This window comes from Alosa sapidissima, chromosome 18 (genome assembly GCF_018492685.1).
Source record: "Alosa sapidissima isolate fAloSap1 chromosome 18, fAloSap1.pri, whole genome shotgun sequence".
Classification (NCBI taxonomy): domain Eukaryota; kingdom Metazoa; phylum Chordata; class Actinopteri; order Clupeiformes; family Clupeidae; genus Alosa; species Alosa sapidissima.
The window spans coordinates 6,481,139-6,537,197 of record NC_055974.1 but is presented as its reverse complement, the minus strand read 5'-3'; the positions used below and the strand labels follow the sequence as shown (position 1 = coordinate 6,537,197).

The 56,059-nt window shown below is 43.3% G+C and overlaps 5 protein-coding genes across 16 annotated transcripts in view; 3 read left to right on the top strand and 2 right to left on the bottom strand.

Annotated features, from left to right (window-relative positions):
- The first annotated feature begins 3,532 nt into the window (after window positions 1–3,532).
- LOC121689609 (apelin receptor B-like) lies at window positions 3,533–6,003 on the top strand. The gene has a single exon (XM_042069554.1). The coding sequence runs from the start codon at window positions 3,741–3,743 to the stop codon at window positions 4,800–4,802; it is 1,062 nt and encodes a 353-aa protein (XP_041925488.1). The 5' UTR covers window positions 3,533–3,740; the 3' UTR covers window positions 4,803–6,003.
- Window positions 6,004–13,893: 7,890 nt separating this feature from the next.
- On the top strand, window positions 13,894–16,971 carry nfkbil1 (nuclear factor of kappa light polypeptide gene enhancer in B-cells inhibitor-like 1). Of its 2 annotated transcripts, XM_042069553.1 has the most exons (5): window positions 13,894–14,124; window positions 14,205–14,366; window positions 14,460–14,572; window positions 14,726–14,840; window positions 15,994–16,971. In XM_042069553.1, the coding sequence occupies exons 2-5, from the start codon at window positions 14,213–14,215 to the stop codon at window positions 16,578–16,580; spliced, it is 969 nt and encodes a 322-aa protein (XP_041925487.1). In that variant the 5' UTR covers window positions 13,894–14,124; window positions 14,205–14,212; the 3' UTR covers window positions 16,581–16,971. The 2 variants fall into 2 exon arrangements, with proteins under 2 accessions (XP_041925487.1, XP_041925485.1); XM_042069551.1 differs by having other exon boundaries at window positions 13,894–14,366.
- A 1,336-nt stretch (window positions 16,972–18,307) lies between these two features.
- atp6v0a2a (ATPase H+ transporting V0 subunit a2a) lies at window positions 18,308–34,993 on the top strand. Of its 3 annotated transcripts, none has more exons than XM_042070270.1 (21): window positions 18,308–18,547; window positions 18,876–19,064; window positions 20,177–20,255; window positions 20,802–20,899; window positions 21,105–21,242; window positions 21,703–21,800; window positions 22,256–22,382; window positions 22,778–22,860; window positions 23,153–23,246; window positions 23,513–23,725; window positions 24,496–24,646; window positions 30,185–30,324; window positions 30,580–30,737; window positions 30,994–31,084; window positions 31,406–31,524; window positions 31,865–32,075; window positions 32,303–32,422; window positions 32,553–32,666; window positions 33,020–33,137; window positions 33,369–33,540; window positions 34,178–34,993. In XM_042070270.1, the coding sequence occupies exons 2-21, from the start codon at window positions 18,948–18,950 to the stop codon at window positions 34,278–34,280; spliced, it is 2,544 nt and encodes an 847-aa protein (XP_041926204.1). In that variant the 5' UTR covers window positions 18,308–18,547; window positions 18,876–18,947; the 3' UTR covers window positions 34,281–34,993. The 3 variants fall into 3 exon arrangements, with proteins under 3 accessions (XP_041926204.1, XP_041926203.1, XP_041926202.1); XM_042070269.1 differs by having other exon boundaries at window positions 18,308–18,595; window positions 18,897–19,064; XM_042070268.1 differs by having other exon boundaries at window positions 18,308–18,595.
- Window positions 34,994–43,132: 8,139 nt separating this feature from the next.
- LOC121689997 (proline-rich extensin-like protein EPR1) lies at window positions 43,133–53,273 on the bottom strand. 9 transcript variants are annotated; one of them, XM_042070277.1, is made up of 4 exons: window positions 52,812–53,273; window positions 52,530–52,645; window positions 50,834–51,473; window positions 43,133–43,965 (listed from the first exon to the last, which is right to left on the bottom strand). In XM_042070277.1, exons 1-4 carry the CDS (start codon window positions 53,206–53,208, stop codon window positions 43,337–43,339), a joined length of 1,782 nt encoding a protein of 593 aa, XP_041926211.1. In that variant the 5' UTR covers window positions 53,209–53,273; the 3' UTR covers window positions 43,133–43,336. The 9 variants fall into 9 exon arrangements, with proteins under 9 accessions (XP_041926211.1, XP_041926214.1, XP_041926209.1 ...); XM_042070280.1 differs by having other exon boundaries at window positions 51,176–51,473; XM_042070275.1 differs by lacking the exons at window positions 50,834–51,473; window positions 52,530–52,645; window positions 52,812–53,273 and adding exons at window positions 43,966–44,974; window positions 46,015–46,130; window positions 46,292–46,754 and having other exon boundaries at window positions 43,133–43,836.
- Window positions 53,274–56,047: 2,774 nt separating this feature from the next.
- Window positions 56,048–56,059, bottom strand: part of LOC121690205 (mucin-2-like) — a 3,172-nt gene continuing 3,160 nt past the window's right edge. The window contains exon 4 of the mRNA XM_042070632.1: window positions 56,048–56,059. This exon is cut by the window's right edge and continues 3 nt beyond it. Within this exon, the coding sequence (XP_041926566.1) occupies window positions 56,048–56,059 (12 nt within the window).

Genomic DNA, 56,059 nt, shown 5'->3' with positions numbered 1-56,059 from the left:
CACACAAACCTCCACAGCATTGGAGAGGCCCGAGTCTGACACACAAACCTCCACAGCATTGGAGAGGCCCGAGTCTGACACACAAACCTCCCCAGGCTGCAGGCAGCCCTCTCAGGCCCGTCGGTGGGGATGGTGGGGAGGCGGTCGGTGGGGGTTGTTGTGGATCAGGTTATTGGGGGATAGTTGTGTCTGAGCGGCTCAGCCCCCGGCGCCACTGACACCTACTCGCTGAGAGATGGAGCGGGGAGGTGCCAAGTGAGGCCTTGCGTCTGGACGAGCCCTGCTCCCCTGGAACTCCAGACCTCGAGTCCTCGTCCACAGAGCTCCTCCGTACTGAGTGCCCAGTCCAGGCAGGACAGCCACCATCCCATGCGTCCCTCTGGCACCTACATTGGGTACAGATGCTGCAATAGTGCCAATTTTTTGTTTATGCCACTTTATAACAGTTCTTTAGGCATAAAAGCTCTACTTCCTTTTCTGGGAAGTATGGAGAAGAATTTGTTATGAAAATAATTCAAATAGTTCACAAATGTCACAGCTTTGATAACGTTGTGAAGGTTCACAACTTTTACAAGTTGAGTATCATCAAAATAAAATGCTAAAAGTTATGAATCAAGAGGCTCCCAGTGCTTTGTGAATCAAGCATGAATTACACCATGAATGTTCAGTCCTGTGTTAAAAAAAGCTTCAAAGCTAGAGAGTCCAATTATCCAGTCAAGGTAATAGAAAGTTCAACTGTCATGCCATGATATAAACTGCATGCCATTTGGGGATGGGAGTCATCTTGCTCCCTAAGGATAAGATTAGTTAAAAAAGGAAATACCAATGTTCTGTCTATGCACCATGTCAGAGGTAGGTTTTAAGTGCCAAATTAGCTCATTATTGTCAGTTAGGCTGTGTATTTTGATCATGTATCATTGTATAAATCTATAGTGGCAATCAGTAAAATTGGCCAAGATATAAAGATATAAAGGTTCCTGAAACAAATCTTTCTAGTGTAGAATTGCAAAATACTAAACAGAGATCAGAAAACTTATAATGCACATGCTCATGAAGGTGCTTTCAGTTCAGTCTCTGCACAGTGTTTTGCATTACTATTTTTATATAGCAATCTCTTCTTTTCTTTTGCTATTTCTTATATCTTAGAACTGGTCATGTGAATTGTTTTTAAGTGATGCATTCGGTAGCCTAGCCTACTTCTTGAGTGGTAGGGGACTTGTAATCCTCCTACTGCTCTCACCTTTCACTTTATCCATTAAATCACACTTCTGTCTGGTTGCCATGGCCTGATGAAGACTTTTCAAGTTTTAGGTTTAACAGCTGTCCTGCGCTGTCAATTCTGTTGAATTTTTACAAGGTATCAAGGACAAATTCACTACAGCCCAGCTACAGTTAACGAGCATTCCCATGTGACATGCTTTAAGTTAAAATGTCTTCTCCCAAAATATATTGTATATACCTACTTGCAGGGATAGTCAAAATACATCAAAACATATTTTCAAATAAAATATCACATACCCTAATTTTCAGAGTATAAAAATAAGCTTCAAAATACAGTACCCATGCCATGTATCAAAAGAAAATGAAAATACTAAAAATATTCCTTAAAGGGAGCATGAAATCACTTCCATATCTGTCTATTTAATCTATTCCTTCATCACTACACTGGCTTTGTAGATAAAGTGGGCAGTGTTGCAGAGCAACAGTTTTTCTCTGCTTACGAGACATGCCATAAACCTGAAACAGTCAACAGATCAACTATACTGACCTGGGGTGCGTTTCCCAAAACCATAGTTGCTAACCTGTTAGCAACTTAGTTGGTTGGCAAACTTAGTTAGCAACTATAGTTTTGGGAAATGTGCCCCTGCCTGTAACATCTCATAGCCTATACTGTATCAGAGAGGAAGTCACAACTGAACTTGTCAAATGAACCTACTGAGAGCCATGGAATGTGGGCTTAAAGCAACCCAATGCAGTTTTATTACTTTAAACAGCTTCAAACTGATATATAATACAGAGAATGAAGTATCGGACATTGTCAATGCATGCCCAGAATGACATTGCACTGTGTAAAGCTGTTGATCAGATACTGACCCTTTTAGTTGGTTTTTAACTAACTGGGTACTGTGTAAGCACTAAATGGGGTTATATTGACGCCAATGGGCACAGGTATGGGTGATGCATGAGGAAACTTTCTGAGCAGGGGAACCATATAAAGGTTTCCATGTATTCCGCTTATTAAAGTTCTCAAGAAACTGATGGTTAATGTTCTCAAGAAACTTGAGGTTAGTGTGAGAAAGGGGGCATTATGTGTGTGAGCAACCTACATGTTAGGCTATATTCTCCTTGCACTGGATCATCTACCTGAATCTCAATATTCTGATCACAAGTGTGGGCAAATTGCTAAATCAGCACCAGTCAGAGTTTACATGCATTGTGTTGCACTCTTATGATGTCATCACATCATCAAAAGTAGGCCTATTGGTTTTACCAAAAAATTTTGCCAATATTTTTAAACTACAAAAATACACATCTATAAAGTATTTTCATACAAAATATAAAGCCATTTTCCCTTTTCTCAGTCAAAACAGAAAGATGATTAGGCTACAGCCCCTAAGTTTCGTTTAGGTTTTTACATTTCAGAGCAGTCGTATTTTTCGTATATTCAACATGTGGAATGTGGCCAACACATGACTGATATACGAAACTCAGCTATCCAATACCGATATTACTGCCTAATGGAAAAAAAACGATCACTTTCAATCGCTTACCCGTTACCTGTATTGCAGTCTTAATGTCGTTTGTCAGTCAAAAACGTTTGTCAAAGGATGCATAATAAAATACCAATAACTTTAAAGCCCGATCTTGGGGAAAGTGAACGCAAAATTATGTGCATTCCAAGGATCAAGTCTGTTGGTGATCACTTTGATTAGAGCAGGAACATGTCCAAACATTTCCTATGGTTTATTTGAACTTGTCCAGTAACTTCAATTGATAGGATGGCACTGGCTTTCAGCATGTTAATAGTCTGATGAATGGGCCATTATTCGCGCCTATAGACCTCTTTATAATTGTAATCCTTTTCCGTGGTTTTGCCCTATACTTTGCCCCGACTTGTTTTGACAGCAACAGTACATACGGGAACTATAACTGATAATTATTTCGTAGCCTACAGCATGTCAATGTCATGGAACTGTAATTTACCATTATTGTCCCCTAAAGCAACGGATAAAACCATCTGATATTTGATATGCTATGGAAAAGTTTAAGAATTTGTTCGGGAACAGATTTTGCCTACATATATCATAATGGCATATTTTTAAGTGGTGTGTTTGTTATAGATTATGTTTTTGTTTTCAGTCGAAGTGAATGCGAAATAACTGGAGGTAGAGAGACCGCTGCGCTTGCTCATGAATAATCAGGGATGGGAGTGTATTGAGAGGAGTTCGTGGGGGGAGGAGAGGGCGGGGTGTGTGAACTCACATGGGTTTAAAAGGGCCGGCTGTGCACTGGCAGAAAACACAGGCTGCAATCACCTCCCGGCGTGACGCACGCAAACAGACGCTCCTATTTTACGCACGCAGACAGACCCCTCGAGTCGAACGGATTTTTAAAAAAAAATTCGGATGTCAAATTTATAGAAATTCTGTTTTCAGTGTTTTATTTGTTTTTTTTACTGTTCCTAAAACAATTTTAGCTATTTTACAACTTCTGGATCTCAACTCAGCAAGCAAAAGAAGATGGCTAACACCACTGAAGACTATGTGTATGATTATGATGAGCCGAACAGCACCATGTGTGACTATGAAGAGTGGGAACCGTCCTACTCTCTCATCCCCATGCTCTACATGATCATCTTCATGCTGGGCCTCTCGGGCAACGGCGTGGTCATCTTCACCGTGTGGCGGGCCCAGTCCAAGCGCCGCGCTGCGGACATCTACATCGGCAACCTGGCCATCGCCGACCTCACCTTCGTGGTGACCCTTCCGCTGTGGGCGGTCTACACGGCGCTGGGCTACCACTGGCCGTTCGGCGAGGCGCTGTGCAAGCTGAGCAGCTACGTGGTGCTGCTCAACATGTACGCCAGCGTCTTCTGCCTGACGTGCCTGAGCTTCGACCGCTACCTGGCCATCGTGCACTCGCTGACCAGCTCGCAGCTGCGCACGCGCGGCCACATGCACGCTTCGCTGGTGGCCATCTGGCTGCTGTCCGGCTTGCTGGCCGCCCCGACACTGGTCTTCCGCACCACGCGCCAGGAGGGCAACATCACCACCTGCATCATGGACTTCAGCCTGGTGGCCGGCACGGACGAGCGGGCGAAGGAGCTGTGGATCGTCGGCCTGGGCCTCTCGTCGTCCGTGCTGGGCTTCCTGCTGCCGCTGCTGGCCATGATGGTCTGCTACGGCTTCATCGGCTGCACGGTGACGCGCCACTTCAACAGCCTGCGCAAGGAGGACAAGCGCAAGCGCCGACTGCTCAAGATCATCACCATGCTGGTGTGGGTCTTCGCCGCCTGCTGGACGCCCTTCCACGTGGTCAAGGGAATGGACTCGCTCTCCTACCTGGGCCTGGCGCCCTCCTCCTGCACCTTCCTCAGCTTCCTGCTCCTGGCGCACCCCTACTCCACCTGTCTGGCCTACGTCAACAGCTGCCTCAACCCTTTCCTCTACGCCTTCTTTGACCAGCGCTTCCGCTCGCAGTGCCTGTTCCTGCTCAACCTGAAGAAGGCCCTACACTCCAGTCCGGCCAGTTCCCTCTCGTCACACAAGACCGAGCAGCAGTCGCTGGCCACCAAAGTGTGAGAGAGGAGAGCCAATGGCGGCCAAATCAAACGCCCTACAGGGACTAAGATGGAGGACTGAAGGGAAGGGTGAGCTAGACTCTGAACACATATGGTCATTGGTCACTTTGTTTGAAGCTTCTGAAGAGCGAGACGAGCGTCAAGGACAGTGGCTCTTTGTTTGTGGGCCTCACTTTTGTGAGACTTTTGTGAGACTTGTGAGAGCTTAGCTGTGGTGGACTAGCGTGATGCTGTTTGCATCCAAGGGGGGACCAGGATCCATCTCTCAGAGATGCCATGCAGACTTTTGAACCCCCCCCACTCACCCCCAATCTACCCCCACCCTGATACCAACCCAACCCCTCTAGACCCCCCTCCCCAACTTGACAGCTGCTTTCCAGACGTTTGAGCGCAGAACTGAATGTATGTGAGTTATTCTCTTGGGGGGGGGGGGGTCAGCTGGGGGGCCTGGCTCAACTCCTGCAGTATTGATGAGTGTCTGGCAGGCACCAGGAAGATCCACTGTCAGAACTAAGATGGAGTACCTGGAGCGACACAGGAGTGCATTGGGTGGTCCAACACAGCAAGTGGGGTGGTGGTGTTGCTGTTTGGGTTCTGATTTTCATTAGCTTCTCCTGCCATGTGTTCTTACCATAGCTTTCACGTGCTATGCATTTCACTGTTTGTTGTTTATATATTTAGCAAGCACTTCTTTATGCAGGGGCATGATAGGGTAAAAGTGAAGACCTGGCCTAGTGTGTAAATACAGGGGGTCAAAGGCAAGATGGAGGAGATTGGGTAGGTAAGACGAGAGGAGGTGTTGCAGGCTGATTAAAGTATCAGGGGGGCAATTCAGGGGGGCAAGTGAGACAAGTGCAAAGGGGGAGAGGGAGTGGGGTGCCGCAGACAGACAGATGGCAGCTGATAAACGCTGGGATGCGGTGTGTGGGGGGGGGGGGACAATTAGTAGGTGGCAGCTTTGACAAACGAGAAGGTTTGTGTGTGTGTGTGTGTGTGTGTGTGTGTGTGTGTGTGTGTGTGTGTGTGTCTGTGTCTGTGTCTGTCTGTGTGTTTTTGAAGAATGTAAATGAATTATGTGCATGATTCATGACAGTCATGAGTTTGTCTTGCCTATATTTTTAAAGCAAGCAGTGTAAAAATGATGGACAATGCTCATATGTTTTAATCTGTAAATAAAATACATTTCATTTGAAGAGAAACAACCTGATTGTTCTGAGACTATTTTTTGCTGTGACTTTTACATCCATCGCCTAAACCTATTTGTTTCAACATTCCATAAATGTTCTCATTTCCTGTTTACCCAAATGGGGAGGGCTGTCACTCTTTCTCTCATTGTCCTCTGGTCCCGTCTGAACCAAAGCAAGAAGTCTCACAGGAAATACATGAAACAGTCTGCTTTTCCACTAAAACCTGCTACTGCAACTTAACTAGGCAGACAAGTGTTACAAAGTTAATGATTGTCATTAGACTTGCATTCAAGCTATTCATTGAACAAGCACTATAATTACAGAACTGAACAAGAACTATCATTAATCACAATCAGACTAAATTCAAATTCATGCAAACTTGTAATTAATCTCAATTTGACTTGAACTAATTTTGGGGTACACTTGCACGTGTAAAGAAGTAATTATCCTAACAAGCCATTTGCAAACGAAAACACAACAGAAAGCCCCACCTAGCCACTAAAGAGAGCTGTTGGCTTGAGTAAGTCATTTTGGCAGTAATGAGCTTTTGTTGGGACATAATCAGGGTCTTGCAGAGGGGCCTGAAGAGGACGAGTGGCTAATCTGAGGTCATTGGCAAGCCATGGGTCCAGCCGAGGGCCAATATTTGGCCTTTCTGATAAGGCTGACACGCATAGGGATGTGTGATTCAGATACAGCAAGCCCACCAGGAAATCGAATGACCACTCCCCATCTATCTCCTGGTTGACCAGAGGTTTTTGTTTTTTTTAACATGGACCAAGAGTGCTCTCAGACACATTGAACATTTAAATCAATTCCTTTGGCACCTTAGAGGTATTCCAAAGATTGGCAAGAGTCCCAATGTTGTGGTGAAGATTCCAATTAATGCAGAATACAGCATCTGAGAGCAGCCCGGGGGGAGAATGTGTGATAACGAATGAGCATAAACAAGGCATATGGAGTTATTTTACCTAATCTGCAGATTACCTCATTGAGGCAACAACACACAAAGGGGACAGACTGTGTGGGGTGTAATGTGTCTGAGATTACTGGGTGGACAGAATGGCTGTCTGGTGTGTGGGGAGAGAGGTGAAGGAGCGAGAGAGAGAGAGAGAAGAGAGAGAGAGAGAGAGCACTGAAACAGATAGAGCTCAGAGGAAAAGGCCACATTTGTAGCAGTAACCAACACGTGCGTGCCTTTGTTTAGCATGTGTGCTAGATGGAGGTGTTATGGGAGAATTCCTTGCACTAGTGTTTCAAACTGTGCTTGTGTGTGGTCTCAGGGAGCACCTTTATGCTTATTTTGGCTTGTTTATACGTCTACTCAGTGGTAACGGGTGTGTGGACAGAGGACTGACCACAGCTGAGTTGACCCATGACAATTAAATCACACACACACACTCACACACACACACACTCCTTGAATAACATCGAACAGATGCACGCTTAAGGTCTTTGCTAATTGAAAAACACTAAATCAATTAAAGACCCTAAAGCACTCATTTTGGAAAGGCAATAGATAAAATCCTAAATTTTTTCAGAGAACATAATTGTCTTAAAAGGCTACCCAAACACCTGTAAAGAGTAAGTGTGTACTCCCCACTTCTATGGATTCTTACTGGATTGTCTTGGGTTTTTCTTGGAACAGCATGATTCAAATGATCATTCATTTAAACTAGAGTGCATGGTACAATAACTAATTTCAAAGCTAGAGAGTAAATTAACGCAATCAATGAATACATTAATGAAAGACTGAATGAATACAAGCAATGCATGAATGAGATAAATAGCTCACATATATTTTACTACTTCAAAAGGCATTGAGTTTAATGCAAAGAAAAACACTGAATGAGTATTTGGCATTCAAAGGAGATTGCTTCTGAAAGTGTCCAAATAGATTTAAGGACGAAATCCAATCTCATTGGAACAATTTCACGCTGCCGCTCAAGCCCAGACCTTGTGTGCCAGATTTCAAAGTGAGACTTGAACGGCAAAGAAGTCGATACCAAAAAGTGGAACCAGAGCAAAAGCCTCTAAAATGTTCAACCCCGTGTCACCTGTCCACTCTGCGCCACTCTCTCTCTATAGGGAGCTGGAGAGCAGATTTCTAGCGGGATCGCACGATTATTTACATTCTTTGTTGCTCACAGTGTCTGATGAATGACATATGTGTCTCAGAAGGCAGCCTAAGACACGAGGGACTTTCCCTAGATAATTCCCCGCCATTCTGGAGCAACCCCAGAAGCCCCCTGTCCTCACTGGACTGGCACGAGAAGAGAACTGCGAGGGGAACATCTGAAGCATAGCCCACACGTGTAGATGGAGGCCTATGTGTGGTTCAGGCTGGTGCAACAATCCTTTTGCATACTCATTCCTTTTGTGTATCAGGTGAAAACACAAAAATGGGATGGATAACAAATGTCTGTTTACACTCTTAAACACAGGCTTAAGGTAATGCATGGGTTTCATGTATTTATGCATTCCCTCCCAACTGTATTGAACAGGGATCTACAGAGCGCTCCCCAAGATGAACAAAATAGGCAGGGTCTACTGCCAGTTGACCTCACTAATTGTTCCAGCTATTTCTGGCTTAGGGAACCATCTTAACAGTTGTCATTTGCTAAGAATGTGTTAATATGAACTGCTAAGTTAAAGGTATACTATGCAGTTTCGCATACATTTTGTTAACAAGGTCCGCCTAGATTTGCGGAATATTTGTATTTTACGACTAAAGGTTGACTTTCTCTTTTGCTTTTCTTTGTCTTCTCCGAAATCGCTTTCTTCGCCTGCCTCTTCGACTCTGAAGTTGCATTGCTGGTTCTGTCAGCAGCAGGCCCCTTCTGCTTGGCCAGCAGCCTTTTTCGCTCAACTACAAGTTCGTTTACCATCAAAATGACATAATGAGTTGTTATATCAAGATAAAAATCTTGCGTAGTGTAAGACTCGAGTGAGACAAAGGTGACCAAGTTGGTGACTCTCAACTTGGAAGTCTCTCTCTCTCTCTTCTCCTCTGAAGTCTAGGGTGCCCTTGAGCCACTTCGGCTTTTGTGGCCATTATGCTCATCAAAGCTGCAGGGGCCGCCCAACAGACAGCCCTTCTCCAGCCTCGCAGGTGACAACTGAAACACTGCCCACGTATATTGTGACTTTTGATCCAGAGGGCTCCAGACTTGTGGTTGTGGACTGGTGGTTCACACCGGGTTAAACTGACCCTTTCATGTTGGGCTGATTTTACCACATCCTGCCAGGGGTCAGGCAATAGAAGTGAAAAAAGAGAGGGCCTCCTTGTGTAAAACAAGAATTAGAAACACAGGGCGGAAAATATCACATTACCCGTAAATTGTTGCCATAGTCTTTGGACTTATTGTGTTAGTGTATGTCACACGTCATTCCATTTTCTGTCCATTAAAACCTTGTTTGTCCAGCTTTCTGTTTACCCGACTGTGAACTCTGAGATTGTGCCATCCACATCACTCAATTAGTCGCGCTGCAGGAAGACATTAGGCCAAATGTGTCTTGAGATTGCAAATTAGCAAAGCATGACAAAGGAGATTTAAAGGCACATGCCCATTGGTAACCAATTCACCATGGACTACACACTATCACAAGGAATTCTATACATACATGGGATATATGATTGCTAAAGGGAGGGGGTAGAAGTACTGACACTGAAGTGAAACACTTTACTGCCTAAAAGACATTCTTGAATCACATACACAATAGCCACACCTGTATACTGAATGCTATGATTATCACCCTTTAATGTGTACATCTCTCTACCACACATTATGGGTTAAGATGCCTCTCTTTATGCGCGGGCGTGTTTTCAGAACACTTTTGTTATTTTCTGCCAGAGCACTGGGTGGCTATATCCGTGGCTTAGACACGGAGGTGTGAGCTCAGCCCTCGCTCAGTGCCGGGAATATCAATGGAACCCAAAACAAGCCATCTCCAGTGTCATTAAGAACAGGCAGGGCCATTCACTGGAAGTGGCAGGCATTTGGCCCCCTCGCTCCCCTGTTTTCCCTGTCAGCCAGCTCAGGGCATGGGGGAATGGGCTTTGGAGGTGGGGTGGGTGGGGGTAGGAGCTGGGGGCCACAGATTTGCATTCTTGGTCTTCAGGCCTGGGAGCCAGTTGTTGCCAGTTTGAAATGATCGAATGTCTTTTGGTATTTTGTCTGAAAATACCTGTCAATGCTCAGCCCTCACTCAGAAATTAACTGGAAGCATAGAACCTTTCAACACTGTTAATTTTTACATAGATTTAAGAGTTAATCTGCCAAAATAGGCGTTATAGATAAGGATTTAAAAATATCTGCATGACTTCATACAAGTCAAAAACATCCATCTGTGTTTTGGCTCTTATCGCGTATTGTGTCTGTAGAAAAGAGGTCAAGATTCTGAATTAGAAAAGTCAGTCTCCTTGCCCTTCATAAATCAGCAAACAGAAAAATATAGGCCAAAGAAAAAAAAACTCTGGATTGTATTGGTGTGGCGGTGTGGCTTCTTGATCAGAACAATGGTGGGTGATGCTGGCCGGCCCTTGGAGCGCTGGCCAGAACCTCTGACGTCTTCACTTCTGAACACCATCCATCTGTCCTGCCACTCCAGGTTGACCCCCACTACCACCCTCCATCTCGTCACTCTTCACCCACCCTCCTCCTGCTCCGAAAGCTTCTGAGGAGCAGGGTTGGGAGCCGGGGTGGGATGGGGTGGAAGGGCCAGCAGGATAGGAGCCCCAGAGAGGCCCCGGCGAGGAGGTTCCTGTCCAGGGATATCCTGTCTTTCAGCAGTGCAGCTCCTGGCCTGTCTCCCTCTGGAGCGGAACTCCTGACAGCCCTGTCGTAACCTCCAGCCCAACCCCACACCCCACACCCGCAGTAGGGCCGTTTGTTCACGGGGGCAGATCTGATAAGGTGGCGCATAGAGGCACGGGACACCACCGCTCCTTCACACATCATCACGCCCACGCTGACCACCACACACACACACACACACACACACACACACACACACACACACACACACACACACACACACACACACACACACACACACACAAACACACTCCAATCCAACCCTGGCCTGAGCACAGACAAGCGGTAGCGGAGAAGGAAGATGCAGTTCCTTTGCAGAGGGAAATAGAGGCCAAAGGGCAGAAGCGAGGTCTTAAACAAGACAAACACATGCACACACGCTCTGGCACGCACACACGTGCACAATAAAAATAAAAATAAAACACACACACACACACACTAAACACACACACACACACACTCACACACTAAAAACACACACACTAAACACACACACACACACACACTAAACACATGCATGGACATGCTTAAAGATTTGCCTACACTGAATCAGACACCACCTACCTCCCTACACAGACTGTGAACATATATACTCTTTCACCTCCCAAAATAAGCACCTTCAACAATATGCACATGCTTGAGACATACACACCCATCTGAAGAATCTATCAGGGATGCAGGCCTTTATTCCCTGGCTCAATCCCTTGTCCCTGTAAGTGTGTGTGTGTGTGTGTGTGTGTGTATAGAGTGGAGGAGAGCCAAAAGTGACCTTCAGCATGCCGCCATACAGGCACACAAGTCCTCTTTATCTTTCAGCCATCACCTTTGATAGTGCCGGGATGTATAAGTGCGGGGCATTATCAGGAGGAGCACGTTGCTTCCGCTGGCGTTCAGTGGCGGGTGGGTGGAGGTGGGGAGGCTGAGGACGGCGCTCCACCGGAACTCCCAGAGCAGCGCTGCGGCTGATGAAGAAGCCCGCCATTCCTGCTGGAACACAAAGCACTCCTTCATGGCTCCCTCTATCCTCCTTATTGTGTGGAGGCTCTCCTCTTTCTCTCTTTCTATCTCTCACTCACTCTCTCTCTTTCTCTCTGTCCACCCCCCCCCCACCCCCCGCTCTCTCCTCTGAAGTGCTGTCACTGGGCAAAATAAAGACCTCTGTCTCTACCGCTCACTCAGCTGGGCCCTTTCAGGAGCCTCGGAGGGAGACCAACAGGGAGTGAGAGAGCGATGAGCAGGCACACAGATAGATGTTCAGGTGGACAGGCTGTAGTGTGTGCGTGTGTGTGTGTGTGTGTGTGTGTGTGTGTGTGTGTGTGTGTGTGTGTGTGTGTGTGTGTATGCGTGTGTGCTTGCCCAAGGTTGTGTTCTTAGTGCTTGTCTGCATTAGTGAAAGTCTCTGCCATAATTCAACAAATGGTTGGCCTGATGAGATACTTAAAAGGTAGAACCTGTACAGTATCTTGTGTCTCATCTATTGCATGAGGGATCTAATCTTTGTTCTGAAGAAGAGTGACATGCCATTCCTCTGAGAGTTATGCTCTTATGTGATTATTAAATAACTAGAGCCTTTGTTCGTCAATAATGAAACCCAGACTGCAGCAAAATGCTTTTGATTTTGATGTGTTGCTAAATTACTAAATAAATGTGTATGTAATAAATGTGTACGTGTATTCAGCCCTTGAGAGACTTCATACCTTAGGCTACCCATTGGCTGGTTGACCTTTTACTCCGAGACTACCAACACAGAGAGTGAGGGGGAGCTGCAATGTGCAATGAAATGTGTGTGAGAGGGAGAGGGACCCGTTATTCACTTTTGTTGCATTGCTACATTTGGATGCTGTTAGTGTAACAACATTCCTGCCTGCAACAACAGTCCACTGCCACACACAGACATAAACGAGCTCTCACGCGAGCAACCTCCTCTTTCAGACAGGTGCCCGGTTGAAAGGCCCTGACAGGTGCACTGCTGACAGTATCAAAGTGGCATGACCTTAGAATCGGTTAGTGCTGATGTAATTAAGTGCTGCATGTATTAGACACTTGAGAATGAAAGGAGCACTCTGTGAATGAGTGTGGTGTTGGTAGAGTGTTGGTAGCCCCATTAAATGTCTAAGCAGAATACAAAGGCTGAGACATTACTTTCAGATCATGGTTGTTATGTCTTTTTGTGCAAGGACAACCAGAAATACAGAGCTCAAATGTCATGATAGGTACTGCTGGTTCCTTCCTGGAAAACTGCTTATTTCAGGGAGGAAACATAATTTTTACCTTTCTACTGGTGTAGAAATGTACCAAAACCTATACAGATCTGACCTGGAAAGTGGTAGGCCTACATAAGGTTTCTTTTGATATTAAAGCGACAATAAGCAATTTTACCTTAAAATAATGACTTAAATATAATTTTGATGATACACTCACAATAAGGAGAATGTCATCTCATTGCCACTGATTGCATGTAGGCTAAACACCTTGCACTGTAACTTTGGTGACACATTGGATTTTTCAATGTGCAGGGCAGTCCAATAGCCTGGTTATTGTTTTTTCCCCTTTTATTTTCCTGTCTATGGTTAGCACGCAGATCTTCTCAATTGTAATTGAGGGTCTAGAAAAGGTTCAGAAGTGTTAGCAATCTATTAAATGAAGGTTTTAAATGCAGTTGTTTACTCAATTCCAAAGAAATACACATCCATGCCGGATTAGCGATTTGCGTGCCTATGTTTTAGGGACATTGGAAATGGACTTCAGTGGCTTCTTGGCCAAACAGACCTGTAGAGCCCCAAATTTGTCAAAGATTCATATGGGCTACGCTAGGCCAGACTAGCAGTTCACACCTGCAAGTGATTCTAAAGTGGTTCCCACATATAGCCTACACACACCCTGTACATACACAGGCCCATGACACAGGACACACAGTAGGCTACTGATGATGACAAGGGACCAATTCTCGAATAATGTAGGCTAACATAAAAAGGTGACATTGGTGAAAAATAGGGGAACCGCGACACCTGTTGGTAAATCTTAGAATATAGCGGAACTAAAGAGATATACGTGTTTGTATTTTCAGGGGTTTTTAGCGGCAGGACGACCTTCCTGTTATTGTAGCACTTATACTCGTCCGTGTTGTGTTAGCAGAGGTAACTCCTAGGATGAGAAAATACTGGAACTGTAAATGTTCTCTGATCAAAGAAATGTACTAGGCTACTTCTTTAAATGAAAAGGTGACATTCAAAAATTCTAATTTTAGCCATGTCAACTGTTCATTTTTAAAAGCACTGCAAATTAAGATGGTGTCGCGTCGACAGAAGAGATTATGGAGGTATGTGGAGGAAGGAAGCCTTTTAAAGTTGAAGTCCTATCTTCGGAAACATTCTGACCTCACGCCCAACTTTTCACAAGGTAAAAGAATGAGGACTCCTCTCCATCTAGTATGTTGTCATGGGGATGATGCCATTCTCAGGGTCTTGATGAAGCATGGGGCTGATCCCCTCCAGAAAGACAAAAATGGAAACACTGCCCTACATGCGGCCGTCAAAAGAGCTCTAAAGCACGGGAAAAGAGGTCAGGAACTGTCACTTTACAGAAGGTCGGTGTTGGTGCAAGTGCAAGTGTCAGATAGCTTACACTTATTTCCTTTTATTTCTCCATCAACAGCTTATGATGACTTGGTTGTCCCCCTTCGCGAAAAATGTCCCGACGCCTTGGATGTACCTAATAAAACTGGTGTAACTCCTCGGGATATGCTGGAATGGGTGAAATTTGGTACGGTGAGTATCAGTATGTAAGAATACAGAAGAGCACGTGATGTATTCAGTAAGAGTTAAGTCAGACATATTTTTTTCTTTAGTTGTCATTATTTCAGTCACAGCTGTCCTTGATTAATCAGATATAAACATTGCTCAAATGTGCTCTGTCTTCAGAGAGCACCGAAAGAAGGGCCGTCTCAACCTGAGAGGAATGCAGAAAGAGAATGGAGGGAGAAACTGATGGGGGAATGTCATGATGAGTTCAGTGAGATGTTTGGCAAATATGATGGTAAGCCAACAAGATATTGGTGTAGCCTAGCCATCAACTAATGGCCTCCTTACACCCAACAACTTTGACAAGATTTGGGAAAGATTCAGTATATATAAGTATATATACTTTTTTGATCCCGTGAGGGAAATTTGGTCTCTGCATTTAACCCAATCGGTGAATTAGTGAAACACAAACAGCACACAGTGTACACACAGTGAGGTGAAGCACACACTAATCCCGGCGCAGTGAGCTGCCTGCTTCAACGGCGGCGCTCAGGGAGCAGTGAGGGGTTAGGTGCCTTGCTCAAGGACACTTCAGCCGTGGCCCACTGGTCGGGGCTCGAACCGGCAACCCTCCGGTTACAAGTCCAGTGGGCCACGGCTGCCCTCATTTTTGTAAGATTAGAGTCTTTTGAGTAAAAGAATGGCTTGAATGGTGGAGCATTAGTTAAAGACTACAATCTCTCAAGAATCTTTCCCAAATCTTGTCAAAGTTGTTTGGTGTAAGGTGGCCATAAGCTGACCAGCCCAACTTTCATCTGTGGTAGTAGCCGTAGAACTCAAACTAGATTGAACTTCACACTAGGAAACACATGAAACACATTTAATTTTCCTCTGGGGAATTCAAAATATTCTTTGGTAAATCTACATCATACACACACACACACACACACACATTTATTTACATTTATTCATTTAGCAGACGTTTTTGTCCAAAGTGACTTATATATGTCAACTATATTACATGGGCCTTTGTCCCTGGAGCAACTTACATAAGCACTAACCACAGTTATCACTTACATAAGAGGTATGGCATCAGGACGTCAGATACTCTCTACTTTAACTCAGTCTCCACACCTCCATAACACAAACCACAAGTAAAATATTAAAGGAAAAACATATCAGTGCCATATAATCCACATTAACTGTCAATACTGCAATACAGAACACAGGGCATGTTATACCAAAGGTGCTTTTGAGATTACATTTACAACATCATTTTAGGTGGTGGAACGAATGTGTTGCATTGTATTTTGACTGCAGTGTTTAGAACTGTCATTTCACCCTTTAAAACCTTAATGTTGAAAAATGGATTGCAATAACGACTTTGTACTCTTACTACAGAACCACTTGTTATATGTTTTCTGACTCATTTTCTCTGGCTGCTCCAGATGATTTCCGGGGTAATGAAAAGGACGAGGAGGACGTTGAGGAGGACTTCATGGACTGGGCAGACCGCATCCGCCTGGAGTACATGGCACAGCAGCGGGCCCGTGCCCAGCGGGCGGCCGCGGGGATGGCCGGCCGGAGGAGGAGAGAAGGTCCGACTGAAGAGGAGCAGCGCAGCCACAGGGAGCAGCTGGAGCGTCTGCAGAGGGAGCACCTGGAGTACCTGGAGCGGGCGGCACGCAAGCAGGAGGAGACGCGGCTAGGCAAGAAGAAGCGTTACGACGAGCGCTGCGAGCGCACCTTCGGCTCGGCCAGCGCCTCACAGAAGCACCTGAGCTACACGGACATCCCCTGGCCGGCTCCGCACGGCTCCGTGCCGGAGATGCTGGAGGTCATGCTGCACGGTGCCGACCGGGCCGACGTGCCAGCCTTCCGGAAGCTTCTGAAGAGACAGCAGACCATCTGGCACCCGGACAGGTTCGCCCAGCGCTGCGGCGAGCGCCTGGAGGAGTCGGACAAGCAGAGGATTCTGGACACGGTCACGGCACTCTCGCAGGAACTCAACCGGCTAGCACAGAGCCTCAGGTGACCGACGGCAGAAAGAGGACACATGGAACTGTTCACACTCGCAATGCTACTGCATGTTCTGCTTAGGCTGAAGGAGGCCTAAAAGTGCAGAGTCAGAGCAAAAGCAGAAATGGGTTATTCATCATTCAGAGTTCATTCAGAGTTTCAACAGTTTGGGTGATGGTGTAATGCATCTGCAAGCGTGAGAGTCAAGAGTGCCCTATTTAACCTTTATTTTTTGCACAGCAGTGATAACTGTGCCATCAACAATGTTAATCTGGTCTGAAACAGATTGACAGAATAGAGAGAGACAATTTTTATCAAATGCTCTTGCACTGTTGACCCACAGGTGATAAAACCATCTTTTGTTCAGGGCAACATGTCTAAATAAACCTAACAATATGAACACGTTTTATGCTGGTCAATATTGTTTCTTACTGAAGGGCTTATCTTGAATATTGCTCAATTAAAGGGCAACACTACATTTGTGTGTTCAGTTGATTATTCCACTGACCAGTTGTAATGTTTCATCTATTATACACCCTGCTCAACAGATAGTGGCTATATAGACTGTTCAGAGTGCTATTTAGAAGTAGCTACTACTACATAACACTTTGCTTTTCTTGTGAAGTTCCCTCTAGAACAAAATGTAAACACATATTTTATTACCAGCAGATATAAACAGCCTGTACAACATTCTAAACATGCAGTAAACATTCAGAGCTGCTTAAATTGTGCCCACACAGTTGAACTATTTATGGATACAGCACAGTACAAGATTTCATCAACAGTCTTCTTGATCCTGTTTGACATTACTGGTTGAGCTGAAAGGGTGACTTGATTAGGGGCACCTGGGAGACCCCATACCATTATGCCTTGATGGTAAGAAACAGTTCCCCTCAGCTTTTGGCCCTTACTGAAAACATCTGTGACTATATGACAGATATATACACCACCAGCACCACCACATAGTATGCTATTCATACTACATTGACAGCTCATTTGGAGCTGTCGCAGAACACCCAGTCATTAAAATGCTTTGCCTCATTGTTTCCTTAGTGAAGTCCTCAGTCCCTGACCAGTTTGCCCCTCTTAAAGCTCCATGGCTCTAAGGAAAAATGTGCTCATCTGTATCAAATGAAGGACAAAGAGAACATTTGCATAGGGATCTCACAAGTCCAAATATGCCAGTAAATCATTATAGGAGTCAATGAAAGACAGACACGAGGCAGGCCAAGTTACTTCTTTAGAGCCAGGACTTACTGGTACATGCTGGTATTTCTTTATAGAGGTCTTCACTTCTTCAAACAAAGGCAGGGCAGATGGCTTGTCCCTTTTTCAGAAACTGGGAATTGAAAAATAAAGGGTCGATGGTTGCCATATACTGATTAATCCCCTGCTGGAATCGTGCAACACATGGCGTTTTATTTAATCATTGCTTGCCATCAAGGGTATGTACAATGAAAGAAATTGCCCTAAATAATATCCAGTAGCTGAGGCCAGATATTTAACTCTAACATTAGGCCTACAATTTATGCACGGAAATGTATACAGTGTGGAGAACCCAACAATTTCTATGTAATATTATGATTGAGTGGTTATTTTAAATTACAACGCGAGTAACCTACTTGGATTTTGTATGGGGGAATTATATAATTATATAATATGGTGGTCTCATTCCATGACCGATTTGTATGATGAACATCCGCTATTCCTTCGCGTATGGATTCAGGCCATGTCTGGCTCTGTGAAAGGGAGGAACAACGGAATGGCATTTGGCAACCCATGAGCGCCGTCTGTGACACTAGCTGGCAGAGTGAATGGTTTAAAGATATAAGGGGTTGACTTCGGCATTTCGGAATAAGAAACCGCAAGAACTCTGAATTTATTCACTCGTTAAGTAAAATGTAAACGTGCTTGTTATTCGCATGGTCGCGAATCCTCGGAGATTATCGCCTGGACCTCTGAATGGCTAGACATCTATTAAAGGTAGTCCACCACCACAACGGCGTGTCACTTTGCTATCGTGTCAGATAGGTAAGCCGGTGGTAAGCAATACCTAATGTTTCACTGCTACGTGAAATTGAAGCTTTTAAAACGTTTTAGCGAACATTTTACAAAGATCTCGAAAGATGGTCATTCGAATGTGCATCTAAATATAGGCAGCGCCTGATGTAGCCGACACAGCCAGCCTGCATTGTCAGACAAGAATGATATGTTCTTAGCGAACAGATTCTACGGCAAAGCTTATTATGGTCTTGTGGCAAACAAATGTCATTGATTCTTGTTAGTTTCATGCCAAATGTTAATCTTACAGGGTCCTGCTTTGTAAATTCAGAAGGCCGAAGGCGGACTTGGCCAGCAAGGTGGCTGATAAACGGGGGATAAGATGGGGTCGGGATTTCGGAGTGAAGAGATGTGCTTGGCGCAGTTGTTTCTGCAGTCCGGCTCAGCGTACGACTGCATCAGCGAGCTTGGAGAAATGGGTCTGGTTGAATTCCGAGATGTAAGTAGCCGTGTAGAGGCCTAGGCTACACACACTGTTATCTTTTAGCCCATTTCAACACTTGCTATTAATGCTGTAACAGGAGTCATTTTCCTAGGTCCATATATATGCATTACGGATATTGCATGTGTGTGGAACACTAGGCAGTGCCTCATCGGCCATTCTGCTCTCATAATCTGATGAAAATAACGCACAAATGCAAAGTAGCCTAACTGTTCTGTCACTTTCATCTTTGTGATTGTAGTTTGTATTATGGACCTACACTTTGTGTAGGCCTATGTTAGGACACTCAAAGACCTGAAACTGACCTGTCCTATAGTCTATGTATGTCAGTTGAGCTAATGTCCATTGTGGAGTTAATGACATTGAATTGGATCAATTGCTTGTAGGAAAAAACCCAGTTAAATAGACTGTTAAGATGTTAAAAGCCTGTTTATTTTTCATGCTGCCTACAGCAGTAGGCTATATTGACTTGACAGATAGAGGGTGCATTTCGGGTCACAGAGCAACTTACCATTTGTACTACAAGAATTCTGCAGAATTGGGACAAAGTGAAGCGGGCTATTTTTAAAATCTAGCCAGCTACACCATCAGTTACTCTGCATAATTCATAGCCAAGCTTTGCATAAATGGTGGCTTGCCAAGCAACAAACCCATCTACTGTAGTTACACTAACATTTTGCCTCTGTTTTTTCAATATACATTGGAGAGATGTTAAATTCCTAGGTAGGTTTAAAGCTAAGACAAATCCATTTTAGTTGTGGGGAAATGTGAAGGGCCAGACATTTGTTGTGTATGACATGTGTGTTAGTGTCCCGGTTGAGGAGCTGGCCTTAGTGCTGGGTAGTGCTTTCTCACTTCTCTCTCACTTTCATTCTGAGTGAGAGATGAAGCCTTGATTGCCTGGAATTGATGGATAGAAAATGTATTTTCTTCACCCCAACATGACTGTTTTGTCATCTTATATTAGACCAGGCAATGTGGAGGAATAGGCATAATTGTGTGCACCTGAATGCCAGTTAATCATGTGGGATTTGATTCAGCATGTGTTATAAGCCTACACAGCCATTACCATATTGATGAGATAATTGATGAGATTTCCCCTGTTGTAGCTCAACCCCAGTGTCAGCTCCTTCCAACGTCGCTTCGTCAGTGAGATCAAGAGGTGTGAGGAGATGGAGAGGATTCTAGGTAAGGCCATTTCAGTCGTATGTCCCACCACAGAGGAACTCCAGCCATACTATATTCTTTGCTTATGTCTACAGGCATATGCTTATGTCTACTGCATACTACTGCATTTGATATTTGATATATATTTGATAAACCTGATATATATATATATATATATATAACACATAACACATATAAACACACACATATATATATATATATATATATATATATATATATATATGTGTGTGTTATTTATATATATATATATATATATATATATATACATATGTGTGTGTGTGTGTGTGTGTGTAATAAAATGTAACATTGTAGATGTTTAAGATAAATTGTTTTTTGTGTTTTGTGTGGGAGAAACTTCACTGGGTTAACCAAAGGGTCAAAATGTAAACCTGGTTCCTGCGTAGCTTTGTTTCAATGCATGCATAAACATGCATCTGGATAAGTGCATTATTATGCATAAAAATGGGTTAGGTATTTGTTGTTTAGAAGAGCTGTTTGGAGAGAGATTCACATAGTGAGTTTTACTTCCTTGCTCCTTTCACACAGGCTATGTCTTAAGGGAGATCAGGAAAGCAAATATTCCAGTTCCTGAGTGCGACGACAGTCCAGTGGCCCCAGCGCCCAAGCATGTCCTGGAGATCATGGTAGGTGGCTCTTGAGAAATGTTGATCTCAGCTGCCTCCTCGCTGCTTTGTTTACCACTTAGTCCAAACATGGTGTTGGGGTGTAATGCAGTCAGATATTCTGTCACATTCACACTTGTGTAAGCTATGTTAGGGATTTGGTTTAGTTCCATGGAATTCACAGATGCCTAAATATGATGATGTTCTGGTTTAACATTTTTCTTAGGAACAACTGCAGAGGCTGGAAGTAGAACTCAGTGAGGTGACCAAGAACAAGGAGAAGCTGGAGCGGAACCTTCTAGAACTCACCGAGTACACCCACATGCTGCGGATCACGCGCACCTTCGTGCACAGCCGCTCCAGGGTGAGCTTGGTCTCCACCTCCACTGCTCTGTTGTTGTGTGATTATGTAGTGGGTTTTTCTCCTCTAATGATAGGACGAGAGGAACAGAGCTGTCCAGAGTGGAGATGGAGAGTGTGAGTAAACACACAGAGTAAACATGGTGGTGGTGGAGTGGGGGTCAACATTGGGTGTTGTGGTGTGATGGTTAGAGATCTCCACTTCCAAATGGAACACTTGAATATGCATTCAGATACCAGGTTGGGTGATATCCCATAATGCCACCATCGTGCCACCACCCTGAGCAAGCCACTTAACCCCAAGTTGCGCCAAGGGGGACTGTCCCTGTTGTTAGTTCACTGTAGGCCACTCTGAATAAGAGCATCAGCTAGATATTGAAGGATCATAAACAATGAATATTAATAATAATAATAATAAGAAGAATGTGAAATCTGTGGTTCTCCCTTGTGTTTGTGTGGTCCAGCATGAAGCCCTGGGCCCTCAGTATGAGGAGTTTCCTTCCCTCGAGACCGAGTCTGTGACTGGTTGCACCAGCATGCAGAGGCTTGGAGCCAAGCTAGGGTGGGTCATGACTGTGAATGCCTCATTCAGAAAGTTGTCTACTTCTAAGAGTTTAGAATCTGAATATCACATGGTATGTAATGCTTAACTGGGAAATTACACCACAAGACATGAATTAATCAATTTATACTGCCTATCTCTACCATGACACAACAATGTGTTAATCCATGTGTCATTCTATGTGTATGCTTCATATTCACTCTAAGAATAGAAGTGAAGTGTAAAAATAAGCTTTTTTCTATTTTTCTACTTTGAATGGCTATAATATAGACGGACGTCAGAAGGGCGACTGAAAAACGCTTAAAAAACGGCTTTGGTGTAAATTCTCAGTAAAACTAGCCAGACATTCATCACTTTGTATAGTAGAGGATGTTTTTTTCTCTTGATATAGTGTAGACATCTGCACTAACTCACTGCCATGGCCAGCCTGAGAGTTTGCTTTTCTTGTATGGCAGGTTTGTTTCCGGCCTGATCCGGAGGGTGAAGATGGAAGCCTTTGAGCGCATGCTGTGGAGGGTGTGCAAAGGTTACACTATAGTCAGCTACGCCGAGGTGGATGAAAGCCTCGTTGACCTTGACACGGTGCGTTACAGTATTGTGGATCTGGTGATTAATGCCTTATAAAGAAGCTTGCATGTTATTCGCCCATTCAGCATATTAAACATAAATATTTGCATACTATAACAGCCCTCCATGTTGAATAAGTAGAAAGCAAGCCAAAGCTAAGGCTGTGGTATTTACGAGAACAGCCTCATTTGAAAGGCAAAATACTAACCAAAGCAAGATTTACAAAGAAAGTCTGATTAAATATAATAGGAAACAATCAAGTAACTGATGCTGTTATTATTTGAATGTGTATTTTTTGATAGAATTAAATTATTTTATTATTATTTTTATTAACTGTTGTTTGATGGGTTTTCCCCCTCTTTCTACCACCCCTCTCCCCACCTCAATGTTGTGTGTGTGTTTGATTGTAGGGTGAGATCAGTAGAAATGTAGTCTTCCTGATCTCATTTTGGGGTGACCAAATTGGCCAAAAAGTTCAGAAAATATGTGACTGGTGAGTGTCTCAAGCTGGTTCTGGACAGCTAGAAACATTTATTCTTTTTCAAATAAATATTCAGTCATTGATTCTCATTCACTCATGTTCATGTGCACATGTAATTTCTCATTTATACATTTGTTATTCATTATTTCATCTGTGATGCATATTCAATAGGTTTGAAAAAGAAATATGTTCATCATGATGCCTCTGTCTGAATCTCTGCAGCTGTCTGCAGCTTCCCTTTGTCTAGACAATACTGTTGTAATAAAATGAATGTAGTCTCAGGTGTCCTCTTTTGGTTGCCTAGTTACCACTGTCACATCTACCCCCACCCGGAGACTGATGAGGAGCGGGCGGACGTGATGGACAGCCTGAAGACACGCATTCAGGACCTGAATAATGTAAGGATGACCCTCTGCTTGTGCTGCCTGTGCCTGTTTAATCGGTCATGTTGTATTCTTTTAGTGTAATAAACAAATGTAACAAAAAATGTAAATAAACAAAACATCTGTGATGTATATTATGATGTGCCTTATATATTATTAGACTTGCAAATTAGTTTTCAGACCTGCTACTTTTCAATGCAAATAATCGGAGGCTTGGTCAGTTCTGAAATGGCATCTCTCTGACTCTGTTTCTGTCTCTCTCTCTCGCTCTGCCCACCCAGGTGTTGCACCGCACCGAGGACTACCTGAAGCAGGTGCTGCAAAAGGCCTCGGAGTCAGCCTTCTCATGGGTGGTGCAGGTGAAGAAGATGAAGGCCATCTACCACATCCTCAACCTCTGCAGCTTTGACGTCACTAACAAGTGTCTCATCGCAGAGGTCTGGTGCCCGGTCAGCGACCTGGCCCAGCTACGCAGGGCACTGGAGGAAGGCTCGGTGAGGGACTCCCACGCCCATCCACTCTGTCATTCAACCACTTTGCCATTCAAACACACATTTGGTATATTCTTAATTGTGATTTCTATGTTGAACTTTCAGTATTTATATATACTCAACATATTAAACATTTAGTGCTCACATGATAGACATATTTTTTATATGTGTATCCATTTGTTTTTCAGTTAGTAATTAGTTGTTTTTTACATAGTAATATTAAAACATAAAAACAAAGGAATTAGACACAGACCCCCAACCAAGATCTTGTATGCAATGCAATAATTATGTTGTTCTGTTTTTCTTTGTTTCTAATATGCTTATATATTAATAAGGGACACCAGGCAACATTTTCGTGTTAATTAATCATCTTCGTAAGTCGGTATATGGTTAAATGACTCATTACGGGGCTCTCTCGCCCGCCCCTACTGCCTGTAGGAAGAATATCCCACTTGCAAGTTCGGTGTATCCTACCCGCCGACCGAAGCAGGATCAGTTTACAGCACAGAGGCAGGCTAACAAAACGCTAGAGATTGTTGCAAACGTGTGTATAATGGCAAAGCCGGCGAAGAAGCAGTGAAAACCCTTAACGGAAGACGCAAAGAAAAGGAAAAGAGCTTCAGACCGAGCGTGGGGAGTTTTGTAGAAAAAAAGCATCAGGCTTGCCTGTTGTCCCTTTAAATTCCATACAGCTTTTTGCTCAGAGACCTTGTCAGGGTAACATGGAACCTTCATTGCTCATCTCTTGGATGTTTGTGCCTTTCACTTTTTAGAGAAAAGGCGACGCTCCTGTTCCCTCGTTTGTCAATCGCATCCCAAGCAATGATACCCCCCCAACCCTCCTCAGAAGTAACAAGTTCACCTCTGGCTTCCAGAGCATCGTGGAGGCTTATGGAGTCGGAGACTACAGAGAAGCGAGTCCAGGTGAGCCTACTGGTACTAGATGGAAGGGAGAAGGGAAGCAACTTGAGGCTGCTTAAAGGAACACGCCACCCATAATCAGTAGTAATATATGTTCTTACTTTAACTTTCACGAGTTGAGTCATACCTCTCCCGCATCGGTATGTGCACTCAAACGCTCTGGCGCGCAGCGCGAATGTGTTAGCATGTTGCTATGCTAGCGGGCTCTGCCGTAGCCGTAGAGGGAGTAAGATGGCATTAATCAAACACATCCACGTTTTCCCTACTTAAATACAGTTGCACAAGTAGTTGATAAAAATGTGTAAGGTCACACAACACGAAACGTGACGATTTTCCAAGCGAATAAACAGGAGAACTACAATGTGTGGCGCAATAGCACTTGGAGTACTTCGACCTAGGTAGTAATAATAATTAACACCTAATTGTAGATCCTATCCACCACAGAGTTTAGAATCCATGCTTGATCGACCACTCAGCCTCCCCCTCCACTCTGAGCGAGAGAGAGGCACACACACTAGAGATGCGCTGATGGGCTATTATTATGACCGCCGCGCAGCGAAGCGGCGGTCATATAGGTTTAGTCAGATTTTTATTTATTTATTTATTTTTATTTTTCGCATGCCCAAATTTCCGTCAATGATTCCCGGGACACTAAAAGACCGGGGTACACGAAACTTGGTGGGCATGTAACCCCACATGGATAGCATGGAACCATCGTTTTTCGTTTTGATCTGTAGCCCCCCCCGCTGGACTGGACCCCCCGAAAGGAGGGTAGGGCAGACACAGTTTTCTGTGAATATCTCGAATACCGTAGGGTTTAGGAGGACCAATTTTTTCCGTATGTTTGCCTCCAGGGGTCATGTTAACCCATTCCATGTGCACACATGTGCATAAACAGATACACACGCATACACATACATTTACAGTAATCATACGTATGACACATACTCACACAGTAGACATATGTATGCATGCATGCACATGCACAAACACACATACGCAGGCAAACACACAAGCACGCACATACACACACACACACACCCACACACATACACATAAACTTGTACACGCACACATGCACACAATTCAAGAATTTTTCCCGTCATCTACTTCCTGAATTTTTGGTCATTGATACCCGGGACACCGAACCACCGGGGTACATGAAATTGGGTGGGTATGTAGCCCCACTAGACTTTTACGCAAAAATTTCATTTCGTCCCCACCCCCCCGGTAAAAAATGAAAATGCAATATTATTCTGCTTTAATCGCCCCTATCTTCAGTTAAGATGTTCAGAACTGCACCAAATTTTATGTGTATGATTGACCTGGCATTCTCTGGGGGTATGCCAAGTTTCGTAGAATTTCATCCATGGGGGGGTCTAAAAAAATTAGGTTATGTGTACATTTAGTGACTGTACACTCATTGGCCTGTAAATGGCGGTGCACACATATACACATGCACACACACAGGCACCCACATACTATCGGTATTAGAACGGCCGATACATAATTACAAATTCAGTAGGATTAAAAGAAAGCCAAAATAAATATTCATCATCATCATCATGGCTGCATTTTCAGTATTGGCGATAAGTAGTCGTTTGTCCACTAGATGGCGCATCGTTGCAGTGAGACGTAATTTTGTTAGAAGTTAAAAGTGGGTTGGAAAAACAATGGACGCTTCCTACAAGGACTGTAATTTACCGCAGCGAACATCTAATAAGGATAGGACGATGTTCACATGAAGTATAATTCCCATTTCTTCTTGAAGCCGAAATAAATCTGAGGATGTTTATCGGACATGCTTGGTTTTTACTGCAGGTACGTTAATCTTGTAATATCAATAAGGACCTAGGTAATGTTACCGTTAGCGTTGGTTGAGTGATGGAGGCCCATTTGATTGATTGCATTTGTAGAAAACTATAAATGCGGTTATACCAAGCAAATTGATAGCAGCACTGTTTGTATCTTTCGACTGTCATTTATTGCACGTGCTACAAAATCATTCTGTGCAATGGAAGATTTACCAAAGTTACACCGGTCTGATACAGTTTTGCCTATACATGCGTGAGACTGAGACGCCTGTTTATTTTGTTTTAAGTGCGTGCAGGGTGTGAGAGGGGAATCGATGTGCTTTGATTCCAGCTTGGCAGTGAAGTATCCAAACAATGACACCTTCATTTCATTATGGCTGCTTTAGCAACACACCTTAAGCTACTGTGTAGTGGGTCCCATTTAGAAGTGGCTACTTCATTCGCACTTTCCTTGACTCATGGAGCTGCGTGAATGTTATTACAACATTCGCCACGATATGGCAGTTTAAGTCCGCTTGATACTGTAAGGCGTAAGCCATTGGTTTCCAAAGGAGATTTTATTTGTGTCGCCAGCATAGCCTATTGACAATTTATGTTGTAAATAGGCCTACCTTATAATCAATCCTACCTGTAGCTTAGGGAAGCTAACAGCTTTCTATTAGGATCTAGTTTGTTAGTTACCGTTTTGTCATAACTCCCTGATGCATTTTTGCATTTAGAATAGCCAGAGCGTGTATATCTCAATCGGAAAATGTAACAATATCGGGTGCCTATGGACTAGGCTGGGTGAACCCAGCCTGATCTGCCCGCTATTTATTTTTTGATTTCTTAAAAGATTGAGCTTGGTCTGATGAAAGCCAGACTAGCCATGGACCTCAGTTACACAATGCAAGGGAACATGAATCAGCCTATATTTGCACAAACAATAACGGACAATAGCTCTTCAACTTTGGCCCGTTAAAATGTGTATGAACAGTCTAGCGACGCATTTCATCAAGGCCCATTTGGACATGTCAGTTATTTGCACCACTGGTTAGATGTAAAACAGCATTTCGTTTCAGACTACTGTTACTTAATTTGTGCATTAACAATAACGTTTCAGACTACTGTTACTTAATTTGTGCATTGACAATAAAGTATTACATGAACTAAAGATGACTAAAATCTTATGTAGAAGAAGAAACATCCATCCATCCAAAAATGACCTTTGTTTTTGATAGCTGTTGAAAACGGCATGGAACTGACAGAGATGTTTTTGTTTATAAATACATAATAAATAAATAAATAAATAACATTATGCTGATACCTTTTGCTTTTCCCAAATACAATGTAGCCTACAGGTGTAAGTGACCTTTCATCAATCCAGTTGCAATGGATGAACTGTGATGAACTGCCCTACTTGTGATTGTTTAGAGATTTTAAAGGTTTTATAACAATGCTACATCTTCTTTGGCTATTCTACAATCTATTCACCTTTTCAGCACCAGTAGGCTACTTTCTGTGCAGCCGCACACACACACTCAGGCATGCCAAACAAGCATACACAAAAGTTTCAAGAGTGGGGGATGGAGTAAAATATGGAGACAAATTGAAGTGTGATTTATTTTCACGGAACGGATGTCCAGGACTGAGCGGCGGTCATATTTTGTACCGCTATGCGGTACATCTAGTTTCAACCATAACTGCATAGCAAAACTTGTCATCCATCAGCACCAAAGTTTTTTGACCAATTTTCAAAACCACACCCGCCCGCCATCCGCTGGTTGTTTTAATGTATATGGGATGCGGCGCTGCTGACGTGAGGCTAGAAAGCTCTTGCCTGTTCTTTCTAGAAAGACTGATCCAATGCAGCAATTAAAAGGATAAAGTCCTATTGGCTATTTTGTAGCCTATCCCCAGAATATCAGCAGCAAACTCAGTCTCTGTCTCGCAAAACAGTCTCCAAATAAAACGCACATCGGCCTGTTGCCTATTCTGTGTGCCAATGTAAGATGGCATTAATGCGGATGGCGGGCGGGTGCGGTTTTGAAAATTGTTCAAAAAACTTTGCTGATGGATGAAGTTTTGCTATGCAGTTATGGTTGAAATAATATAATAATATTGAAATAATAATACTCCCACTGGAATTTGCTATTTGCTGCTAGTGCTTACCGTGTATGTATACTGTTGTTGACCATCTGTCTGGTTTATGTCCCTTTCATTTCAGCATGGAATAATACAAAAGACCATCGGACTTTGTTATTGTTTAACAGAATGGTTTGGTGGCAGTAACCAGAATGTATGCCTTCACTGCGGCACAGAGATGTGTGGCTTTGTAATTTGTAATCAGTCCAGTTCCATGAAGTCATATCTCCCTTTGGTTAAATTCTCTTTTCATGGTGACCCAGTTCTGATGTGTTGAACTGCATCAGCACAGCTTATGAAGACAGTGGCACAAAAGATCTGTTCCCTCGACAGCCCCTGCTAGCCTAATAATCATTTTCCTCTCTCTTTCTCTCTCTCGGTCTGAAGTCTCCCCGTTTTCATTGAGTCTCATGGCTATTGTTTTTCACTGAGTCAACTGAAAGACGTGACCCATTTAAGTAGCATATTCACAAGAGAGGAAGTCTCAAAGGCAGTTTATTTTACCAAGGTTGTAGCACAATGGACAAATCAGCTAGCATGCTGGAACTGGCTCACAGGGGAGACACTTGATTTTAATGTAAACACTACCTATAAAACCACGTATGTCTATATATCTAACTATGTTCTATGGCCTACTGCACAAGAGGCTTTTAAAAATAGGATATATTTAAATATAAAAATAAAAATCTTATATCTGGTTCCTTGCAATACTGTTGTTGAACTCGTACTGCATGCAATCCAGGATAGGAGAGCATGCATGACACCATAAAGGGGATGTCTCGAAACACACACATACACACACACACACACACACACACACACATCCCCTGGGTGTTCCTGTCTACAGCAGAGATCAAACAAGGATCTGAAGACCCACTCTAGTTTCACTGAGATGCTGTGTCTGGCTCTCAGGCTGATGCACCAAAATGCAACTGAATCCTTTATGTACATAGTTTGTCTGTTAGTCTGTTAATTACGTAAGGGATAATGTATAGAACCCCGGTCATTATTGGAAAAATGAGTCCCGACAGGGCGAACCGGACCCCAATGCGCCAGCGGAGGGGTCTTGCTTTGCCCTGAAGGGACTTATTGTCCCAATAATGACCGGCGTTCTATACTGTTACCGTTTGTTACCGCTTCGTTGTGGCTTTTACTGAGAAACAAATAGTTTGCAACACAAGCTGAACTTGAATCAAACTTTCTTTAGAACACAGCTGATCAACCGTCTGCCTTCACTTTTGAATAAAAATCCGTTGCCATTGACAGCGGTCATTATTTGGAGGTGCTTAGACGAAAGTAATGACCGGTAGAACTTTGGGAAATCCCATTCAAGTCAATGGAGCGTTCTACTTGCATTGTGAAGAGCCGTATAATAATTGTATATTGTGGTTTAAATAACATTTTCTGGATAATGTATATTATTTGCATTCTATTTTGCAAACTGTCAATATTGTATACATTTGTATATAATATTCTTATGTTGTATTGTATATTGTTTATACATTGTCTATACTGAGTGACATCATGAGAATCCTTCTGTGTACTCACATGGGCAAATAAATTGTGCGATTCTGATTTTAATGTCGCTATGTTTTTCTCACAGCTCCCTACACCATCATCACTTTCCCCTTCCTCTTTGCCGTCATGTTCGGAGACCTGGGCCACGGGGTGATCATGGCGCTCTGCGGTCTGTGGATGGTGCTGGGGGAGAAGAGCCACAAGCGAAGGCGCTCAGGGAATGAGGTACAGTAAGCAGCTTATCCTGCTCTGTTTGGTCTCTTTCAGAAGTTATGGATTTTGAATTGGGTTTGTTTGACTTATCTCTATCGCTCTTAAACATTTTTTTTAAAATGAGTTCACATACTGTTGCTTCTTGATTTGGGCATGCATTTGGAAAATGTGAAAAATAAATAAAACATATTGCTCTATTTTTGGTGGTATTTGTCTGACAACTGAAGATCTCTGAGCTGATATTTTTGGTATGTTTTCTTTGCTTAGATTTGGAATACTTTTTTTGATGGGCGCTATATAATTTTGATGATGGGCCTCTTTTCGATCTACACGGGCCTCATCTACAACGACTGCTTCTCCAAGTCCCTCAACATCTTCGGCTCAGGCTGGAGTGTTAGAGCCATGTTCACAGAGCAACAGTGGATGTGAGCATAAGACCACACACACACACACACACACACAAACATACAGCAAAGATATCTGCCAAATATAGACAGATATTCAGTTATGTTATGTATAGACAAGACACGATAACAAATGAATATGTAGATACAAGACAAAACAATGTGCATGTAAATGTGTGATTATTGATACTGAGCATTTTGGGGATTTAAACAGCTGCATGTTGGTGGCTACAAGACGTCTAATGCACCCTTTGTCTGTTTCTCTCTTCTTTTAAAGGAATGAAACTTTGAGAACAAATGCTTTACTTACTCTTGATCCAAATATCTCTGGAGTTTTCAGTGGACCCTATCCATTTGGAATTGATCCGGTAAGTATATAAAAACATGAACAAATCCATTTTGTTTCTAAAAAATGTACTACCATAGTTATTAATAATGTGCTAATAATTATTATTTTAACATCTTCATTCATAACATATTACTGTTTCTAGAATGTGGCCTCATTGTTAAAATGCATTGCATAGACATCTTAATTGGGCTTATACTACACAAAAATATTAACACAACACATACGTTTTAGCTCAAATTTTTCATGAGTTGAAGTCAAAAATTTGATGATTACAAAATACTAAATTAGACTAAATTAGACTAATAACACTAATTGTGTTTGTGCTTCTGTTGGTTCATAGATTTGGAATCTAGCTGTGAATCGTCTGTCCTTCCTGAACTCCTATAAGATGAAGATGTCCGTCATATTGGGTGTCATTCACATGACCTTTGGGGTGGTGTTAAGTGTCATTAATTATGTGTGAGTCTTATAATATCTTAAATAAACCATTACAAATGTGTCAAACACATTCATTTCTGTTCTTAATATCATGTGTTTAAAAAGCAACATGACATATTTTCATTGCCTATGAGCAACCTATTAATTGGAGGTTATGTAGATATTTTAAACACTTTGCATTTAAAAATATTAGAAGAATCTTCAAGAAACTACTGTAATTGTCTTCAGAATAGAAGACAATAGTAGAATTACCACTATGAGTCTTTATGTGGTCTCCATTGTCTCCACTATGAGTCTTTATGTGGTCTCCATGAGTCTTTATGTGGTCTCTCTTTTTTCCCTGTACCATGTTTCTGTACAGGAACTTCCGGCAGAAGTATAAAGTCTACCTGCTCTTCCTACCTGAGCTGCTCTTCCTGCTTTGTCTCTTTGGCTACCTGGTGGTCATGATCTTCTATAAGTGGCTGGCTTACTCCGCACGGGACTCACGCTCTGCCCCTAGCATCCTAATCCACTTCATTAACATGTTTCTAATGCAAGGCGGGGACACCACACCCCTTTACCCAGGACAGGTCAGTGAAGTGGTCACTATTATGGAGACAAAAAATATTCCTGCTGAAATTCTACTTTCTGTGTGTGTGTGTGTTGGTACAGCTATCTTAACTGTGAAGGAGAATGGGTGATATGTCCAGCATAACAAATAAAAATACAAATACATTAACATGTGGAAAATATTCAAAACACATAATGAACAGTTATACTTTGGTGGATTATCCATTAACGTTATGTTTTTTTGCAGATGGGGCTTCAGATCTTTCTGGTAATAGTGGCTCTGTTTTCAGTACCAGTGATGTTGCTAGGGAAACCACTTTACCTTTACTGGCTTCATCACGGAGGCAAGAGCCTTGGAGCACACAGGGTACGTGTCATTCAGAGACCTGCAACATACATAACATGAGCCATTTTTACCGTTTTCTGCTACAATTATGTTTGTGGCCCAGAGTATATGTGTGATGTGTGTGTGATGTGTGTGTGTGTGTGACATTCAGGGTTATGAGAGGGTCCGGCGTGTGAGTGAGGAGGACCTGTCTCCATCCATGCTTCATGATGAGGAGGAGGGCCTCAGTGACCACATGTCTGGTAGAGATGGAGGATCCAAGCAGGTAACAATCACTGCAACGTCTCATTCCAAACTACTGGCGTTGGGCAAACCATGTTATGGCATTAAAATGATATGCAGTGTTATTTCAATGTGCACTAAAAATAGCAAATACTAAATGATGAGTTTACTCACTTTCACAGCACCTGTCCATGCTTGAAAAGAATAGAGAAGATTAGTGTTTGGTCAGCCTAGTAATGAAAGCAGTATACAGAATGTTTCAGAAATATACTGGTTGGCTATTGTATTGTGCTAGTTGTGTTGGTTAACATAATCTTCCATTAACAAAAATGATGAATGGCACAGAGAATATATTATTTTTAATGTTCATCTGTGTTATTTTGTTCTGTGTGGCAGTTTGACTTTGGGGATGTGTTCATGAACCAGGCTATCCACACCATTGAGTACTGCCTGGGTTGCATCTCCAACACAGCGTCCTACCTGCGCCTGTGGGCCCTCAGCCTGGCCCATGCCCGTGAGTTGAATTCATCCGAGTCACACACATCCACTTATTTCAATTACGCAATGCCAGAGTGCTATTGACATTGGGCTGTCTGTCTCAAAGCGTTTCGTAGAAGCTGAGGCTAAAACCGATAGCACAAGTGCCAGAGGAGCTATCCTTGTAGCAGAAGCGGTGTGTTCATTTGCTTTCATCATTCCTGTGTGTCTGTGTGTGTGTGTGTGTGTCTCTGTATGCGTGTTTCAGAGCTGTCGGAGGTCCTGTGGCAGATGGTGATGCGTGTGGGCTTCAGGGTGACTACCAGACTCGGCCTGCTGTTTCTCGTGCCAGCGTTCACAGTGTTCTCTGTGCTTACTGTCTCCATCCTGTTGATCATGGAGGGACTCTCGGCTTTCCTTCATGCTTTGCGACTGCACTGGTGAGTTATGTTCACACTACTATACTGTCTGACACCATTACATTAAACTCTTAACTGAATCTTTTCAGAAGTACAGCAAACATATCTTTCTTGTAAAGGAAGGTTTTAAATACATGTCTGTGTTGCTTAATAATGACACAATGCTATTGGTTGTAAGTAGTAACAGTCCTCCTTTGTCTGTCATCGTATAAAGCCTACCACATGCTCAAATAAGCGCTTATGATTGGGTCCTGTGTTTTTGGCTTGAATGGGAATGTGACCTTATGGATGCGCTCTCAGATTTATCTGGCTTCCCAGGGCTAGTACTGTACTCTTCTAGCCTGGTAAACCAAATTCATTCACAAAGTGAATAGAGTCTGGTCACTGACAATTGGAAACCTTTCCAACACTCACTTTCCTTGAAGCCTTGAAGTTGACGGTCACAGTGCTGCCATGAAGTCGACAGTAGGGGCTTAAAACACCATCAAGTGAACTATGGTGTTCCATACTAGTATCTCCCTGGAAGGAGATCTAGGTGGGCATGACCAGGCTAGTACTGTACCACTATATGTATGCAAATATGGTGTCTCCTCTCTGTAGATTGCATGCTAATGGTAATGCTAATGTTTGCTCATTATCTTTCTTATTCTCTTTTCAGGGTTGAGTTTCAGAACAAGTTCTACAGTGGCCAAGGACTCAAGTTTGCTCCATTTGACTTTTCTCTGCTACCTTCTATCTTTGAACAAGATGGACTGCTGTGAGATGGAGACTTTGTAAATTAACTGTGACCAGGAGTGTATGGTTTAAGGATGTTGATTTCTCACCGAGCTGCAAGTTTTTACCATCAAGACATTATTTTATACTTAAGACCACCGGCTGCACCAAGGCCTTCAACAGAAGCATTCATATCAAGCTTATTTGGAAACTGATAATCTCCAGTAGTTCAGATAAACAAATGCTGTTCCAGATGTCAACAGTTTCGGTGTCAGTTGCCACACAATACATGGCATACTCTTCAGAGAATTTTAGATTGCTAATATATTTTCGCTTTTAAACAAATATTTAGATTATTTCCCAAATAGATCCTATAAGGGGAGACAATAATGGAGTAACTGGGTGCGGCTACTGTATTTATTCAATGTGGTCATATCAAACTTTAAAGCAAGTGCCATATAGGCTTACCTGTTATTTAATGGGCAGGCTTCAGTGCTGCGTTGAATGTGATTGTACTTCGGAATAAGATGTGTCTTTTAGATTGCCGTGTATTCACTGTACACCTCAAAAAGAAGCAAACAAAAAACACATGGTATTTTGCAGTTTGTACAAAGGAGATGACAGTGTTACGGAAACTTAATTGGGTAAATCAAACACTGTAGCAACATGTGGATATTGAGGGATTTTCCTTTTGTATGGTATAACCAGACGCTGATGGTAATTGTGATAATAAAAATCTGCTGGAATTTGTTGAGGCCATGGCATTAACAGATTTGCACTCAGTTTGACACATTACTTTTTACATCTCACTTGTTAGATGGGGGCTAGGCTTTGCTATTTAAGACATATTCCTAGTTTGAATAAGCCTGTGGTGCTGTGAATTTCAAATTAGTTTTTAACTGCCATCATAATTTATGTGTTTACTATGAGCTATACCGATTTGAACAGCAACGATTAGCAAATTGAGTAGACTGACACCATTACCGTTAGTCTTCAATAATCCCATTTACCTACCAAAAGTAGGCCACTACCAAAGTCCTTTAATTAGGCCCAATAGCAATGTTCACGCTCACTGACTAAGTGCATTCTGCTAAACTCATGAGGCCTTAGGACTGTCCCAGTGTCAAATTGTAAAATGCAGGAGGGCTTACTTGCAGACTTAATTAAGGGCAATCTCCAGCAATTAATATATGACCACCTGTCTAATATTGTGTAGGTCCCTCTTTTGTCTCCTAAACAGCCCTGACCTGTCAAGGCATGGACTCCACTAGAATATAATAACAATAAGCTTTATTTGTATAGCACCTTTCATACACAGAATGCAGCTCAAAGTGCTTTACATTTGAAGCATGTAACACAATAATAGTCAGGCAGTCATTATCAATCACATTCACTTTTCTTCATTGCTGTGGCCGTTTATGATCCAATCAGCAACATATCAGAAATATAGAAAAAACAACATGTCATAAGACTGGCAGCCTTAACCCTTTAACCCCCCACAAGCACGTTATATGGCAACTGTGGCAAGGAAAAACTCCCATATTCCAGGAAGAAACCTTGAGCAAAACCTGACTTAATAGGGGGAGCCCATCTGCTTCTGGCTGGCTGCGCCCTCCAATGGCAGCAGATGTAGAATAATCTGAAAAAGTAGTCTACAGGATAAGATGAGTTAACTAAAAGCTTTCCTATACAGGTATGTTTTCAGATCTTTTTTAAAGATATTTACTGAACTCGCCTGCTTGATGTACAGAGGCAGGGGGTGTTCCATAGTTTTGGGGCATAATGGATAAAAGCAGCTTCTCCACTTTGCTTGTGGAGCACTTTCTTTTAAAGGCACAATGTGTCTTTTTTGTGAACTTTTGAAGTGTAATGCATTCAAAAATCAACTATACATATCAATAGAATGTGAAGAAATAACACTACTGACATTTTCTAATCGAAGAATATGCATAGCATTGCAGAGATCTCCTCCAGAATTAGTGTGCTGACCGACTAGCCCCGGGTCGTCCAGTCTTGCAATACCAGTTTATGTCTGAGGTGGCGACAGGGAGTAACATACCGGCCAAACCGTCTTCAGTGCAGCCCAGAGCAGTCGAGAAAGAGACAACGCAATTACGCACGCTCTGCTCCCACCCCCTCCTGCTCCTCCCCTCCCCCACGGAGTTCAAGTTCTACAGTGAAGTGTACTGCGAGAATGGCCGAAAGTTCTAGCAGAGCCCGTCTACGGAGAGCCTTGCCACTCCGTATTAAGTCCCATTGTACCGAATTTTGGATGCAGTTCCACCAGAGTTCCACTGGGGGCGATCGCCATGAGTGCAGAATGAATGGGAGTCAATGGAGCTAGACGGCTAAATGTGTCTCTTTCACCTGATTGTCGTTGACAAATCTCAGATTTGATTGTAGTTTGTATAACTTCAACATGGGTTATAGGTCAAAAGTTGAATGAACGAGTACTTATGTCCTTTTGATTTCTTACAGGTTGGGTCGTTGTTGCACATAACACGCTAGCATTGTGCTAATGAATGACGTCATTGATACATTTTAAAGGCTTTTTAGAACAATTAAGTGACTTTAAAAAATATAATACTCAACCAAGTGTATTTTCTTTGCCTCCCCTTTCGAATACAATACTCAAATTACTTTAAAAAAAATATATATAGCTCCATAGACCTCCATGCATTCTGCACTCGTGGACGAGCGCCCTCATGTGGAACCACAGAAGGAACTGCAACCAGTTCAGAAACCGGAAGTTTTCCGAGAGTGGCAGCAAAGATTGTTAAGGCGGAGCAAGATATTTCAACAGGAGCCACTTCCGGGAACCCGGATCGCACGAGGGGGGGGGGGGGGGGGGTCAAAATCCCCCTTTATGCAGAGCAGAGGCAGCGACTGCTCCATTGAAGTCTATGGGCATAGCTCAGAATTTCACCACATATGCTAAGGTCTTGGTTCTATAGAGTTAGGAATGTGAATTTCGGGCACATTTTCATGATCCTCAAACCCTTCTGAACATTTCAGGTAGGGGTGTGACTTTTGAAACCGACGTCTCGAATCAGTGTCGAGGCTTCGAAGCACAAGTGTTTCGAAACACTGCTTCGAAACGTGGTTCAAAACAGCCATGTCATGTGACCACTGCTTCGAAACATCGTTCAAAATCCCCATGTCATGTGACCAAAGTTAAGTGAACCTTCAGTGCATTTCACCGGTGTCGGCAGGCGTGCCCGCGCGTTCAATTAACAGTGTAGCTTTCTCTTAAGCAATAACCATGATGGTGTAGTGGTAGTGAGGGTGTTTCTTGCACGGTAGCCCAGGCTGCTCAAATGTGGTTCCATCCCCGTTTGATTTGTAAGGTATTGTTTCAGATAGTATCTGTTTATGTTTTCTTACTTCACCATTAATCATACAATTTCAACTAAACTCTCAGAATGGTCAAAAATCTAGAGTTTTTATAAGAAGAAAGTGATTTAGAGAACACATAGTGGCAGCAATAAGACTCCCTTTATTGTGACTTCATGTGGTCTCCCATCCAGTAATTGACCAAGGGCATGCTGCTTAGCTTTTGACAAAGACTGAACACAGGTAACACAGCGAGCCACGAACTTTAAAGACTGCATCTCTAATACGAAGCATTTCACAGATTTGTTTCACCCTAAACAGCTCTGAGGTGTTAGAATTATTTCAAAGTTTCGGAACAATTCGGCACAATTGCTTCGAACGTTTCAGTGTTTCATAAAGCCTCGCTTTGCCCATCCCTAATTTTAGGTACATTTTTAGCATTTTTGAGCAATCCAGTCTGGAGAAAATCAACCTTATATCAGGTGTGCGCCGGTTATTTCTGCCGCTGCTGTTGGCCGGTTGCGTCATCGACACGCCTCTTTAAACGTCCCACATACTCGACGCACCCGACCAGTAGCGCGACAATGTGACGTCACAGAAGCGCGGTAACCATATACTCGCGCGTGGTGGTCGCAACACTAGTTGCAATATTCTCCTGAACAGAGGTGTCGCTGTTGTGAAAAGACTAACATTAACTACTTACACAGCAGAAGAAGCTGCAGTAAGAAACACCAGTAGCTAGCCTCTGTGATGGTACTTCAGACTTTGGTTGCTACTATTCACAACTACCATCATCATTATCATGTAGTTTCCAAGGTGTGTGCACAGGTAGATAGATAGATAGATAGATGGATATATAGATAGGTACTTTAGTCATCCCGAGGGAAATTTTAATAATTTAAACAGTTTAGTTAGCTAGCTAGCTAGCTAGCAGCTGGATGAGTTTGTGTAATTTCCTGAAGTGGAAAGAGATTTTGTTCAGGCCTTAATAGATATCCTTTGTTTGAAAATAAATCGTTTCTATTCTTTCCTCTTAATTCCATGTGTTGCAACTCTCACTAGTAACTTTGTTAACTTATCCAGCAAACTATTAAAAATTCACGACTGTAACAAAACACTGCAACTCGCTTGCCCTCGAACTAGTCCATCTTCCTGTTTCCGCCTTGTCGCGCTCGTCTGAAAAAAAATGAGTGGTGCGCTACCTCGCGCTACACGGCCAAAACCCTGGCGCGCAAGAGAGATCTACGTCATTTTGACGTCACATTGTCGCGCTACCGGTCGGGTGCGTCAGGTATGTAGAAGCCTTTATGCAGACAGGATTCGATCCCCATTTCGCGCCCATAGACATGAACTACGACGAAGTATCTTGCTCCGCCTTAACAATCTTTGGTGGCAGTTCTCCCCTTATTAGACATTCTCTGCATAGGGATAGACAGTAGCGAAAACGGAGACGGAGGAGGAGAGGAGGGCATGGGCAATGTGCGTTTCGTCGTTTCTACCACTAGCAAATCATTGTGACAAATCATTGTTTTCCTACATGCTGCCCCCAACTGGAGTGTGAATTAAATAAAACGAAATCCTGACGGATTGTGCCTTAACTATTTTACTGTCTATGACTATTACCCTTCTAGGATGTATTTAGTGGGAGGTGCATATTCTAAGTTTTGACACTACAAAATTAAAGGGTTAATGACCTGAGACCAGTTACATACAGTGAGTTTACTCTACTCAATAAGGCCATCAGTTTAGTGTTGGAATTTTGTTGCAGCTCCCTCTAGTAGCCTGGATATAAGTGTTTCAACCTGCCCCTGTTCCAACCAGCCCCGGTCTCCTTGCTGTGGAGACGACACACTTTAGGCTATTCAGAAATTATTTGCGAGATCATTGCAGACTGATTATTAGCCTATATTTAAAGCCTAACATCTCTGGTGTGGTTTTGACGATCAGAAAACTAATTTTCCTTAGCTATAGTGAAATAGGCTAACAATGTCAAGTGCGCTTATGTGGGGGTTAGGGTGGGCGCAGTGGACACTCGAGTGCTGTCGCGGAACATTGGAATTTGTGGCTGCCCAGGACTTTTCTAAAACTTCTCGCTATCACCCGCACACCGCACTAAAATGACGTATTTAGCATTCAAAATCGTGGAATCGTCAGACATCCATTATTTTTGTTATTCAGCACCCCTGGTCAAAAATAGGTTCCCGCGCGCCTGTCTCTGTCTTGCAAAACAGTCTCCAAATAAAACGCACATCGGCATGTTGCCTATTCTGCCAGCTTGTGCAAATATATCGTCCAAAATGCTTGATTGCATTGCATTCTCCACATTTTTAGCTAAATTTTCATGTAGCCAACCACATCAGCATTTTTGTTCAGTGAATCTTTTGTAAATTGCTTTACAATAGCCTTTAGCAATACCTTCGGCTTGCCTCTTGCACCAGAGCGTTTGAGTGCACGTACCGAAACGGGAGAGGTATGACTCAACTTGTGAAAGTTAAGGTAAGAACATATATTACTACTGACATTGGGTGGCGTGTTCCTTTAAACTTTTTGTCTGGCAACCCCACCAAAAAGTATGGCAAAGTCTGGCAACCCCACTTTCCTCAAACCCATTCTAAGTCCCTACTCAAATACCCCCCTCAAACGTTAACAACTAAATCAAGCAAAAACTAGAAAGCAAAGTAATTTGTTTTATTTACTCCATATGAACAAGAACTGAGAAAACCAACAATCACTAAACAAGTGTAGGCTGCCGCCACATCAGATATCAGATCAAAACCTATGTGCGTGGCACGCGCGCACACACACACACACACACACACACATGCAGCATTATAAACGTCCCACATACTCGACGCACCCGACCTGTAGCGCGACAATGTGACGTCACTGAATTGTGGGTCCGTTGCGTCGCGTATCTCCCGTCGCTCGCGTTGAGAAGTTCAGCTGTTGCTGCACCGACTAATGGCACCAGCAAATCATATTATGAACAAGCGAACAACAGACGGCACCAGCCAATCAAATTACGGTTATACCTTAAGTCATATGCATAGCTACCGTCGGAAACACCCATTGACATGCGTTGACGGAATGCAACTGTGTGTAGAAGCCCTTACAACACTGTTTACAGCTCTTCGAGTCACTGTAAATGTAATCTTTGGTACATAGCTAATTTAGATACACTTATGGTGTGGGTGCTTGTGTTTCTTTAGAAATCCGCTGTCTTGGTTTGTATAAAAAAATTTATTAAGTGACACACGTAATAGGTCGGAAATACGGGACGGTTGGTAAAGACGTACATTCTCTGGCTGAACCCCAAATCTGATTAACTTTAGTCCATAGAGGGCGCTGCACTTGCCATTATTTGTTCACACCTGCTAAGGTTTAATCTGTCTTGAATAAAATGCCCATCAACAGCCAATAAAAAGTCAGCCAACAAAACAAGATTGCACCAATATTGTGATATAAAGCTAAGGTTCAAACATCATGAAATTTGACATGCTCAATCTCATGTCAACATTTTGGGGTCACTTAGAAATTTCAATTCCATTGACAGAATACCAGCTGAGCTCAGTTGCATTGTTATGACCGCCGCGCAGCGAAGCGGCGGTCTTATAGGTTTAGTCAGATTTTTCTTTTCTTTTTCTTGCATGGCCAATTTTCCGTCAAGGATTCCCGGGACACTGAAAGACTGGGGTGCACGAAACTCGGTGGGCATGTAACCCGACAAAGATAGCATGAAAGCATCATTTTTTGTTTTGATCTGTAGCCCCCCCGCTGGACTGGACCACCCGAAAGGAGGGTAGGGCGGACACAGTTTTCTGTGAATATCTCGAGAACCGTAGGGTTTAGGAGGACCACCTTTTTTTGTATGTTGATCTTAAGGGGCCATGTCAACCCATTCCATTACCACTCATTTCATGTATAGCGCCACCTAGTTGAAAACAAAAAAGTAAAAATGAGGTATTACATGGTCAAAACTGCACAAAATTGAAAGTGTATGATCATTATGACACCCTCTGCTCTGAATGCATGCCAAGTTTCGTGGACTTTCGTTCATGCGGGGAACTGTAGGGCCTAGGATGACCATTTTTTTGCGTCAGTTTGCCAGTGGTCATGTTAACCCATATGCACGAACAGATATTCACACACATACATGCGTTCACAGTAATCATACGTATGACACATACAGCCGTGGCCTACTGGTTAGCACTTCGGACCTGTAACCGGAGAGTTGCAGGTTCTTACCCCGACCAGTAGGCACGGCTGAAGTGCCCTTGAGCAAGGCAACTAACCCCTCACTGCTCCCCGAGCGCCGCTGTTGATGCAGGCAGCTCACTGCGCCGGGATTAGTGTGTGCTTCACCTCACTGTGTGTACACTGTGTGCTGTGTGTGTTTCACTAATTCAGATAAATGCAGAGACCAAATTTCCCTCACGGGATCAAAAGAGTATATATACACTTACTTATACACATACCCTGACTTTGCTGAATTACTGAAGCTAAGCAGGCTTAGTTAGTACTTGGATAAGAAACCACCTTGGAAGAGTAGGTTCCTGCTGGAAGTGGTGTTGGTGGCTGGCCAGTAGGTGGCACTCTTCCCTGTGGCCAAAAGCCACCAAACAAATATCAATCCCAATGTCCTATTGCAGTGACAGGGACACTGTACTGCAGGAGATGTTTTCCTTTGCATGAATGTTAAATTGAGGTCCTGACTCACCATGCTTGTTAAAGATCACATGGCACTTATCGCAAAGAGTAGGTGGTTCCCTGAGTTTCTTTATGTACACATACATACACACAAACACAAACGCAAAATCAACCACACACTCTGCACACACTCAATTACAAACACACAAAAAAGGAACAAAGCAGGAAATGAACACAATTTGACAAGAGCGACTTATTTTTGTGGAAAAAATGTGCTTGACTAGGCGGCGGTCATATTTTGTACTGCTCTGCGGTACATCTAGTTTATAATCAGGGCAGCAGTTTTCAGATTACATTATGTGCTTACATAATTGCAAAATGGTTCACCAATGTTCCGTTAGCCTTTTAAAATGATTGTTGCTGGTAATGGGCAATGTATATATTGCATTAAAGATCAGCCATTTTTTTCAGTCTAGAACCCTTTTGCAATTATGTAAGCACAATCCATTCTGAAAACTGCTGCCCTGATTAAACACAAGAGAACACAACAGTTCTCAGTTGATGTTCTGTCTGCAGTGGAAATTTCTAAGTGACCACAAACCTTTGACCGGTAGTGTACATTTATATTCCCTCATTTAACATACTTACAGAAACAATTAGAGATAGTGATACTGTGACTGACGTAGGAAAACACACACCTCACTATTTTAACTTACCCCTGCCTGTGGCACATTGAGTAGAAACAGACTTCAACCTGGATTGTGTTAAAACCTTGATCTCTATTATTGTGCAAGCACATGCAGACACACATTAGCAATATGGCAGTAGAACTTTAAACTTCTAATTTTGGCTAAATCATGAGCAAGTCTTCAGTACCGCCCCTCATGACAACTAGCTTGAACAAATAAACTCTGACAACTTAATTCCAAATACACTTTTAATATATGCATTACATAACACATATAAGAATAGAGAGACTGAGGAGTTACAAAGTAAAAGCTTTGGAGTAGGGCATCCGTTTTGGGGTGCTGTTAAAAAGGTACTGATGGCACTCGTAATAAGTGGTTCATTGATTCTGTGGAACAGCTGTAGAAGGTACTTCTGTAGTTGGTGCAACAGTGGTTTAAGCCTTCACAGGCATTAAAGGGGGGTAATAGCCTCCAAAGTATGGATGCATCCACTGTTGATTCTGTGGAGGAAGCTTGGCAGCTGTAGCAGGTGCTTCTGTAGTTGGAGGGGGAGTCTGCACCGGCATTAAAGGGGGGTAGTAGCCTCCAAAGAGTGGATGCATCCACGGTTGCTGCAGTTGATTCTGTGGAGGAAGGTTGGCAGCTGTGGGAGGTGCTTCTGTAGTTTGAGGGGGAGTCTGCACCGGCATTAAAGGGGGGTAGTAGTCTCCAAAGGAGGGATACGTCCACTGTTGATTCTGTGGAGGAAGGTTGGCAGCTGTAGCAGGTGCTTCTGTAGTTTGAGGGGGAGTCTGCACCGGCATTAAAGGGGGGTAGTAGCCTTCAAAGGAGGGATACGTCCACTGTTGATTCTGTGGAGGAAGGTTGGCAGCTGTGGGAGGTGCTTCTGTAGTTTGAGGGGGAGTCTGCACCGGCATTAAAGGGGGGTAGTAGTCTCCAAAGGAGGGATACGTCCACTGTTGATTCTGTGGAGGAAGCTTGGCAGCTGTAGCAGGTGCTTCTGTAGTTGGCGCTTCTGTATTTTGAGGGGGAGTCTGCACCGGCATTAAAGGGGGGTAGTAGCCTCCAAAGGAGGGATACATCCACTGTTGATACTGTGGAGGAATCTTGGCAGCTGTGGGAGGTGCTTCTGTAGTTGGCGCTGCTGTGGCAGGGGCATCTGTAGTGGAAAGTACATCTCTAGTGCATGGCGCTGCTGTGGCAGGGGCATCTGTAGTGGAAAGTACATCTCTAGTGCATGGCGCTGCTGTGGCAGGGGCATCTGTAGTGGAAAGTACATCTCTAGTGCATGGCGCTGCTGTAGCTGGCGCTTCTGTAGTTGGCGGTGCTGTGGCAGGGGCATCTGTAGTGGAAAGTACATCTCTAGTGCATGGCGCTGCTGTGGCAGGGGCATCTGTAGTGGAAAGTACATCTCTAGTGCATGGCGCTGCTGTAGCTGGCGCTTCTGTAGTTGGCGGTGCTGTGGCAGGGGCATCTGTAGTGGAAAGTACATCTCTAGTGCATGGCGCTGCTGTAGCTGGCGCTTCTGTAGTTGGCGCTGCTGTGGCAGGGGCATCTGTAGTGGAAAGTACATCTCTAGTGCATGGCGCTGCTGTAGCTGGCGCTTCTGTAGTTGGCGCGGGAGTCTGCACCGGCATTAAAGGGGGGTAGTAGCCTCCAAAGGAGGGATACGTCCACTGTTGATTCTGTGGAGGAATCTTGGCAGCTGTAGTTGGCACTGCTGTAGTTGGCGCTGCTGTAGTTTGAGGGGGGTAGTAGCCTCCAAAGGAGGGATACGTCCACTGTTGATTCTGTGGAGGAAGCTTGGCAGCTGTAGCAGGTGCTTCTGTAGTTGGCGCTTCTGTAGTTTGAGGGGGAGTCTGCACCGGCATTAAAGGGGGGTAGTAGCCTCCAAAGGAGGGATACGGCCACTGTTGATACTGTGGAGGAATCTTGGCAGCTGTAGAAGGTGCTTCGGTAGTTGGAGCTGGAGTAGTAGATAAAACTGGAGAGACTTGGTCTGAGCTTGACACAGGGCAGGAGAGGGTTACTGGATTGCCTTGCCACAACATCTGCAGCAAGTGGCTATTGCCCTGGTGGAAGACAGAAAACAATGCAGTCATACACCAAGCTCAACAAAATTGTCCCACATAAATTAAAAAGCTAAATTGCTTGGGGCCCTTTTGCCCTTCCTACGCTCACACGCATTTCTGTTTGCAAGAAACCAAATGGTAGGTAATTATTACCATGTTCACCATTAGACCCAATATGGGGGATGCACCACACCACACACGTTACACTAAGACGAAGAAATATTGTGCTTCCACCCCTGTGGTGAGTCGATTGGACTTCACCCAGGAAAGCTTAACTGTAAATTCAAGCTACTGAAATCAATTCATTAAATGTGTGCCAACAAAAAAAGCCTGAACAGGGCAACAGAATACATCAAGAGACTATTAAATGAGCTTGCTCCATGCAGACAACACTAAAACTTTCTGGTATAGCAAAGGAAACTTTATCCAACATTACCTTATGTTAAAATAGTATAAACAAGCAAACCAAGGATTTTAACAGGCCTACTTTTACAAATGAGTCACCAACAAGTGGCTGCAAGACAGACCAAAAAAAAAAGAAATCATGACTTAAATTTACTGCATTCTCTTGGTTTTGTTGTTGATTCACTACAAAACGTGATGCACTCAAATTTACCTCAAATCACCCCTGAAAACATGCCAAAACCGCTTCATTAAGTGCCCCTTAATTTGTAAAATAGGCCCTTCATTAGACCTTAAAATGCTTTACATTTAAAGTGTAGCGTAAGGCTACCCTTTATTTGTTGTGATCAAGGACAATTGAAGTAAGGTGTTATTTCAGGGATTCCTGAATTAGGGTTAAGGAGGAAATCACAAACGGGGTAAACTCAGGATTTGCGCCTTAATCTACACACATTTCTACTGAAAAGCTACTTAATTATAGAAGGGCATAATTATATTTAAGGTCAAAAGTAAGGCATTTATAAGGGATGAAATCCTTTAGTAGTGATTGATGGCATCTCTATGGACTAACATTACTCCCACTCTGATGGAAATTAATAACCATTCCTCTCTGATGTCCCATGAAAACTATAGCCTACCTGTTTTACAATATCACAACCATCAAGAGAGGCGAGAAACACAAGGCCCACCGCAGTCCTTGTCACAGAGTAGCCACAGTCTTGTGGTAGCTGGGTTAGCGAGAGAGGCTTGCCACCTGTTAAATAGAAAAAAAGAAAAAAAGAGTATCTGGTCTCAAGTTACTGATGCAAACACCACAAATGAGAAGGTTGCCAGGAATCAGCTGAATTAGGCTACCAAGATCAGAGTTATCGTGTACACTGCAAAACAAAACAAGTTATCCGATTCTTTTCTTACCTCTGTCTAACTGGAGTGAATAGCACCCAGGGCCTTGTGCCGAGAACTTCATGAGGTCATTAGTACATAATAAATCTGGTTGCATACGATGCCAGGCCCTATAGTCATCAATACCGCTTTGTCCACCCACCAGTCCTGGGTCATCGGCTTGGATGTTAACAGAGCCACCGTCTGCAGTTTCTCGTCCAATATATCGTCTCTCATATTCCAGATTTTGACCCAGTGAAATATCACCTGTGCCAAAAGTAATTGTCCCAGTGTGAATATTCGCAGACCTTTTTTCAAGATGCATCTCATCTCTTTGCACTATTTCAAGGGTTATACCACATGTTTGGCCAATGTAAAGAAATACGAGACACAAAAATAAAACAACTCCCCTGTTTGTTTTAAGCCCCATTTCTATGAACGTGGTTGGCCACAACTAGTGCGCTGTACTGACCTTGCTCTCACAACTCTTTCAGTAGCTTATAAATAGGCCTTCTCAATTACCACCAATTAAAATGAGACCCGTGACCAAGCCTCTGATCAGGTTTTAATTGACAATGCAGCTGAACACTTAATCTAGGCCTATAGGGCTCTGGGCCTACTCTTTAATTTCAATTACAGCTGAACAGATACAGCTGGCCCAATGGTTTTAGGAAGGCTACATCAACTAGGCTAAGTGGACAAGCTGTATACATTTTTGTTTTGATCAAATGTTCAGGCTGTGTCCCCTTGTGAATGGCTATAGGTGCCTTTTAGGATCTCTCAATAGTTTGCTTTATTTGCCTTAATGTACAGGTTCACATGTGCACATCCACATGCAGTGGTTTTGTGCTTGAAAAGTGCTATATAAATAAATTCTATTATTATTTATTATTATTATGAAACCGACGAACGGCACCAGCAAATCGAATTACGAACAAGCGAACAACAGATGGCACCAGCCAATCAAATTACAGTTATACCTTAAGTCATATGCATAGCTACCGTCGGAAACACCCATTGACATGCGTTGACGGACGCAACTGTGTGTAGAAGCCCTTACAACACTGTTTACAGCTCTTCAAGTCACTGTAAATGTAATCTTTGGTACATAGCTAATTTAGATACACTTATGGTGTGGGTGCTTGTGTTTCTTTAGAAATCTGCTGTCTTGGTTTGTATAAAAATGTATATTAAGTGACACACCTAATAGGTTGGAAATACGGGACGGTTGGTAATGAAGTACATTCTCTGGATGCAATCTGATCAAATTTTGACCAATAAAAAGTCAGCCAACAAAACAAGATTGCACCAATATTGTGATATAAAGCTAAGGTTCAAACATCATGAAATTTGACATGCTCAATCTCATGTCAACATTTTGGGGTCACTAGAAATTTCAATTCCATTGACAGAATACCAGCTGAGCTCAGTTGCATTGTTATGACCGCCGCGCAGCGAAGCGGCGGTCTTATAGGTTTAGTCAGATTTTTCTTTTCTTTTTCTTGCATGGCCAATTTTCCGTCAAGGATTCCCGGGACACTGAAAGACTGGGGTGCACGAAACTCGGTGGGCATGTAACCCGACAAGGATAGCATGAAAGCATCATTTTTTGTTTTGATCTGTAGCCCCCCCGCTGGACTGGACCACCCGAAAGGAGGGTAGGGCGGACACAGTTTTCTGTGAATATCTCGAGAACCGTAGGGTTTAGGAGGACCACCTTTTTTTGTATGTTGATCTTAAGGGGCCATGTCAACCCATTCCATTACCACTCATTTCATGTATAGCGCCACCTAGTTGAAAACAAAAAAGTAAAAATGAGGTATTACATGGTCAAAACTGCACAAAATTGAAAGTGTATGATCATTATGACACCCTCTGCTCTGAATGCATGCCAAGTTTCGTGGACTTTCGTTCATGCGGGGAACTGTAGGGCCTAGGATGACCATTTTTTTGCATCAGTTTGCCAGTGGTCATGTTAACCCATATGCACGAACAGATATTCACACACATACATGCGTTCACAGTAATCATACGTATGACACATACAGCCGTGGCCTACTGGTTAGCACTTCGGACCTGTAACCGGAGAGTTGCAGGTTCTTACCCCGACCAGTAGGCACGGCTGAAGTGCCCTTGAGCAAGGCAACTAACCCCTCACTGCTCCCCGAGCGCCGCTGTTGATGCAGGCAGCTCACTGCGCCGGGATTAGTGTGTGCTTCACCTCACTGTGTGTACACTGTGTGCTGTGTGTGTTTCACTAATTCAGATAAATGCAGAGACCAAATTTCCCTCACGGGATCAAAAGAGTATATATACACTTACTTATACACATACCCTGACTTTGCTGAATTACTGAAGCTAAGCAGGCTTAGTTAGTACTTGGATAAGAAACCACCTTGGAAGAGTAGGTTCCTGCTGGAAGTGGTGTTGGTGGCTGGCCAGTAGGTGGCACTCTTCCCTGTGGCCAAAAGCCACCAAACAAATATCAATCCCAATGTCCTATTGCAGTGACAGGGACACTGTACTGCAGGAGATGTTTTCCTTTGCATGAATGTTAAATTGAGGTCCTGACTCACCATGCTTGTTAAAGATCACATGGCACTTATCGCAAAGAGTAGGTGGTTCCCTGAGTTTCTTTATGTACACATACATACACACAAACACAAACACAAACTCAAAATCAACCACACACTCTGCACACACTCAATTACAAACACACAAAAAAGGAACAAAGCAGGAAATGAACACAATTTGACAAGAGCGACTTATTTTTGTGGAAAAAATGTGCTTGACTAGGCGGCGGTCATATTTTGTACTGCTCTGCGGTACATCTAGTTTATAATCAGGGCAGCAGTTTTCAGATTACATTATGTGCTTACATAATTGCAAAATGGTTCACCAATGTTCCGTTAGCCTTTTAAAATGATTGTTGCTGGTAATGGGCAATGTATATATTGCATTAAAGATCAGCCATTTTTTTCAGTCTAGAACCCTTTTGCAATTATGTAAGCACAATCCATTCTGAAAACTGCTGCCCTGATTAAACACAACAGTTCTCAGTTGGTGTTCTGTCTGCAGTGGAAATTTCTAAGTGACCACAAACCTTTGACCGGTAGTGTACATTTATATTCCCTCATTTAACATACTTACAGAAACAATTAGAGATAGTGATACTGTGACTGACGTAGGAAAAACACACACACCTCACTATTTTAACTTACCCCTGCCTGTGGCACATTGAGTAGAAACAGACTTCAACCTGGATTGTGTTAAAACCTTGATCTCTATTATTGTGCAAGCACATGCAGACACACATTAGCAATATGGCAGTAGAACTTTAAACTTCTAATTTTGGCTAAATCATGAGCAAGTCTTCAGTACCGCCCCTCATGACAAGTAGCTTGAACAAATAAACTCTGACAACTTAATTCCAAATACACTTTTAATATATGCATTACATAACACATATAAGAATAGAGAGACTGAGGAGTTACAAAGTAAAAGCTTTGGAGTAGGGCATCCGTTTTGGGGTGCTGTTGAAAAGGTACTGATGGCACTCGTAATAAGTGGTTCATTGATTCTGTGGAACAGCTGTAGAAGGTACTTCTGTAGTTGGTGCAACAGTGGTTTAAGCCTTCACAGGCATTAAAGGGGGGTAATAGCCTCCAAAGTATGGATGCATCCACTGTTGATTCTGTGGAGGAAGGTTGGCAGCTGTGGGAGGTGCTTCTGTAGTTTGAGGGGGAGTCTGCACCGGCATTAAAGGGGGGTAGTAGTCTCCAAAGGAGGGATACGTCCACTGTTGATTCTGTGGAGGAAGGTTGGCAGCTGTGGGAGGTGCTTCTGTAGTTTGAGGGAGAGTCTGCACCGGCATTAAAGGGGGGTAGTAGCCTCCAAAGGAGGGATACGTCCACTGTTGATTCTGTGGAGGAAGGTTGGCAGCTGTGGGAGGTGCTTCTGTAGTTTGAGGGGGAGTCTGCACCGGCATTAAAGGGGGGTAGTAGTCTCCAAAGGAGGGATACGTCCACTGTTGATTCTGTGGAGGAAGGTTGGCAGCTGTGGGAGGTGCTTCTGTAGTTTGAGGGAGAGTCTGCACCGGCATTAAAGGGGGGTAGTAGCCTCCAAAGGAGGGATACGTCCACTGTTGATTCTGTGGAGGAAGGTTGGCAGCTGTGGGAGGTGCTTCTGTAGTTTGAGGGGGAGTCTGCACCGGCATTAAAGGGGGGTAGTAGTCTCCAAAGGAGGGATACGTCCACTGTTGATTCTGTGGAGGAAGGTTGGCAGCTGTGGGAGGTGCTTCTGTAGTTTGAGGGGGAGTCTGCACCGGCATTAAAGGGGGGTAGTAGTCTCCAAAGGAGGGATACGTCCACTGTTGATTCTGTGGAGGAAGGTTGGCAGCTGTGGGAGGTGCTTCTGTAGTTTGAGGGAGAGTCTGCACCGGCATTAAAGGGGGGTAGTAGTCTCCAAAGGAGGGATACATCCACTGTTGATACTGTGGAGGAATCTTGGCAGCTGTAGCAGGTGCTTCTGTAGTTTGAGGGGGAGTCTGCACCGGCATTAAAGGGGGGTAGTAGCCTCCAAAGGAGGGATACGTCCACTGTTGATTCTGTGGAGGAAGGTTGGCAGCTGTGGGAGGTGCTTCTGTAGTTTGAGGGGGAGTCTGCACCGGCATTAAAGGGGGGTAGTAGTCTCCAAAGGAGGGATACGGCCACTGTTGATTCTGTGGAGGAAGGTCGGCAGCTGTGGGAGGTGCTTCTGTAGTTTGAGGGGGAGTCTGCACCGGCATTAAAGGGGGGTAGTAGTCTCCAAAGGAGGGATACATCCACTGTTGATACTGTGGAGGAATCTTGGCAGCTGTAGCAGGTGCTTCTGTAGTTTGAGGGGGAGTCTGCACCGGCATTAAAGGGGGGTAGTAGCCTCCAAAGGAGGGATACGTCCACTGTTGATTCTGTGGAGGAAGGTTGGCAGCTGTGGGAGGTGCTTCTGTAGTTTGAGGGGGAGTCTGCACCGGCATTAAAGGGGGGTAGTAGCCTCCAAAGGAGGGATACGGCCACTGTTGATACTGTGGAGGAATCTTGGCAGCTGTAGAAGGTGCTTCGGTAGTTGGAGCTGGAGTAGTAGATAAAACTGGAGAGACTTGGTCTGAGCTTGACACAGGGCAGGAGAGGGTTACTGGATTGCCTTGCCACAACATCTGCAGCAAGTGGCTATTGCCCTGGTGGAAGACAGAAAACAATGCAGTCATACACCAAGCTCAACAAAATTGTCCCACATAAATTAAAAAGCTAAATTGCTTGGGGCCCTTTTGCCCTTCCTACGCTCACACGCATTTCTGTTTGCAAGAAACCAAATGGTAGGTAATTATTACCATGTTCACCATTAGACCCAATATGGGGGATGCACCACACCACACACGTTACACTAAGACGAAGAAATATTGTGCTTCCACCCCTGTGGTGAGTCGATTGGACTTCACCCAGGAAAGCTTAACTGTAAATTCAAGCTACTGAAATCAATTCATTAAATGTGTGCCAACAAAAAAAGCCTGAACAGGGCAACAGAATACATCAAGAGACTATTAAATGAGCTTGCTCCATGCAGACAACACTAAAACTTTCTGGTATAGCAAAGGAAACTTTATCCAACATTACCTTATGTTAAAATAGTATAAACAAGCAAACCAAGGATTTTAACAGGCCTACTTTTACAAATGAGTCACCAACAAGTGGCTGCAAGACAGACCAAAAAAAAAAGAAATCATGACTTAAATTTACTGCATTCTCTTGGTTTTGTTGTTGATTCACTACAAAACGTGATGCACTCAAATTTACCTCAAATCACCCCTGAAAACATGCCAAAACCGCTTCATTAAGTGCCCCTTAATTTGTAAAATAGGCCCTTCATTAGACCTTAAAATGCTTTACATTTAAAGTGTAGCGTAAGGCTACCCTTTATTTGTTGTGATCAAGGACAATTGAAGTATCTTAATTTTATTTTAAGGTGTTATTTCAGGGATTCCTGAATTAGGGTTAAGGAGGAAATCACAAACGGGGTAAACTCAGGATTTGCGCCTTAATCTACACACATTTCTACTGAAAAGCTACTTAATTATAGAAGGGCATAATTATATTTAAGGTCAAAAGTAAGGCATTTATAAGGGATGAAATCCTTTAGTAGTGATTGATGGCATCTCTATGGACTAACATTACTCCCACTCTGATGGAAATTAATAACCATTCCTCTCTGATGTCCCATGAAAACTATAGCCTACCTGTTTTACAATATCACAACCATCAAGAGAGGCGAGAAACACAAGGCCCACCGCAGTCCTTGTCACAGAGTAGCCACAGTCTTGTGGTAGCTGGGTTAGCGAGAGAGGCTTGCCACCTGTTAAATAGAAAAAAAGAAAAAAAAAAAAGAGTATCTGGTCTCAAGTTACTGATGCAAACACCACAAATGAGAAGGTTGCCAGGAATCAGCTGAATTAGGCTACCAAGATCAGAGTTATCGTGTACACTGCAAAACAAAACAAGTTATCCGATTCTTTTCTTACCTCTGTCTAACTGGAGTGAATAGCACCCAGGGCCTTGTGCCGAGAACTTCATGAGGTCATTAGTACATAATAAATCTGGTTGCATACGATGCCAGGCCCTATAGTCATCAATACCGCTTTGTCCACCCACCAGTCCTGGGTCATCGGCTTGGATGTTAACAGAGCCACCGTCTGCAGTTTCTCGTCCAATATATCGTCTCTCATATTCCAGATTTTGACCCAGTGAAATATCACCTGTGCCAAAAGTAATTGTCCCAGTGTGAATATTCGCAGACCTTTTTTCAAGATGCATCTCATCTCTTTGCACTATTTCAAGGGTTATACCACATGTTTGGCCAATGTAAAGAAATACGAGACACAAAAATAAAACAACTCCCCTGTTTGTTTTAAGCCCCATTTCTATGAACGTGGTTGGCCACAACTAGTGCGCTGTACTGACCTTGCTCTCACAACTCTTTCAGTAGCTTATAAATAGGCCTTCTCAATTACCACCAATTAAAATGAGACCCGTGACCAAGCCTCTGATCAGGTTTTAATTGACAATGCAGCTGAACACTTAATCTAGGCCTATAGGGCTCTGGGCCTACTCTTTAATTTCAATTACAGCTGAACAGATACAGCTGGCCCAATGGTTTTAGGAAGGCTACATCAACTAGGCTAAGTGGACAAGCTGTATACATTTTTGTTTTGATCAAATGTTCAGGCTGTGTCCCCTTGTGAATGGCTATAGGTGCCTTTTAGGATCTCTCAATAGTTTGCTTTATTTGCCTTAATGTACAGGTTCACATGTGCACATCCACATGCAGTGGTTTTGTGCTTGAAAAGTGCTATATAAATAAATTCTATTATTATTTATTATTATTATGAAACCGACGAACGGCACCAGCAAATCGAATTACGAACAAGCGAACAACAGATGGCACCAGCCAATCAAATTACAGTTATACCTTAAGTCATATGCATAGCTACCGTCGGAAACACCCATTGACATGCGTTGACGGACGCAACTGTGTGTAGAAGCCCTTACAACACTGTTTACAGCTCTTCAAGTCACTGTAAATGTAATCTTTGGTACATAGCTAATTTAGATACACTTATGGTGTGGGTGCTTGTGTTTCTTTAGAAATCTGCTGTCTTGGTTTGTATAAAAATGTATATTAAGTGACACACCTAATAGGTTGGAAATACGGGACGGTTGGTAATGAAGTACATTCTCTGGATGCAATCTGATCAAATTTTGACCAATAAAAAGTCAGCCAACAAAACAAGATTGCACCAATATTGTGATATAAAGCTAAGGTTCAAACATCATGAAATTTGACATGCTCAATCTCATGTCAACATTTTGGGGTCACTAGAAATTTCAATTCCATTGACAGAATACCAGCTGAGCTCAGTTGCATTGTTATGACCGCCGCGCAGCGAAGCGGCGGTCTTATAGGTTTAGTCAGATTTTTCTTTTCTTTTTCTTGCATGGCCAATTTTCCGTCAAGGATTCCCGGGACACTGAAAGACTGGGGTGCACGAAACTCGGTGGGCATGTAACCCGACAAGGATAGCATGAAAGCATCATTTTTTGTTTTGATCTGTAGCCCCCCCGCTGGACTGGACCACCCGAAAGGAGGGTAGGGCGGACACAGTTTTCTGTGAATATCTCGAGAACCGTAGGGTTTAGGAGGACCACCTTTTTTTGTATGTTGATCTTAAGGGGCCATGTCAACCCATTCCATTACCACTCATTTCATGTATAGCGCCACCTAGTTGAAAACAAAAAAGTAAAAATGAGGTATTACATGGTCAAAACTGCACAAAATTGAAAGTGTATGATCATTATGACACCCTCTGCTCTGAATGCATGCCAAGTTTCGTGGACTTTCGTTCATGCGGGGAACTGTAGGGCCTAGGATGACCATTTTTTTGCATCAGTTTGCCAGTGGTCATGTTAACCCATATGCACGAACAGATATTCACACACATACATGCGTTCACAGTAATCATACGTATGACACATACAGCCGTGGCCTACTGGTTAGCACTTCGGACCTGTAACCGGAGAGTTGCAGGTTCTTACCCCGACCAGTAGGCACGGCTGAAGTGCCCTTGAGCAAGGCAACTAACCCCTCACTGCTCCCCGAGCGCCGCTGTTGATGCAGGCAGCTCACTGCGCCGGGATTAGTGTGTGCTTCACCTCACTGTGTGTACACTGTGTGCTGTGTGTGTTTCACTAATTCAGATAAATGCAGAGACCAAATTTCCCTCACGGGATCAAAAGAGTATATATACACTTACTTATACACATACCCTGACTTTGCTGAATTACTGAAGCTAAGCAGGCTTAGTTAGTACTTGGATAAGAAACCACCTTGGAAGAGTAGGTTCCTGCTGGAAGTGGTGTTGGTGGCTGGCCAGTAGGTGGCACTCTTCCCTGTGGCCAAAAGCCACCAAACAAATATCAATCCCAATGTCCTATTGCAGTGACAGGGACACTGTACTGCAGGAGATGTTTTCCTTTGCATGAATGTTAAATTGAGGTCCTGACTCACCATGCTTGTTAAAGATCACATGGCACTTATCGCAAAGAGTAGGTGGTTCCCTGAGTTTCTTTATGTACACATACATACACACAAACACAAACACAAACTCAAAATCAACCACACACTCTGCACACACTCAATTACAAACACACAAAAAAGGAACAAAGCAGGAAATGAACACAATTTGACAAGAGCGACTTATTTTTGTGGAAAAAATGTGCTTGACTAGGCGGCGGTCATATTTTGTACTGCTCTGCGGTACATCTAGTTTATAATCAGGGCAGCAGTTTTCAGATTACATTATGTGCTTACATAATTGCAAAATGGTTCACCAATGTTCCGTTAGCCTTTTAAAATGATTGTTGCTGGTAATGGGCAATGTATATATTGCATTAAAGATCAGCCATTTTTTTCAGTCTAGAACCCTTTTGCAATTATGTAAGCACAATCCATTCTGAAAACTGCTGCCCTGATTAAACACAACAGTTCTCAGTTGGTGTTCTGTCTGCAGTGGAAATTTCTAAGTGACCACAAACCTTTGACCGGTAGTGTACATTTATATTCCCTCATTTAACATACTTACAGAAACAATTAGAGATAGTGATACTGTGACTGACGTAGGAAAAACACACACACCTCACTATTTTAACTTACCCCTGCCTGTGGCACATTGAGTAGAAACAGACTTCAACCTGGATTGTGTTAAAACCTTGA

Bases quoted from the DNA above. Each gene is read 5' to 3' on its own strand.
- nfkbil1 (XM_042069551.1), top strand. From the start codon at position 14,093: ATGGTGTCGCGTCGACAGAAGAGATTATGGAGGTATGTGGAGGAAGGA. The intron at 14,573-14,725 runs GTGAGTATCAGT...CTCTGTCTTCAG, and splicing joins AATGGGTGAAATTTGGTACG to AGAGCACCGAAAGAAGGGCC. The intron at 14,841-15,993 runs GTAAGCCAACAA...TGGCTGCTCCAG, and splicing joins GATGTTTGGCAAATATGATG to ATGATTTCCGGGGTAATGAA.
- LOC121689609 (XM_042069554.1), top strand. From the start codon at position 3,741: ATGGCTAACACCACTGAAGACTATGTGTATGATTATGATGAGCCGAAC.
- atp6v0a2a (XM_042070270.1), top strand. From the start codon at position 18,948: ATGGGGTCGGGATTTCGGAGTGAAGAGATGTGCTTGGCGCAGTTGTTT. The intron at 21,801-22,255 runs GTGGGTCATGAC...CTTGTATGGCAG, and splicing joins AGGCTTGGAGCCAAGCTAGG to GTTTGTTTCCGGCCTGATCC. The intron at 33,138-33,368 runs GTGAGTTGAATT...TGCGTGTTTCAG, and splicing joins CCTCAGCCTGGCCCATGCCC to AGCTGTCGGAGGTCCTGTGG.
- LOC121689997 (XM_042070271.1), bottom strand. From the start codon at position 46,688: ATGGGGCTTAAAACAAACAGGGGAGTTGTTTTATTTTTGTGTCTCGTA. The intron at 46,131-46,291 runs GTAAGAAAAGAA...TCTATTTAACAG, and splicing joins TTCACTCCAGTTAGACAGAG to GTGGCAAGCCTCTCTCGCTA. The intron at 44,975-46,014 runs GTAGGCTATAGT...GTCTTCCACCAG, and splicing joins GTTGTGATATTGTAAAACAG to GGCAATAGCCACTTGCTGCA.